Consider the following 69,549-nt stretch of genomic DNA (forward strand, 5'->3'; position numbering starts at 1 on the left):
GCAGACTGTGTAAATTGTGTAAATGTGCCTCATTGTTTGCGGGAATATACCAATGTGTGAGTGCAGTGTGTTAGCAGAGGTGACCTTCTGAAGCTGTTGTAATGCCAGGGTTTGCTATGGAACTGCTTGTGTTTTCTTCTCAACAACGTGTGACTTTGTCTGGGAAAGCACTAGTGGCTGCACTTTGTGAAAAGGCGTAGTGCGAGCCAATTCAATTACTCGTCTTAAAGAATAGAGGAGGCGGGCCCTAATGCAGAGGAGCTAGTTCTTTCTTCTGAAAATAAAGGCTGGCGTTCCTTTCCAAGAGAGAGAGATCTCTTCCCACTCTCTTCTTCCCTCTCCCACTGCAGAATTAAATTGTGTACATTTGGGGAAAAAACCCCAACAGTTACTTTGGAAAGTAGTCACCAGAAGAAACTGGTCTCCATTGGTGTTGTCCCTAAACATGTCCTTGGTTCTGTAAACTCATGTGAAGTTTGACTCTACAATGTGAGAAACTGGCCAAGTGCAGGGGACATGCAGTTTGGGCTGCCTACAGCGCATGATGGACAAATTTCTACGAAAAGAATCTTTTGTCTTGCTGAGGAGTTATAAAAATCTTGATTCCTCTTAATGCTTCTGTGTCTGAAGCTGAATTTCAGCAATAAAAGCAACTTGCCCAACTCTTAAGTTGTATGTCCTTTTAACGCTGCAAAATATAAACACTGATACTTGCACACATCTCTCTCAATTGAATGTACAGTGGAGATTTTCTCCTTCCAATGCTCTGGAGCTCAAGAATCCGTTTAAAACTAGTAGATAATGTAATTCTTTCTACACATAGCTTCAGTCCACTTGGAAGACATTTGGGCTGGTTACACAAGTCTTTCTGTAAGGTACAAACAGAGCCTCAGGATTTGAGTGCCCCAAAATGCTCCTTCCAAGCAGGTTCACAGGCCCAGAGACACCGTGTGATGGCGTAAGGGCTCCCCAGAACATCTCTGGGACAGCTCTGGCTCACACAAGCAGTCGCTTTTGTGCAACCGCCGCTCCTGCCGGGCTGCCTTTTACAGGATTGGGCGAGTCTTTGTCTGGGGAGTTAAATGTGCTTCTAATACGTGTGTCCCATAATTACCTGTTAAACAGACCGGCAGTCTGGCTGAAGCCAACGCTTCCGAAGAAGATAAAATACGAGCCATGATGACGCAGTCTTGCTGTCAGTACGATCCAGTCAAGTAAGTGTTGGCAAAGTCCCGTCTGTTCTGTGAAGACTGTGGAGACATTGCAGAGATGGTTGTTGGAACAAGAGAGATGCATGCATACCATTTTCTTTTTCTCCCCAAACCCTTTTAGTTATGTGAAGAAACCCCTGGCTACACCTCCACCATCCTATGTTTGCTTTCGCTGCGGAAAACCTGGCCACTATATAAAGAACTGTCCAACAAATGGGGTAAGATTGTGGGGGGCTTCTGGTGACACTTGGTTTTTAATTGTTTTACCTTGGCAGTTACACAGCAATTACATGGACCCCCTATGAGGAATTGTTTCTCTTGGGCTGAAATACAGAGGTTGTATGGCAGTGGTGCAAAGCCCTTCAAAATTCCAGGGAAAGCTGGAGATTTCAATGGGAAATTTTCTTTCTTCGAGGTCACAGACATTACATATTACACAGATCTTTCTCTGTGAATTTTAATGCATATTTTTATATATTTCAATATTACTGCAAGGTTTTTTTTTTGTCTTAACTCTTTTTAATGACAGTTTGCATTTTTTAGTATTTTGTAGGAAAAAATGACATTTCTCTTGGCCCCAACTATTGAATATTTGCGTGTTAGAATTACACAAGTCTCTGGTTGAGTATTCATGCCATTTAAGGTTACTCACTGAACGCACGGGCATCAGCTCTGAATTCAACCTTTGTGTGTAGATGGGGAATATCAGTTTCCCCAGTGGCCGATCCAGAGCCCTGCATTCAGCTCTCCCTCTGAACTGCCCTTTGGAGGAGGAGGGGGTTTGTGCCTCTCCTCTGAGGGGACGGTGAGCTGAGGGATATTTCACCCTTCAGGACCCTGAAGTTAAGCCAAAGAATATCAACTGAGTTCAGAACACTGCTCGGGCCTTTGGAGCATGCTGGCTGTATTCATTTGGGAAAAAGAGTATTTCAGTCGAGCAGCCCTTAGGCGAGCTAAAAGGAGAGGATTAAAGCTTTTGCTGCTTAAAATAGTGGTTGAAATGCCATTTTAAGTGTGGGTCTTGAGATATGTCTGCATTTCTTTTCTTAACAGGACAGTAATTTTCAGTCTGTTCGCAGACTTCGAAAGAGCACGGGAATTCCCAGGAGTTTCATGGTGGAGGTGGAAGATCCCAATATGAAGGGTGCGATGCTGACACCGACTGGAAGATATGCCATCCCAATTATTAATGCGTGAGTATGGAATTAGCTGGTCTGACCAAAAAGTGAAGGAGAGAAGCCAAGTGTCCATGTCTGAGTGGCAGCGCCACCAAGCTGGCCAGCATCTGTAATTATGGGGGAAGAAGCACTGTTGTTGTATCTTCACCTTAAAATCTGTGATGATTTCTAATATTAAAATGGGGCAGTCCTGCTGTTCAGGCCCCTGAACGCTGGGTAAGCTTTTGGTATGCTAAGAACCCCTATTTCTGCAAAACATCTCCGTCGTGTTTACGGTGGCATCATTCTTTTTGAAAGCTCCTTCTGCTCCTGTTTTACCTTTGTAAGGCTTCTTGCAGAATTTAACAAACAGCTGTTGGACTGAGATCCCCTCCCCCTCTGCCGTTTGCCCAATCCCATGTGTGAAGCAGAGGGATGTTTTCCTGTTGCTGTAAGCTAAGAAAACACTAGGGTGTGCTGACAAGAGTGGCTGTTTTAAAATGCACTTGGGAGCACCTCTGTTTTTCTGTCATGCATCTCCTTTTGCAGAAGCTGTAACATAGATTTCCTGCATTTATAAAACATGATTAGGCGGAGACTGACTTTATCCTGAGCCTGCGATTCACATTCACCCTTTGGTGAAAGGAGACGTGGGATTCATTTCACCCGGTCTCTAGCTGTCAGAAAATGATTTCTCTAGTCTGAGCTAATTTCTTAGTTGATCCAATGAAGGGAAGAGTTCTGCAGAAGGAAAATTGTTGTCCCCTCCCTTTTCTAGTGCTCTGGCTATAGAAAAGTATTTTAAACTAAATGCCTGCATTTTTGAAGGCTAATTTGGAGTGAGAATGCCACCTACTGTCTTCACTGGATAAAATGAAAAGCTTGGGAAAGTTCTCCTTTACCCATCTGTAACTTTTTGTCTTTTTCCTTCCCCACCCCCCTCCAGGGAAGCGTATGCCAGAGGAAAGAAGGAGAAGCATCCCTTTCTACCTGAGGAGCCGTCCTCTTCCTCCCTCTCCTCCTCCTTAGACAATCGTGTTCCAGAAGAGCTGTTATGTTTCATTTGTAAAGAAATCATGGTGGATGCAGTTATTATTCCCTGCTGCGGAAACAGTTTCTGTGACGAGTGTAAGTGTTACTCCCATGTTTGTCAATTCAAAACATCACACCTGATCTTCTGGAAGCAGAAAGACTGTAACATTCCTTTCTTACCAGCTCTGTTTACTACTTAAGTATACCCCAAATAGGAAAGGACTCTTCTTGTAGTCACGAAAATACTAAGGCAGAAGGCGTTTTTCCCTTTCTATGCATCTAGTTAAACCCTCTTTACATGCGGAAGGGTGAGCACGAGAAGAGTGCGTAATGGTGCAGCTGATTGCGGTATTCGCTATCAAATGCATTTAGTTTGTGCACAGTCCTTTCTCTCATACAAAACTCTAGAGCCAGCGCTGGTGACTTGCTGTGGTCTGCAGCAAATGGCTCGTTAGGCATTTAATCCACATTCTTCTCCAGGGGAGAGCTGGTTAAAACTATCAGAACTTGAACCTACTCATGGGTTGTGGAGATGTGTCTTATTCATTAACCTTGAGGTTGGTGACTTCTCACTCTGCTGGACAGTGGAGAACAGACTAGTCAAAACATCAAGACACGGCCTACTCTACATCTTCAAATGTTACAGTAGTGAAATATCAAAGCTGGGCAGCTATTTCCTGCATACTCGAAATTTTTTACACTGCTGAACATTTCATGCTCTCAGTTCTCAACTTCGTGCTCTCAATTCAGCACCATATTCACCCATTAACCATCTACAGGCTTTTAGAACTGAATAGAACCCCCAAAATTTCCTTAGTTTAGCTAAAACCTGTTGTGATGATTCTGATTATACCCAGGTGTTAGAACAGCATTGCTGGACTCTGAGGAACATACGTGCCCATCGTGTCATCAGGCAGATGTTTCTCCTGATACTTTAGTTGCCAACAAGTTCCTACGCCAGGTAATGCGGTGACTTTTAGAAAAACTCTAAGAAAAGTCTGGTCAGTCAATTAGCCGAAAGGGAAGAAAATATTAATTTACATCTCCTTAAACAAGGCTAAATGGAATAAGGCTAAATTTACTTTGCAAATACATTACCTGCTGTTACAGATGCTGACAACTCTTGAGAGACAATCTGGCAAACTCAGCTCACACTTGTGTTTAACAGGATTGACTCGGTTTCAAATTGAGTGTTAACACTGGAGAGCTTTACGGACAGATAGTCTGAGTTACCAATCCTTAGCCCCAGTGAGTAGTGGGATGTGTTCATATATCACAGAAGCGTTTGGCTTGGAAGGGACCTTAAAGCCCATCCAGTCCCACCCCCCTGCCCCGGGCAGGGACACCGTCCACTAGCCCAGGCTGCCCAAAGCCCCGTCCAACCTGGCCTTGAACCCTGCCAGGGAGGGGGCAGCCACAGCTGCTCTGGGCAACCTGTGCCAGGGCCTCACCCCCCTCACAGGGAAGAATTTCTCCCTTAGATCTAATCGGAATATATCTGTATGTTGGTTTGTTTTAGGAAGGACAGTATCTATGGGAATACACCAGTAATTTTACTCTGTGGAGACTTCTGTTCATGAAGCTGCTGAAGGTTCATGTTACCTCTTTGTAAATGTTTTTCTGCCTCTAGGCTGTGAACAACTTCAGAAATGGCACTGGTTATGCACAGATTATCCAGAGGCAGCAGCAGCAGCCACCAGCACCTCCACCAGCACCCGTGGCTCCTGCTGCGCTGGTGGCTGCCATGGAACGTACTCGACCTTCCCCGCTGTCGGTCCGTGGTTTGTGGGAAGAGAAGGTAGGTTTTCTCTCACCATATGCAGTGATTCTTGTGTTTGGGTAGAGCTTATTTTCCAACTGTTTGCACCAATTCACAAGGGCTATCAGGATCCTGGACTGGGACAGAGAGCATCACCAAGTCTTCTGGGCCCCCAGGGACGATCAGTACCCACAACTGGTAAGTAACCGTAACTTACAAATTGCTCTTAAAAAATTATCTTCAGGTAAACTGAAAGGGATTTTTTTTCTCTCCCCATGCCTGAAGGTCATCCAGTGAGAGCCGGCAAAATTCGCTCGGCAAGTGGCAGGCCAGACTGGGAAGTGTAAGTAGGCTACAGAAATTCAATATACTGCTGCTTGTAACCTGTTAAACGAGGCCATAACACAGAACGGACACAACAGCTGATTTATAAGGGAATAAGAAGGCACAGATCGTTGTTTCTTTAGAAGCTCAAATCGAGGATGATCACGCAGTGAACGTACCCAGAGGACGCAGGGCCCAGCACTACCAGCACCAACACCGCTCTCTGTGCCGGTGCCTCCACCTCCCTTGTATCCTCCACCCCCCCCGCACGTCCTCTTCCCCCGGGGGTACCGCCACAACCTCAGTTCCCACCTGGGCGGCTCCGTCTGCTGGGTGCACTCTCCCTCCTCCAGGATATCCCCCAGCTCCTGCAGACACGTCACCAGCTTGAGGACCAGCAGCAGTTCCAATGGCTCATTCACACGCCATCCCCATGGCACAAGCTCCTCCTTTGGAGAATCGTAGAGTCACCGAGTTTGGAAAAAACCCATTAAGATCATCGAGTCCAACCGATAACCCAACCCTGCCAAGTCCACCACTAAACCATGTCCCTCAGCGCCACATCTACCCGTGGATGGTAGCTTGGGCAGCCTGTTCCAATGCCTGACAACCCTTCCGGTGGAGAAATGTTCCCCAGTAGCTGATCTGAACCTCCCCTGGTGCAACTGGAGGCCGCTGCTTCTCCTGTCGCTTGTGACTTGGGAAAAGACACCAACGCCCACCTTGCCACAACCTCCTTTCGGGTAGCTGTGGAGGGCGATGAGGCCTCCCTGCAGCCTCCTCCTCTCCAGGCTAAACGCCCCCAGTTCCCTCAGCCGCTCCGCACAGGACTTGTTCTCTAGACCCTTCACCACCTTCCTTGCTCTGCTCTGGACGCGCTCCAGCCCCTCAGGGTCTGTCTGGAGGCGAGGGGCCCAAAACTGAACACGGTATTCGAGGAGCGGCCTCACCAGAGCCGAGACAGGGGCACCGTCGCTCCCCTGGTCCCGCTGCCATTTCTGACACAAGCAGGGTGCCTTTGGCCTCCCTTATCTCGGGAGGAGTTTGACAGAGAAGAACGAGACGTAAAGAGGAGTGGGGGTTTGGCTCAGTGAAGTTGGGCTGGTTTTCACGTCTGTGTTTCGATGGGCTGTCGGACGGCAGTTACACTCGAGTGCATCTGACATCAGCAGAAATGACAGAGTGTTTTCTCCCACAGACGTTCTGGGTGCAGGTGGTAAACATGCAAAACCAAAAGAAGGCAAATGTCATCCTAAAACTTTCCCTAAGACTTGTAGGAAGAATTCTACACTGGTTTTGCTTAAATAGCATGTCCACCTTTGCATCTGCAAGCAGTATGCATTTTCTCATTCTGGCTATGTTTTGTTTCTTTTGTCTTTTTGTAATAAAGGTCAAGCTGTAATTGTGATAACGGTCAAATTTATTTTAACAGGGAAAAGAAAAAGTCCAGACTAGATGAGTTCACAGCTGGTTCAGGAAGGGATGGAATATAAAGAAGAGTCCGAAGGAGCGTTCGTTTTCCAGGTAACTGCTTTACCTGTCCCTAACGGAGGAGCAGGCTGGCTAGAGGGATCTCCGCTGCCCCTCTCCAGGTGGATGGGGTGATTCCAGGGATTAGCAGGGAGAGGGTTCCGTATGCAGGTTACGAGCTCAGCTACGGCAGAGATGACAGTTGACCGAGAGTTACAGTGTGGCAGCAGTGGCTGAGGAGCAGGTGTCTCTTTCACTAAAGCTTCTCTGCAGTGACACCCTTCGGCTCCTGACAGCCCTGAGGAGGCCAGAACCTGAAGAGGTCCAGTGCCGGGATTTTCTGCGTCTCCCTGTTCTGGGTGTAACCGTTACCTCAAAGCACCTGGGAGGAGAGATGGGAGAGAAATTGCCTTCATCTCCTCTTTGGTTTCTCTCCTGTGGGTACACGGGGAGGTGTTAACCTGGACTGCACACTGGTGGCTTTCCGAGGGATTCCTGGGCATTGATGGATTTTCTTAGGAACTCAAAGATCAGACTTGTTTGTGAGGAAATCTTAAATGGGTGAAGGACTTTGAGAGGAGGAATGATGCTAACGAACATATGCGGGATAATGTGAAATGGTTCTTTAAAACATCGTGAAAGAGAAATTTGTGAAGGAAAAACTCGGGGTAGCTGATGTTTCCCGTCCCCAGAATTCCCTTGGGCAGGAGTCTGAAGAGCTCTCCCCTACTAGTGCCGTCAGCATCTCTCGTGGAGTAACGGCGTTGAGTCCTATCACTAGAGGCTGACTTCAGATGCTTTTAGAAATTATTTTTCCTGCAGTGCAGCCACTACCCTTGGCTAGAGCCAGAGGTATGTGAAAATTTTGCTAGGACCTCTGGGCTAGAAGTGTGGGTTAAATGCTCCTGTGTGTCAGATCGCAGTACCCATGTTTGGCATCCTGTACAAATTGCCCAACAAGTAGTGACATGGTGGCACATGGGATAGAAGCCCGTGGAAATAGAGGTTCCCTTCCTCTGTGTGTTTGCACTAACAAAGCAGCGGCTGTTCTGCCTTCTCAGCAGAAACTTTCACACGTTGGCAAGTTCTTCAGTTTGCAGTGGTAGTGTGTCAGCAGCTGAAAGAAGCTTTGGCATAAATAAGCACATGAAGAGTCAAAAAGCAAAAGAAAGTGGGAGGAAATAAATGGGGAGAGTGACTGCTTAGAATTAACTTTATTTTGTTGTGTGCTGTGTTTTCTATTAAGGTCCAAGTCTGCACCTAGAAGTTCACCCACCTAGTGTGAGGGAAGATCACGTCCTTCCTGCCCCTGCTCCTGACTTTCTGTTGGATTCTGACCCGGCTGAGCTTATCATTATTTTATTTTTAGTAATACAATTTAGTAATATGATTATTGTATGTAAAAATTATTAAGACATGATTTCAAACAATAAAAAACATAGGACAGAAAGAGACCTGGCTTGGTGTGTGGTTAATTAGGTGTGTTGGATATTACAAGCTGTGTCAGGTCCCTGGAAATGAACTGGGTTGGTCAATAGAGCAGACAGCTCACTTCTGTGTTTTCTGTCCCGTATTGTGTGAATCAGAAAGCTCAAGAAATTAAAGATAAGAAAAACTCAGGAAAGGTACAAAGAGGCAATGGTTACTAAAGACATACACCTAAGAAAATACGCCACAGGTTAGTTGCAGGAGTGTTTGTCCAGGAAACAGCAGCAGGTTGCTGACAAACTCGGGGTGCAGCGAGTAGATTCCCTCTCCATGGTTTAAGGTTTCTCAGTCCTTGGAATGAGACCTGAGAGGGCTCTGTGGATTTTCTCCTCCTCCAGCTCCAAAGCGAGCTCTTTACCACCCAAAGTGGGCTCTTCATCCCGTCATCGTAACGTCGCTGCCACACAGCTTTGAAGAAGGAAGGATTGGGGGGGACAGTGAATGAAGGTGATTTTTTGGGGAGGGGGGGGCGTGTGGGGGGGTGTCAGGCAGAGGGTTGGTGCTGAGGAGAAGAGCTGCTTTTCTCTAGCAGTCTTGCCCCCTTGGAACCACCAACCCCCCCAGAGCCCCCCAAAATCCATGGGGATGCCCAAAAACCCCTTGAGGCCATCCAAAATAGTGGGGAACACCTCAAGTTCCCCTAGGATACCCCTCAACCGCTTGGGACCCCTAAGCCCCTCTGGGACCAACAAAACCTCCCCAGCAACCCCCCAAAATTGGGAGGACCCCTCCTTAGCCCCCCCAAGACCCTCAGTTCCCCACTTGGAACTCCCCCACTGTCCCCTGCAGGGCTCTGGGGAAGGTCCCGGTGATGTCACCCCTTTTCCTGCACCCCTGGTTCCCCCACTGGCACACCCAAACCCCTCCTCCACATCCCTACTGTCCCCTGCAGGAGCTTGGGGGGTCCCAGCACTGTCACCCCCACACACCCCCCAGTTTCCCCCCACACTGTGTCCCTGCTGTCCCCACACCCCCTGCCGGTGGTGGTGGGGGTGCAGGGACAAGGGCGTGGCATTGGTGGGATCCCCCTCAAACTCTCGAGGACACCTGGGAAGGGAGAGGTGCATCCCAAGGCCCCCCGCAACCACTCCCCTCAGGTTTGGGGAGCCTGTGGTCACCCGTGTCCCCTCCCCCACCCCCCAGGAAGGGAACCACACCGGGCTGACAAGGAAAGTCACCAACGGCCTCCACTGGTACATCAACGGCATTGTCCAGGATGGGGGACACAGGGACACCCCGGGGGGGCCATGGGGGCACCCCACACACCTCTCAGGGTCTCCTTACGTCCCCAAATTGTCACCCTGGGCATGGGAGGGGACACGGGGACACCAAGGTGGCTCTTGGGGACATCCCCATCCATGAGCTGTCCCCTACGTTGATGCCCCATGACGCTGAGGGACCCCAAGGTGGCTCTTAGTGATGCCCCCGTCCTCAGGGTGTCCCCCACATTGACACCCCATGACTTTGAAGGGACACAAGAGACCCCAAGCTGGCTCTTAGGGACGTCCCCATCCCTGGGCTGCACCCCACTTTGATGCCCCACAACTGGGAGGGGACCAGGGTGGCCGCAGGGTGTCTGTGGTGATGTCTCCATCCCTGGAGTGTCCCCAGCGTTGACGCCTGTCACCTTACAGGGTAATCTGGCAGAAAATAAACCCCCTTGCGTCTCAGTTTACCCTCAGGTGTCAGAGGGGCTGGGGGCGGCTACGTTTAGATTCTGAGTGATACCAACTTGTCACTGCTCTCGTCACCTGCTCCATCCAGCCTCCACCCTCCCGTGTGACTCTGGGCTTGGGTTTCCCTCCTCAAGCACCTCGACTCAGCCCTGACACCCCCTGGAAAGGGTCTTGGGACAAGGGACGATCCCAAACTCCCCCCTGAGGATTCACCTCAGAACAACCGCTCCCCGCTTCAGAATATCCTGTGGCAGACTCAGTCACAAGAGAGAAAATATCTTTTTATTTCATACGGCAAGTGCGGGGCCCCGGAGGCACAGCGGTCCGGGCAGTGACCACGAGTCGGCACCTGCAAGGGCAGAGTCAGAAAGCTCTGGTGAGTCCCTGGCGGCAGGAAGGGGCAGGGCTGTGCTGCCTCTCTGGGAACACCGTGTGTGAGGGATTGCTGACGCCCCGAGCAGAGCTGCTGCTGGCGCTGCCTGCGGGGCGGCTCTGGCGCCTCGTCCCCCGGGCAGTGCCCCTCGAGCCCCGAGCGCGCGCAGAGACGCGCAGGGCCCCTGTGCCACCCGCAGGGCTCGGCCGGGAGCCCCCGGGCCCCGCCAGGGAGTTATGGCCAGAGCCCGCGCAGCGCCGGGGCACCTCGCTGCCCCTCGCCAGCGCCTGGGGCTGACGGAGAGCAGTGTGGGGAGGGGGGAAAGATGGGCAGCAGAGCCCGGCACGCACCTGGGCTGCCCGACCTCTGCCCCTGCCGGCGGCTCTGTGCTGGTCCGTCCCCACAAGAACCTTCCCTCTTCCTCCTCTTCTTTTCCGGGCAGCCGTCGCTCTCCTCTCCCCAGGCCGCTCTTCTCTTCCGGCTCCTCTTCTTCTCCTGGTCCTGGGCAGAGCCTGAAAATCTTTCCACCCCACAGTGGGATTAGATAGAGAAAGCCACAGCCCGCGGGAGTCAGTGCTGATTTTAACCAAAGCCAGCTCATTTTACCTTCGTTCCTCGGAAAGCCTGGCCAGTAGTTCTCTGCGCCCCAGGGACTCTGCCGTGCTCTCGGGGGTGGATGGAGGCAAAGCTGGCCGTGCCTAAACCAGAAATGTCACAGATGGCATGTGGCAAGGAGTGACCTGGGGTGGTAAGGGACTCTTGCTAAATTGGTCCCTCAGCTCTCCCGAGGAGATGCCTGGGGCTGGTTTGCATCAGCCACAGTTCACACAGTCCCTCTGCTGCCCCACAAACAGCCCTGAGGAAGCTCTGACAAAATAGGGCCTGAGCAAACCCCCCTGAAGTTGACAACTACTCTTCTCTGCCTTTCTGTGGGCCTTTAGCTGATCAAACTCCTGCCGAGTGCACTGGAGACACCACCGTGCCGATTTCCCTTGCTATGTATCATCCCCAGGGGCGGAGGAATAACCCAAACCCACACCAGCTCTACTGCCAGGCCGAGGCACAGCAGCGACTTGGCCTCATCGGAAACTCCCCTCCTACCCCAGACACGCTGTCACCGTGTTGGGGGAGCTGACGTACCTCTCCCCTTTCACTGTCCACCACTGTATCTCCCCCAGCTCCTGTGAGGACACCGAGCAGAGAGGGGGGTGCATGCAGCAAAGCTTCTGCCCGACGCTCGGTGTCCACTTTGCCTGCAGGGACACTTTGCTCTTCCAAATGCAGATCTAGAAAGCAAAAGCAGGTGCAACATGGTGACTTCTTGGAAGCAAACAGAGCTAAAGCAACACCCACCTAAAGCCCTACACTTCTGTGGTCAGCCCTCCAATGGCCTGTCTGCAGGCTTCAGCTCATGCTGCAGAGGAAAACGTTCATCTTTGGAGAGCAGTGGCCAAAGAGAGGCCACAGGACAAGCGGGGCTCAGAGGACAACACTCGATGCCTGTTCCTGTCAGAAGGAACACAGAGGTTTCTGGTGCCCCAAGCCCCAGCCGCTGCCAACCCCCATTCCCCCCTCTCACCTCTGAATCTCTCCAGGGGGGCTGCCAGCTCCTGGTCTGCTGGGCTGGAAAGGCTGCCCGCTTCCTCCTCAAAGAGCTCCCTGCAGTTCTCCACCAGAAACTCCACCAGCACGTTCACCTGCACGCATCAAACCGTCAGTCTCCACCCCGCTGCCTGACAAGGGGCCAAGCACCTTTGCCACCCCTGCCCCCTGCTCCTGCCCAGAGGCTGTGGCTGTGGGGCTGCTCCTCCAGGCAGCCACCCTGACAGCATTTGCTGGCGGGAGGAGGCCGGCAGAGCCCTCTGCGCAGCCAAGCGCTGGTGGGCCGGGAAGGCTGCCCCGGCGGGTGGGGACGCGCACCTTGTGTGTCACCTCCAGCACGGCCTCCAGCGGGAGCTGGTCCGCGTTGGCTGGGCTCAGCAGGTTCGGCCCAACGCAGACGGCCAGGTTGCTGCAGCCCATCCTGCTGGTGGCTGCGTGGTGGCCGATGTGCCGGAGGAGGGACAGCAGCCTCTTCAGGAGGAGGAGGTTGGCTGCGGGCAACTTCTCGGCCACCCTGGGGGAAGGGGAACACGGCGCTACTAAAGCAGATGCTGCCCACAGCGTCCCCCAGAGTCGCCCGAGGCTGGTGGGAGCCAGCGCAGCTTTCCAGGTGCTCTGGGCCAGCGGTCAGGGCTCCTGCTCAACAGGCAGGCTGCTGCCCACACTCACGCTCTCAGCTCCCAGATCTTCTCCTCCCTGCTGGCCTTCTGCATCGCCGCCATCCAGTCCTCGTAGAGCTCGGTCACGAGGAGCTTGCAGGGGATGCTCCGGAGAAATTCCTGCAAGGCCCAGGCCTCCAGGTGAGCCTTTGAACACTGGGGGCCAGCCGGGAGCTCCTCCAGCCGCAGGGCAGAAGCGCTCACCTTCAGGATGGCGGCCAGCAGCAGCGCGGGCTGGCTTCCCATGTCGACGTCTGCGCCGTGGTCCAGGGCCTCCCGCAGCTCTCGAAGCGCTGTCCCGCTGGCGGCTCTGCGGAATATCCCCTCCGTCGATGGTCCCTCCTGCTGCAGCACGGCCAGCAGCTCCTGCGGGAGAGGCAGGAGGACAGTTGTGTGGCCGAGGAGCCACCTTCCAGCAGCGGCGGCCAGAGCACTGCCCAGAGCTGGCTCCGTGCTGGGGGTGAAGAGCCCAGTGCCCCATCCTCAGAGCTCCCGGGGACACCCGCTGGCCCTCCGGAGCCTGCAGAGGGAGGGCTGGGGACCCTCTGGCCAGGGTGGCTGACCTGGATGGGCTGGGGCAGCGTGCCATCCTCCCCGCAGAGGGCTGCCAGGGGCTGCCCAAAGAGCGCCCTGCTGCAGCCGGAGCCCGCCTGCCCTGGCGCCGGGGCAGTGGCCGGGCTCCGCCACAGAGCAAAGGGCCAGGGCAGCCCCCTCCTCCTCCTCCTGCTGCTGCTGGTTCCTCCTGCTGCAAAGGAAAAGAGAGCAAGAGCCTGTCAGAGGATGCTGCTGGGCCAGCGCTCCCAGAGCCTGCCCTGCCCTGCCCTGCCCTGCCTGCAGCACGGTGCTGAGCAGTGCGGCAGGACGGGCAGGGACCGGCAGCTGGAACCGCAGCTCCGGCTCAACAGCTCCGGCTCGGGGGCTCCTGAGAGCCGGCGTGTCCCCAGGACAGCCTGGCCCAGCCCTGGCTTTGTCCTCCTCCAGGCTGTGGGCAGCAGCAGAGGCCCCGTGTCCACACAGAACCACATCCAGCGGCCACTGCCCGGTGCTGCCCTTTCTCCTCCATCTGACGTCTTTCCTCAGGCTGCCCAACCTGCATGGGAACACTCAAGGGACAAGTGAGCACAGCCCAGCCACTTGCAGGAGGGGCCTTTCTTTCCCAAACTCACCTGGTGAGCGGCAAAGTCCTCCCTCACTGCTCGACGGGGCCATCGGAGGCCCTTCCCTGACATCAGCCTGCAAGAACCCGGCACCAGCAGCCTGAGCGTGGCAGAGCGGGGACCCTCTGATCTCCCCGGCCCTCTGCCCCTTGTGGCAGGTTTCCTCCCAGTTCCACCAGCCAGGATATGCCGGCATTTCTGGTGGCTCCTCAACCTTCCCCACTCCCGGAATTGCACCAAGGGATCGTCCCAAACTCCCCCCACTAGCACGCCCATCCCTGCACCCCGGCACAGCCTAAGGGCAAAGGCAGCCGTTCTCACCTCTGCCTGGCTCTCCACCAGCTTCTCCAGGCTCCTGGTGCTGAACGGCCTCCACTGGGCAAGAGAGAAGCAGAGGCAGAAGGTGAGCAGCCATGCCTGTGCTGCTGGGCTGCAGGAGCAGTGCTGGGGACAGTGCCCGTGCCAGAGAGACACTCACGGCGTGGCGGCGGCTCCGCTCCTTCTCCAGGAGCTTGAGTGAAGGGACAAGGGTCACTCGGGGCTTCTTGCTTCCGTCGGGTATCCTGTGAACCGGGAAGGGACAGGGAGAGAGCTGGGTGAGCCCCAAGCCGCCTCTTCTCTCTCGTCAGGCAGCTCTCCCCGAGAGCCGCCCGCAGCCGCAGGGACACCTCTCCCCAGCTGGGAAGCTGTGTTCCCCATCTGGCTGTGCCTGCAGCACCCCCCAGCTTACCCCAGCAGTGTGTGCACCCACAGCTCCTTCAGCGCCCGGGAGCTGCAGCAAGAGGAGAAACGGCGTCAGGCCCCGCTGCCCCCCAGCCCGTGGGCAGAGGCGGGCGCCTGCACAGCCCTGCCCCGTGGGGAAGGACACAGGGGCAGGACGAAGCCCCGTGGGGCGGGACAGAGCCGCTGCCCAAGCCCTGGTCCCTCTGTGCTGCCAGAGCAGCTGCTTTGGCCCTTCCCTTCTGGGGACCAAAAGCGACCAGGGGATGCAGGACGTGGAAACGCCCCCCATCCCTCCCTGCCGGCGTGCTGCCCGCTCCCTGCCCAGGCTCTGCACGGAGGGCAGAGGCCCTTCACAGGAACCTCTCCTGCCCGGCCGGGGGACGTGGCACCACGACTCACCCGAAAGTGGCAGTGCAGGAGCCCCTGGGCCAGAGGAAGAGGAGGGAGCTCCTCTCCTCGCGGCTGCCGACACCCTCCGCCTCTTCCTCCCACGCCGCCTCCTTCCCGTCGCTCAGCACCCACAGCTGGTCCAGGGCCAGGCGGAGCTGTGGGCGCAGGGTGGTGCCACCTCTGCAGAGAGCGGAGGCAGGCAGTGAGCTGGAGGTGGCCTCCTTGGGGTGCCCCCCCGGGCAGAGCCCTGCTCCCCCCCTGCCCTTGGGGCGGGCATTGGTGCATCCAGCACCAGGGCCTGGGGCCAGGGTGTGCCAGCCCTTGTGCCGGGGCCAGGCGTGGGGCAACGGCAGCTGGGCTCGGAGGGTCTCACCGCAGCTTGGTGACCACCAGTTCACCCTGGAGGAGGAGAAGGCGCCTCTCGCTCCTCTTGCAGCCCCGGGTCAGCTGCACGTCTGCGCTCAGCACCGGCTCTGCGTCGGCGAGAGCGTCCCTGCGGAGCAGAGCGCGGCGGGCGTCAGAAAGGCCGCTGCTGCGGGGCGTGGCCGTGCCCCCCCGTCCCCGAGCCGCGGGGGGAGCCCACCTGGAGCCGCAGCAGCCGTTGGCCTGGCCCATCCTGCCCGGGACAGGAGGACCCTCGCTGTGCACCGAGGACGCGGCCCAGCCGGGGACAGCGAGGACGGGAAGCGGGTTGCCGGAGCCCGGTCAGCGCCGCTCGGCCAGACCCTGCCTCCTCCCAGCGCCGCTCCGGGCCAGCACAGCTCCGTGCTGCCGGCGCTGGGGCCGGTGGCTCCAACGGACCAACGGCCAGACCCCGACGGGCAGCTAACGAACAGTGGGCGGGGCTCTGGGGATGGGCCCGCCCACCAGAAGGCCACGCCCCCAGCACTGCCTGCCCTCGGCCAGCAGGAATCACCCAGCCGGGCACCACAGCCCCTGCGGGGAGTTCACTGCCCCCTGCCCTCCGCAGCCCTCTGCCGCCAGGGCCTTCCCAAACCTCGGACGCCACAGAACAGAACGGCTCCGGGCAGCAGCACACGTGTGGGGGTGGCAGAGCCCCTCTGGTTCCAGCCGCGGGCACGCAGGGATGTGCGGCCACCTCAGGAGAGAGAGAGGCCACCGACCCTAGAGGTGAGTGTTGAGCTGGGGACATCACGATGTCCCCAAAAAATGGGGTGGGGACCCCCTGAGGTTTTGGGGACACGGGGGGACACTCGCAGCGTCTTTGGCCTGGCAGGAGCCCACGCAGGCCTCGGGGATCTCCCTGTAGCAGAGCTGCTGCTCCGCCCAGAGCTCGTGGGCACGGCGGGGTCCCCTCCAGCAAGGGCCCCTCCTTCTCCTGCCCTGGGGGCACCGAAAGGGGGGATAAGGTCACCAGGGGCACGGGGAGCCCGATAAATCTCGACACCCCAACTGTGCTACAGACCCCGCCCCCAGAGCTCCCTGAGTGCCCACAGACAAGGGAGTTTTGTGGTGAAATTGGTGGATTTGGGACAAAAACGTTTTGGGATGAAGTTGGAAGATTTGGGGCATGGCAGGAATTTTGGAGAGAAACTGAGAGATTTGGGGAACATGGGGTTTGGGATGAAACTGAGGGATCTGGGCCATGGTGGAGTTTGGGGTGAAAAGGGGCAATTGCAGGTATGGCGGATTTGGGGTGAAATGGGGGAATTTGGGTTACAGGGGGGGAAAAAGGGATTTTGCATACAGGGATGTTTTGGGGTCAAACTGGGGGTTTGGGGATGAAACTGGCGGGGTTTGGGGGTGCTGGAGTAATTTATGGCGTCGAACTGGGGGATTCTCTGGATCCAAGAGGGGTTTTGGGGAGAATGTGGGAGATTTGGCAGTCAAACTAGAACATTTTGGGGTAAAACGGGGAATTTGGTGTCCAAGAAAGATTTTAGAGTGAAACTGGAAGGCTCTTGGGGTTGCTAGAACAGATTTTGGAGTCACACTATGCGGTTTTGACTTTCAAGATAGATTTTGGGGATGAAATGTAAGAGTTTTGAGGGTGCTGAGGCTGATTTGGGGGCAAAGTGGGAACACCGGTTCAAAGTGGGAAATTTGGGGCGCAAAAATGGTTTTGGGGGTCAGTGGAGAAATATTGGGGCAAAACTGTGGTTCTGGGGATTACACACAGATCTGGGGACCAAGGGCCATTTTGGGGTGAAAAGGGGGGGGGCGGTGGGATCCGGGGAACTCACCGTGCAGCACCCAGGTGAGGGTGGCCCCAGTGATGGTGGAGGCGCCGTCCCCCGCCCCCACGGCGTCCCAGCACTGGTACTGGAGGGGGTCGGGGCTGACGCTCTCGGGGTACCCCTGGGGCAGCAGCACCTGCCGGGGGGGGGACAGGTACCCCTGGGACCCCCAGGAATCCCAAATCCCCCGTGCAACCCACCCAAACTGCATTGCCACGGCCAGGTCCCTCCAAAACACCCTCAGCGCCCCCCCCTCCCCCCAACCTCATTAGTGTTTGTCCCCCCCCAGATCCTATTGGCCCCCACTTCTCCACTTTACCCCCCAAGATGCCAGATATCTCCCCGGGACCCTACCAGCCCACCCCCAGGACTCCACTGAGTGCCGTTAGCCTCCCCAATATATCCCCAGGACCCCAATATCCTCCACAAGATCCACCCCAGGACCCCAGTGACCCCCCTCTGGACCCTTCTTGCACCCCATTACTGTCTCCAGGACCCCAATATCTCCCCCAGAAACTGCCCCCAGGAGCCTATTAGACACTGCCCCCCCGGACACTAATAACACCCTCAACTCCCCCAGGACCCCAATTAACACCCCCTGAGCACCAAGACCCTCCTCCAGACCCCAATGCCTCCCCCAAGACACCCCCAGGACCCCAGTAAACCTCCCAAACCCCTCCAGAACATCCCCCTTCCCGCCCCACCCTGACTCCATTACGCTCCCTCTAGGACCCAAATACCCCTCCCCCAGGACCCCGATAACCCCCACAACTCCCACAGAACCCCAACAGCAAGCTCAGTGCTTCAGCAGCAACAGCCTGGGACGACTTCAGATAGGAATGGCTTCTGCATTCACATTCCTGAGTAGCTTGTTGGGCTACCAACACCAACACTCTGTAGCATGATGTCCCTTCAGTAAACTGATGAGATTCAAAGATAAAGGAAAAAAACAAAACCACAAACAACTAAAAAACCCCCTTCAACCACCGTTTGTTTAAAACCATCCATCTGAAACCTGTTTTCAGCAACCCTGGAGGAAAAAACAACAAAACTAAGCAAATATGGCATTACTTATATATTTACTGTCATTTTGCCTTAAACCAAAGCATTTACTCCTGAATTACAATCTTCTCAAACTCAACAGATGAGTACATCTCACCAGTTTTGGCTGTGTGCAGCCCCTTTGAATACAACAGTAGAAATGCACATTCAGAGTTCTCCAAAATTAAAACATTCTCAAACCCCTCTAGAGCAGAACAAACCCCCTGAAAAATTCTAAAGAGACTTCTAAGATTTCATTTACTGCTCCTAGCAGTAAGTACATTGCTGATGCCCGCAGATTTATTCCTTGTCTGTCACAGCTTAATTGCTTGAATCCAGCATCAGGAAAGGAAGGAAAACTCATGTTTTACAAGACCTTCCAGAACACCCTCCTGGAACCTAGCTGTCTGACAGGCCCTCACGAATACAACAAACCTTCAAGTCGATGCGCAAGCTGTGATGATCAGTGTCTTGAAAACAGTTTCTTCAGTTAATTTAAAGAAAACGACTTCCTAACTTTCAAGGTTGCCAGTTTCTTCCCATACTCCATCAGAGACATTTTAAATTAAGAACTTTTGTGCTAGACTGAACTCAAGTTCTTGTGCATGTGGAGAAAATAATTCCTTGCTGAAGTTTTAGATTATGGAAAATATTTTCCAAAGTGATAGACTTCTGAAAAATAAAGGCTTTCAAGCAACTGTCTCAAAACAGTAACAGCAAGCTGCTAATGGAATTTCAGTTAGAATTTGTGTCTGAATCTTTAGTTTGCATGATGTAAAGCACTAGAATTGTGAAGTGCTTGCTTGTGTGAAAGGCTGGCTTCAGTTGCCAAAATTACTGAAAGGCAACATCTATCCTCAACATAACAGCAGAGCTAGGAGCGCATAAAGCAAGCACCAGATACGGGAGGAATACCTAGGAGCAGAATAAGTGGTTGAAGAAGAGGGTTACAGTTGGATCAGATTAATCACACTGTTCTCTGTCCAGATTTTTTTTTTTTCTTTTTCAAAGAGAACTGAAAGATCCCAAACACACCAAAACTCCTTCTGTTCTTAAGACATGAAGTAATTAGGATTTATTTGCCAATAGGAGGGCGAAATTAGTTCTCAAGAACTACCAGTCATTAACTAGCCTTATATAATAATGATGTGCTTTTGAGCCTTATAGGCTGTTTTGAAAGAAATCATAAAAAACAAGTATTAAGTTAGTGGAATAATTTTTAATTTTTTTTTTTTTTTTTTTTTTTTTTTTTTAACTGTGCTTTTCCAGGAAGAAGCACATCTTCACCGTAGTAATACAAAACCCTTTGGGAAACATATTGGCCATGTGGCCAAACAAAACTGGCTCTTGAGCAAGTTTGAATACACAGTTTTGTCAGGCTCAGTCTTGTTTTCCTAGTAGAAACTCTAGAATTGCATACAGCGCTTCACAGGAGATGATGGTCTGTCTAACCAGATCTGTGATCTATACTGCAAATTTACCACAAGGGAACAACAAAATAGATTCTAATGATTAGAAACAAATCATCTTTACCTGTGGGCTAGCTCCAGCTCTTTCACAGCATTAAGCATCTCCTTCAGATTGCTTTTTACATCTTTCAGGACACAGGTAGCTAGTCTTCGTAGCACTGAAGCCGTATGATACGTAAGGACTGCATCCCCTGGCGCTACGTGCCTGGCCTGTAAATAAAAAGCAAGTTGTGAAGATGTGCCGCAGTGTGATACAGGGGTATGCTGAAGCGCCATACAGAGAGTGAGCACCATTATTTCAATCCAAGACTACTGAATTTAGAGACACAAACATGCATCAACTCACAGTAATTTCACTCTGTGATAGATGATGTTTTATGTTCGTACCTGTAACAAAGTTTGTTTGCATTCCTGTAATTTCCCACATTTGAAGAGTGCCCAGGCCAAATATAGTAATACTTCAGCATTTTGATACTTACAGAACTTTCGGAGGCAGTGTTCATATTGAAATGGAAAAAAAAAAAAAAAAAAAAAAAAAGGAAAAAATATCAAAACAAGAGGTGATAATCGTTACTTATTTAACCTAACTCCAGTAAGCGTTTCTATTCCTAAAAAGCATTACTGCTAATATGCCTTTCGCTTTTTAAAGTGTGTCATGCTACATAGACGCCTCCTTTTCACTGATCAGAAAAGTCTTTCTGCTGGTCTGTAGCAAGTACCTGATTTTCCTGGAAACTGACAGCAGTCCAGGAGGCTCTCTAGGTCTTAAAATACAATAGAATCGTTACAATAGGTGGTACTTGCAAAGTAAGTCCAACAAGCACGACTTATTTTAAGTGCACTCAATTATTCTCCGCTATATGATATGAAATCTATTTTCTTTATTCATACAAGATATTTTATAAATTGAAGCATATTTAATGTAGTAATGCCATGTATCTGATGCAATTAATTAAAAAAAAATCCACACCTTTCAGATAACTCAGCAACATATTGGTTTTGTCCACCTAGCTGAATAACCTGGCATGCCAAGGGCTATCTAGTTGTTCTGGAGTGTAAAGGAAGACTCGTTACTAGAGGTTTTGTGGGTCTAGAATCAAAGCTTCAGTTACAAATCTTGTATCCTTTCCAGTAACAAGCACCTTTTGTTTGACATACTCTTTTCTCAAGGAATCATTCACCCTTTCTAAACCTCCAAAATAGTAAGAAATACAAAGTCATTTTTATTTCCAGCTCAGTACAGGAACTGCCCAAACTGTAATGCTTGGATCCACTACTCTTGGATCACACTGTTGTGAGCGCCCAATTTTCACTCATCTTTAGAGTCAAAGTTTTTGTATTTAGCTTATGTCTGCCTTGGGTGGGTATGCTTTGTGGTAGAGTACAGTAGAATAACTGTTGTGGCTGTAGTAAGCTAGACTATTCAGTTCATCTCCCTTTGAGTCCAGTGCCATGGGTCTCAGACTGTGGCTTGTGCTGCCTGCATAGCACAACCCAGGGAACAATACAACACCGCAGGAAATAAACACATTTCTGCTAACAGCTGTAGTGAAATATACAGGCAGATGAGTACAACGTTTTTCTGACAAATCAAAAGGTGAAAATGATACCCAGCTTCCTACTGTAATTCAAACACAACAGGATAAATGTGATTGTGTGACCAAAGCTTTTTAACAGGAGTTCACTGGAGGACAGGGACTACTGAGGTCTTGATCAGACAAGAAAGGCCCCGTATCTCTTCCTTGTGACCATCACAAAAAGCTTCAAGATTCCTTTGAGATAAGTATTTCTGAGCCTCAGTGTGGACCCACTCTCAATGAATTTTGTTCTTAGCTTCTGTCCTGTTCAGCGTACGCTTTTGTTTCAGCTTACTTGTATGCCTTTCATCCACTAATTGAGGGAATTTGGTTAGAATAGGTTGACATTTGGAAGTTAGCTTGCTTGAGCAGGTTGAACTAGATGACCTCAACCAATTTCTCCAACATGAATTACCTTGTGATACTAACTTTGGTGAAAGAAATCATGGCACACGTTTTCAGACAGCTCCGATTATTACTTATGCAGTCATTTTCAAGAACAAAAACTGTTGCTATTAAAAAAATCTCAGCAACAAATTGCATTTACTTTCTTCAGTAACATCTGAATGTAAATTACATACAGTTAACTATGCTGACTGAAACCTCTCTCACTGAAAATTAATTGAGAACAAAATTCTAACCCAATGAAGTTTTAACTCTGCTAACTAAAAAAAAAAAAAAAAAAGGAAAAAAAGTGTACAAATGCTAGTTGCTTTGTTACCCCTTACCCACATTTGGCAGTTTGGTTTTAAATCGAGACTTGACAGCTAACAGCATGCTAGAAACAGACCTAACTTGTTAAAATATTATTCAGAAACTTTCACAGCTGCTATGACAGCAGCGAAACACCCAGAAGTCATCTAACCCAACATATTGTTTAGTTCAATTTAGAGATGTTACCATCTGCACAGCACTGATGTACTGTTTCTGTTCTACGTAGATATGTGCCAAATTCAGCCACACATCACTGATATTGGCTGTTGCCTCTCTCATTTGGGTAAAAACTTCACAAGCTTCATGGAAATATCCTTTATGTGCCAAGACAGCTCCTAAGGGGAGAGTAATATTTACAGTGTAAGCTTCCAGGTTCAAGTACCATGTACTCTTACCGAAGAAAACAAGAAAACATTGCCGGAATGAAGTTCCCCATTAAAAACTAAGGGACATAGTTGCACACGAAAGACATTCCTTCCTGTGCTCCACTACGTAGCATTCAGGCCCTGCAAAAACAATTCTATACTAAAGCATGAAACATAAGAATATCATCACCTCTGAAGGAAAATTAGAGTCTAATATTCACCTATGCCATCAGCAGCATACACATTCGTTGGATCACTTCTGAGTACTTGCTTGTAGATCGCTAATGCACGGTCTTCATGACGCTTCTCCCGCAGAATGAAGTACCTCAGTTGATCCCTCATGTCTATAATGGGGTATTAAGGATCTACCCAGAAGTTTGACGGACTACAAGATGCCAAATAGGCATCGGGAAAGGCTCTGAGTAGCTAAGAGCCTGCAAAAGTTAAATAAATAAAACCACACACAGGGCAGACAGACGCCCATTACCTTTTCTCTGTCCCTTGCCGGTTGATGTAGCGTCTGGAACCAGATGTTGCCAAGAGCCAGCATGGCGTAAGTATCATTTTGTGTGGAGGGCTGTTTCAATATCCTTTCAAATTTCTTCTGTGCTGGACCCCATTCTTGTTTAGCCAGATGAAGACTGCCAATCAGAGACCAAGCATCCGGATGGTCCTAAATAAAAATTCACTGTAATTTGCAAAAGTATCATTTTCCCTTGCAAGGTTACTTTTTCAAGTATAAAACACTATTTTTCTTAAATAGAATTCTATATTTTAAAAAAGAACAACAAAACACACAGACAGCAGATTACAGTAGTTTTTTCTTCTTCCCCTAGTTTATGTGAACAAAATCAAAACGTAACAAAAGGAAAACAAAATTTGGAGGTCGCATTTCAAGTGTTTTAACTGTAAACACTTAAAGGGTTACAAACCAGATTTATCCAAAGTACTTCTTTAAACCAATCAGAAGCCTCATAAAAATTCCCTTTATCCCTAGCCATAGCTCCCAAGCGCAAGTCGCCTAAAAACAGAAATGGAAAAGAAAATTAAAATCAGGAAACAGATTAAAGTTATCTCAAACAAATAAAATATTGGCCATGCATGAATTTCAAAAGCAATCTTTTTCTTGGTCTGCCAAGGACAGCAAACATCGAGACACCTTTCATACCCTATTCACCGTGAGACACACCCTGTGAAGAGGAATGTCCATCCACAGTGGTGATACAGAAATTGTAGATTTCTGACAGTTAAAGTAATGTGAATGTTTTTCATTAGTTTCATAAGTTAAAGATGATTGGGAAACCCCAAAGAAAAGAGGATACACCAGTTACATAACTCTCTCTTATCACTTCAAACAGCTCTCCCCTCTCCACAGTCTTTAGGAAGAGTATCAGTTAGCAGGCAACAACAGAAAACAAACTGGGGAAAGGCTGTAGATGAGGCTGGGGCATGCTGTGTGCTGCAGCTTGCTGAGCAAGGGCTACCACCCTGCCTTTGCAGCAAATACCACAGGTCCGCTACTTGAGGGCAAGAGGAAAAGCAGAGTGAGGAGGAAAACCAGGATGTGCCATAGAAGCTGTGCTAACACCCTCAACAGCTCTTCTTCCCTGGAGGAGGGCCAAGGTCCAAGATAAAATGATTCTCCCAGAGGGTCTCTACTTCCACCCACACAGGCAGGGTTGCAAAGCCTGGGTGTATCAAGTGGATGGCCTTGATTGCACCCGAGGGCTGAGGTACTAAGGCTTTGTTAGGGGTGGGGCGCAAGTAAGCAAAGGCATGCAAGTCTAGATAAGCTAATTTTGCTAGAGTTTTGGAGTACAGTATGATTTACCAAGAATTAGAAGGCTTAAAGCTGAATAGTAGACTATAAGGATGATGCAGGCCTTAAAAAAAGAAGAAGGTAGAGAAATAGCATGTAGGTAACCCCCAAAACTACTCTGAAAAGAAGCAAAGACAGATAGAAGGTGACCCGAAGACACTGTCAATGGGAAGAGTTTTGGTATTAAAAGGAGGACTGTGAAACTAAAGTACCAAACGTTTCTTACAATCAGCGTAATTCGGATGTTCTCTTAAAATGTTTTAATGGAGTTTTTCCACTTCATGAAGTTCAGACATCACCTCATAGATTTTGGCAAGGTTATATAGTTCGCTGTTACAGCGATAGCGTTGTAATAATGCTCATCATGTTCAGCTTCTGCTTTTGCACAATCCAGCGATGCCAAAAAGTATGTCTAAAGTATAAAAAGAAAAAAAGGAATAAAGGACTCTAGAATATTCTTCAAGGAAAACTTCTAGGTGATCAAGAAACTCAGTTCAAACTTTGAGTAGTAACACACCTTTGCTTCTCCTCGGTTTCCCAGCCTGAAGTGCAGAGAACCCACATTATTCACAATCTCTGGTGGGACGTCAGCATGTACTTCCTCTCGCAGAATGCGTGTGGCTGTACCATAGGCTGAGAGTGCACCCTTTACACAGGGAGAGAACGTGGATAAAAGAAAGAAGAGAATGAGCTCTCTGTGCTCTTGTGAGAAGCACACACATAATTTGCCAGGTGTGTATTAATAACACCTGTATATCAGTCTGTTCTAGAATTTGGGCGAGCTCAACCCATGCCTCTACGTCTTCAGGACACGGTTCCGTGACTTTCTTTAGATGACCCTGAAAAACAGCAAAAAATAATTATGCCTCTTTGCGGACGCACAAACTGTTTAAAAAAATATGAAAACAATCAAAAGAAAGAGTGAAGGTATTAACCTTAACACTAGACAGATATACCTCACTGCAAAAGAAAACATCTTAAACACCTGCACAATTTTGTCACCAAAAAAATTGCATTAGTTTCCTTCCTTCATTAATGAATTTTTCTGTAGAACATAAACCTGCTTAAAGTGTTAGAGAAGCAGAAACTATTACAGCAACATGAGCGGCAAGAAAAATGATGTCCAACACCTTTTGTATTTAGTTACCCAACACTACATTAAAACACACAGTCATTTAAAAAAAAAAAAAAAAGCATAACATCGTCCTTCCAGAGAAGCTAAGACAAGTGTTTTATGAAACTCACTAGCTAATTTGCTGCCTTCAGGAAAACATTAGCTAACTTACCATCTTCAGAGAATTATAACATACATGTGAGGAATTCTGCCCTTTGCACAGTGCCAAATACAAAGGTGAGGCTGGGGCTCCTCGCAGTTCTGGGACTTGCTTTAGCCACAGCCCCGTAGGAGTCTCAGTTCTGTCGAGAAGTTGTGACTCTCCACAGCTCAGAGGATCTCTCATGGCAGCCGTATCTACAGCCAAGTAACCCTGAGTTTCATGTAGCTTCAGGTACAGTCTGATTTCGAGTCTGATTTCTAAGTTCTACTGTCGGATGTAAAAGCATGATGCTGGCAGAAGCAAAACTCACCTTTGCAATATCCCGTTTCTCCTGGTCTTCTGAAGCCGCATAAAGACATCCAAGGATTTTCAGAGTCTCACAATTGTTTGGATAGGCTTTCAGAACTTTTTCAAAGCATTGTGACGCATTCTCTTTGTCCCCTCGATAAATGTACATTTGACCCAATCCAAAAAATGGAAGTACAAAAGAAGACGAGGCAAACTGACTGGCCTGGTAATAATACTGGAAAGCTTGATCATAATCTCCCTAATGAAAAAGAAGGATCAAAGAACAGGTAGTGTTTTCACACTTAGAACTTTCATAAAACAGATTTTTAAGTGTAATCTCAACTTGAAAATGGCCCTACCTGTACATGAAAAGACTTAGCCAGCTGATAACAACCCTCTGCCTGCATTGCTTCAACTTTTGTATTATGGCAAGCATGAAGAGCCAAGTTCTGTGCTTTAGCATAGTCCTGAAAAAAAGGAAGTTAAACGAAATTTGAAAGTCTTCACTTTACTTATGGTGCAGTGATTTATTATTTAAACAAGGATAGCTGGAAAAGACAAGAAAGATTTAGCCATAGCACTGACTAAATGAATAACAGATTTAGTTTTACTGGTTACTGTTCTTTATTTCATATTTTAAAGCATGGAAGAGAAAAAAAAAAAAAAGCCAAACCATCAAACCAAAAACCAAAACCACACAAAACACCACAAACCAAAAACCATTCAGGACACAAATGTGTCCTTGACTTAAGAAGTAAGTGTATCTTTTATTTTCTTGAAAAAAAGCTTACACAAAATGTAAGTCAAAACCTTTACACTTTTCCACCTAGATTAGAAGTTCCATATTAGGCATAGTGGCCAGAGAGGAACAGGACCAGGGGAGAATGAACTAGAGGCCCTAACGTGCATCCAGAGGGACACCATGGCAAAGGCGCTGACAGAAGACTTTCCACATCAACTGCCTTCGCTTTCAGGCTGCCCCTTCCTCTTCCTCCCCCTTACTAGACCTAAGATTTAAAGAAAGGCTCCTAGGGACAACCTTGCTTTCTGATACAGCTGACTCATTCTCAAACCACGGGCAGGGGAGAAGTGTACTGGTACAAGAAAATGATCACCTGCTATGCAACTTATTTACTTACAGCAATTCATAGCAACTTGTAATGATTTCTGAATATTGCTTAATAATCCTGCTTGCCCTGACTGTTTTGTGGAAACTTACCAAGAACTACAATGTTCAGCAAAAATAAGAGACATGTCCTTGGAAAGCAGATGGCTTCTAGCAAGTTTAGTCTTTGAAGTGGATAGATAGCCATGTACGGGCGGTAGAAACCAATATACTGGTGGTTTTGATAAGATAGAGAGGGTAAACCAGCAGGAACCACTCTTGTTCAAGAAACTGGCTAAGAGAATCTGCACATGCTCCATGGAAAACTACAAGGTGAGGAGGACTGTGAGCCTTCCTCCAACAGACCCCCAGAGACACCCACCAGGAGGCAATGGGCTGGTGCAAACAAAACATCGGCTGCTGACACCAGCCTCTAGAACTAACCCAGCCTCACTCATGCATATGGATGTTTGTGTTACGTAACCCAATGAATATGGATATCCACACTCTATCAGTTTCTGGTAAAATGTGCTGTTGGGGTGCAAGCTTTGTGGAGAAATCCCCTTGCACCCCAGTGCCAGAGTAAACGTACCTGCTGTATAACTCTATTCCAGTTGTAGAGTCTGTTTCTGCGAATCGGGTCAAACAGAAATTCTGGGGTAAACCTGGGGAATTTGGTGGTCAAACATTGATCTGGAGACCAAGGGCCATTTTGGGGTGAAAAGGGGGGGTTTGGCATCGGGGGAACTCACCGTGCAGCACCCAGGTGAGGGTGGCCCCAGTGATGGTGGAGGCGCCGTCCCCCACCCCCACGGCGTCCCAGCACTGGTACTGGAGGGAGTCGGGGCTGACGCTCTCGGGGTACCCCTGGGGCAGCAGCACCCACTGGGGAGGGGAAAGGTACCCCTGGGACCTGCAGGAATCCCAAATGCCCCCTGCAACCCACCCAAACTGCATCTGACACCACCAGGTTCCTCCAAAACACCCTCAACCTCCCCCCCTCCAACCTCATTAGTGCCCCCGCAGATCCTACTGGCCCCCCAGTTCTCCATTTTACCCCCTAAGACCTCAAATATCTCCCCGGGACCCTACCAGCCCACCCCCAGGACTCCCCTAAATCCCCATTACCCCTCCAGGAGACCCCAGGACCCCAATATCACCCCCACCAGATCCCCCCCAGGACTCCATAAGCCCCCACTGGACCCTTCTTGCACCCCATTACTGTCCCCAGGAACCAAATATCTCCCCCAGAAACTGCCCCCAGGTGTCCATTAGACACTGCCCCCCCACACACACTAATAACCCCCTCAGCTCCCCCATGACCCCAAGAACACCCCCAAGCACCAAGACACTGCCCCAGACCCCAATACCTTCCTCAAGACACACACCCAGGACCCCAATAGCTCTCCCAGAACCCCCTCCAGGATGTCCCCAATCCTCCCACCTCGGACACCAATATCTCCATCAAGACACCCCCGAGGACCCCAATAACCCTCCCAAACCCCTCCAGCTCCCCCCCGCCCCGACTCCATTACACTCCCTCTAGGACCCCAATAACCCCCCCAGGACCTCAATAACCCCCACAACTCCCACAGAACCCCAATAACACCCCCCCCAATAATCCCCCCGGGACCACAATTACCCCTCACGGCACAGGCAGGAGTGTGGGCAGGTGCTGGGGGGGAACAAGGTGCTGGAGCCCCCCGGGGGTGCCCCTGGCCCCCACAGGGCCTACTTCCTGCCACACTCTGCCAGGGCTCTATGGTCTCCGGGGAGGCGGCCTAGGCAGGAGGCCTCCAGCTCTCGATGGTCTCCCCTGAAGGATATCCCACACACAGGTTGGTTCACCCAGCAAGTGGGAACTGCTCCTTTTCAAACACTCCCTTTGTTCTGGGTGGTGACTGAATTTCTCTCCTGCAAAGGGGGCACCAGCCCCAGCAGCCCCAGCACTCGTGGTGGTGGCTCCGGCCCAGCAGTGGGTGAGTGCAGGGACTGGGCCCATTTCCCTGCAGGGGGAGTGTGGGATCCGTGGGGAAGGGGAGAGCTTTGGTCTAAAAACCCCAAACTTTTTCATGGTTCTGAATTTCTTTAAAAAAAAAAAAATATTTGTGGTCACATCTGGGGCTGTCCAGACGTTCTGATGTGTGACTGTGCTTGTCCTTTTACCTTGAACTCAGTGGGGTTTTGCTGTCTGTCGGGGTCTGTTGTGTCTGCGGGGTTTATCTGTCAGGTTACCCCAGGGAAAGTGAATCTTAGCCCTTTATTTGTACTTCAGGTGTGAAAGAAGTGACACGTTTAATATTCTCTGCTCTCTGTGGTGATTTGGGCTGGGGGGGTTCAATCTGATGAAACGCCTCAGAGTGGTGCTTCAGAGGGTGCCGGTCACCAGAGCCAAGAGGTGCTGATCAGGAACAGGCATTAAGCCTGAGAGGTGGGGGGAGAGATGGGGGGGGTGAGCAGGGGGGTGTGCTGGAGCCCAGCCCCTCTGCAGAGCCCTGCTGCTCCTCTGGCTTTCTGGACAAAGGTCGGTTTCTGTGCAGAGCTTCTAATTTGCACCTTTCCCAAAAGACAAAGTCTCTTTTTTCCAAGTTGGAACGACCTGCTCTGCTTTCAGAAAGAATCTTTTGACATCTGCAGGCAGAGCAGAAATCTCACACAATTAAGGTACAAGAAGTAATTGAAAAGTAATTAAAGGACAAGTTTCTATGTGCTGGGAATCTGGGAGTGCTTCTGGTTGGGAAATCCGGCAGCAGCACTTACTCTGAGGCTTTAAACAGCCGGCAGAGCTCCGGCTGTGGGGGACACTGCTTCAGCCTCGCCCGTCAGCTGCTCCTTCATCTGCACCTCTCCCCCCTGCACCAGCTCTGCATAAAACAGTCTCTTCTCTCTGCATAGCGCTGTGGCTGTGGATTGCTGTAAATGTGCTGTAACCGGTTGCCATCGTGTTTCTTTACAAGCTTGTCCTGCCGGATGTGCTGTCAGTCTGCAGATCGTCACCTCGTTCCTAGGTGAGTGCTGGGGCTTCTCCTGGGGTCTCCTGTGCATCCATTGCGTTTTTGCATCCTTGGTCTGGGCACAGTGCAGTGACAGGTGTTTGCATCTGGGGGAGGGAAACTCTTCCAAGGGCTGTCAGGGCTTGTGGTCCTTGGTGGAGCTGTTATGCACTTGGGGTAGTTTTACTTGTGTGGTGCTTCTCGTTCCCCTCCCAGGTTTTCCCATTCATGTTTGCTCTTTGGTTAATTTGTCTTTAGAGTATTTTGTAAATGTTCTCAATTCATAGCTGGAGTACATTTTTTTTGGTTTGGTTTTCAAATGGCTGGTGAAGGACATTTTCTTTTCTTTGAAAATCCATAAAGAGCTCTGGAGTTTTCCTTGGGAGCTCAGAAAATGGGGATCCCTTAGAGTAGAGAAGAGAATTTAATATGAGAAGCACTTCAGTGGTATGCTTCATGGGAGGATACAAGTACCTGCTATAATGTTTGTGGTTGCTTCTGCATTATTTAGCAATAACTACTTAAAAGTCTGCTTGCTTTGGCAAAGGAAGAAGAGATTGTTTCTGATTTCTGTGTCTGACTATAAAAGAACTAACCTGAACATACAGAAAACTGATGTGAAGAGACATTTTTTGTCATTATTGGGTCCAGTGTCTGAATGGTAGTTCTCCCAAGACGAAGTGAGAAGGAGGGGTGCTCCTGCATCCATTCCCCCTCTCTGGTCTGGGATGCTGGGTCCACATCCCTGCCGGTTGCCAGGTGCAAGGCAAAAGGTCTGTCTTCATTAAAATGACTTGTCTGATTTCAGAAACTGTCCACATAGAGTTCAGAGTTAAACTTTTCATGCTCTGTTTGCACAGAGTAGTAGAGAAGCAGTGGTTTGGTTTTTTTTCAGGGCTGTGCCTGTGAAAGAGGCTTTAGGAGATTCTTAATTCTTGACTCTCAGATGGGGCAATGAAGGGTTTGAGAAAGTCATGGCTATTTTTGATGTTCCCCAAAGCAGTTTGCTTTTATGGAGCTTCTAGCCAGAGGTTGAATATTCACAGTCTGATTTTGCATCAGCCTAGAAGTCTTTTTTTTTTTTTTTTTCCCTGTATGATCTTTGTGCACAGGAGTTGTCTCTTCCATTGTCACAGTTCTCTCTGTAGGTAAATGCTGCACACGTTTGTACAGATGCTGGACAGACTAGAAGCTGTAGTGCCAGTACGCAACGGCAGCTCGGTGCTGGGATCCTGCTGTAGCTCTCCCAAGTAAGGAGATTTTTGTTTGTTGGTTACTGATGTGTTAGAGGAATTTCCCAGGTTTGGTATCTCATGGGAAACCCCAGGGGTCCTTCAGTGTGTCAGGTCTGGTTAAATGATGGTCCATATCAGAGTGGCTGCCTGAGTCTGGGGGTCTCAGTCCACTCTCACTGAAGTGCTTGGCGGCAATTAGCGCCCTGGGGGGGAGCAATGCAGTGCAGGCTGTGCTGGATCTGTGCAAGGGTCTACATCTGCAGCAGAGCCAGGACGCTCAAGCCTTAGGTGTAAACCCTGAGTAAGAACAAAGGAGGGGAACAAGGGTCTTCAGAGGCTGTAGGCTTGATCAGATTTCTTCCCAGGGACCCTGGTGCTTTGTGGGCAGAAAGCTCTCCCTGGAACTCCTCTTCCTGAAAGGGCTGTTCTGCACCGTACCTCCTGCTGCCTTTTGGACTTTCTTTAAAGGACTATTGTTTTGTGGGTTTGGGTGGTTCCCTCCCTCTCTAGGATGTGACATGCTTCTGATTTGGAGAAAAGCAAGTGTAAGAGTGGAAGCTGGGGCAGGACTACGTAAATAGGAGTGGTAGAATATTGTGGGCAAAAGTGGGTTCGGATTTTGATCTGCTTCAAAAATTTCATACCAGCCTTCAAATTCACTTGTTATTAATGTGAAGGTGAGAGTGAATGAAGGGGCAGAGGAGGCAAGGAACTGGAGGGAGTGAGGAAAGGCTCAGAGAATGTGCAACAACTTGTGCTGTGCAATCCATTCAGCAAGAGATCCTCTCCCCTGCTCCCACAGCTTTAATGTGCTGCTCCTCCAGTGCCAGAAGTGACTTGCCAGTGACACAGCTGTCACTCTGCATCCCTGACTTCGTAATTCACTTGGAGGCTAGGGCTGCAGCCTCTCTCTTAAGAATGTACGTTAGAGGTAGGAGTGCACAGGGGCAGCAGTGTGGGCAGTGAGCAGTGAGAACAGGCAATGTCTCAGTCCATGGGCAGGGAACTCGTTATTCCTGTCTTCTGATGGTGGGATGTGGTGGGCTTTAGCGTCTTGTGGAAGGTTGTTCTTGAGAGGGTGAGAAACAGGGAACCGCTCGTCTCTCCTCCGAAGGTGCGTCATTAGGGAGATACAGTTGGGTTCCCGGTGCATGGGAAAATCTGCTTTCATGCTAATTAGCTAGTATGTGTTAAAACTGAATAACGTGGGCTGGTCCCCATGAGGAGCTATTCCAGGCAATGTCCTGGCAGCCTATGATTTCATCGCCAAGGCTTTTCCTTGTTTTGCTTTTTGGTTCAGACTTCCCACCTTGTTTCCTGAAGTGTAAGACCCTCCCAAGGCCATGTTGCCATAACAGTGGTTTGAAGAACGCCTGGTGTTCTTGCAAGGGGTTGCAGAAATTGTTGATGCAATGCCACGCTTCCTTGTTCAGTGCTGGAGTCGAAGTGGAGAAAATGACTATTCCTGTCCTGGAGTGTTCCTGGGGAAACTTTTCAAAATGCCACATATGAAGTTTGAAAATTTTCATCATGGAAATTAATTTACAAAGAATCTGGTCCTCCTGAAATCAAAGCACTTTGTGTTATTGCTGTTTTGATGTCTTTCATCACTACAACGTTAAAGACATTTTTTGGTTTGTGGCACCCTTGCTGCCTCTCATGCTTCCCCCCTCCTGGTCCCAGGCTGTGCCTTCCTCCCTGTTACCACCTGCATGAGGGTCCCTGCAGCAATGTCCGACGGAAATGGCGGGCAGGTTTGTGTGTTGCAGCCCCCCTGGCCCACAGTGGTGCGTATGAGCCAAAACTCTCATTTGCATAAGGCAGTGGAGGTGATTTTGGAAAAACTTTCTGCTTTTTCATGAAACTTGATATGAAACTTTCCAAGCTGTTTCGGGAAAGGAAATCTGGTTTGGAGCTACTGTGTCAAGTATTTCCGATTGGTGAAAGTCTAATGATTTTCTCTCAAATTTAAAACTTCCTCATGAAAAGCTTAAGCTTTGCAGAAAAATCTCTGTCAGGAAGATTACAGGTTGGTAATCTGCTCCCATACTCTGCGTATACATGCTCGTAGCACAAAGTGGTTTGTTCTGTCATTCTGCATCCACTAGTTGGGCATTCTAATCTCATTTCAAGTGTAACTGCGCATGTGTTTAGAAGATATGGATAAGTGAGAGTATCACATTTGTGACAGCAAATAACCCTGTCCTGGCCCTATTGCTCAGGGGTGGGCCTGTTTGAGGAGAGGTGCAATTTGCAATGGTAGACACCCTACTTCAGAGCAGGAGTAGACACCCGGTGCATGTTGGAAATGGTGGCAGGCTTTGTTTACTTATTCATGTCTAAGCCCTGCACTGAGTTCCTGCTTTAGGGATGGCAATTTCAGTCGCAGCAATCAATGCAGGACAAGGTTCTTGTTCTGGAGGTGCAGCAGGGTCAGTAAGGGACCCAGGCGAGGAGTGTCTCTGGCTGTCATGGCTCTTGTTCCTCAGCTGATCGTACGCCCTTGGCAGATCTGGAGTTGTCGTTGCTGGAAATCCCTACCTATTCTGCTCAAATTTCCAGGAGCAGGCAGCCTGCCCCTGTCACAGTCCCAGGTGGAGCAGGTCTTTGGAGCCGAGCTGCAGTGCTGTAACTCTGCCTCTGCCTCCTGCCCAGCCTGTCTGGCTGTAGTCTGCTCTGGGACAGGAGCCTCAGTTCACATGTGGGGGTTGGACAGCTGGGTGCGGGCTTTCTGTCCTTGCTCTGGGTGAGACATGACATGTGGGAGGCTTCAGCCACTCTGTTTTGTCTTGGTGGCTGCATCCCTGTGAGGAAGCCTCATTGGAGAGCAAAGGTGTGCAGGTCCACGCATCTGGACCCCGCTCTCCTTGCCTGCCCTCTTGCGCTTGGAGGAAGGCTACTTTATTATAGTGAGAACTAAAATTCTGCTTTATCTTTAATCAATAAAAGTAGAACTCTGTAATTAGAGGATTTTGGAATATTTCGCATCCTTGAGATAAGGACATGGATCACCACATGAGAGGATATCTGCCGCTGTTCTGTGGATCTTGCAGCCTTAAAATATCCCTTTTATATCTTAATTTTCCCAGGTTATGTCCAGGTTGTGTGTGCGACGTGATGCAATCCTCTAATGGGCGGCTGGGTGCCGTTCGTGTGCTCTGTGTGCTGTTGGGCTGCGGGTCCCTCCCCGGGGCTCCTGCCGTGGGACGTTGCACCCGAGGCAGGTCTGTGGCTGCCGGCCCTGCAGCGGGGCCGTGTCCTGCCCTCGGCTGCAGCTCTGGTCCTGTGGAGAACTGCACCCCGTGTGCGGTGGGGATGGCATCACCTGCATCCTGCACGTCGACTGCATGGCCAGGGGACCAGAAACATCCGCTTCTGCAGTTTGTGCGCTGCTGTGGTGGTGGGGATGCACCGAGTCAGGCTGGAGAGGGCGTTGTGTTACTGGGGACCTGCTTCCCAGGAGCGCACTGCCTGCTGCGCTGCTTGTTCGTCCTTCAGCCCTGCTGAGCAGAAGGCCTAGAAGCTGGGGAGTTGATTCTTACCTTTTTGCACCATCACACAGAATTGTTCAGTTTGTGCTTCTGTCTGCTGGAAAGGAGTAAAGGCATCGCATAGGAAAAGCAGCAGCACCCTCCTGGCTGCAGGGTACACACCACGGTGGGGTTGTCTCTTTTCTCCAGAGCTTGCCAGTATGTGGCATTAGACAGAGCTTTAGTATGGGACAGCTTCCTGTGCTGAGGAGTGTCCTGGTTCAGCTAGGATGGGGTTAAGTTTCCCCAGCAGAGAGGGGGAAGGGATCTCCAGCCGGGTTATTCATACCATGCTGACGTCAGGTCCGGGCGTGGGAGCGCGGGAACTTTTTCCTTTGTGGCTTTGGTGTGGGGAGCATTGCGAGCGAGCTGTCTGTAACCATTGCGGTATTTCTCTGTATATCTTTTGTCTTGTTTACTGTTATTGCTGTTTATTGCTGTTATCATTGCTACTGTCGTTGTTCAGATTGCTTATTACGCTGTTGTATTAAATTTAGTTGTTTGTGGTTTTGTTTTTTTCCTTTATCTTTGAATCTCATCAGTTTACTGAAGGGACATCATGCTACAGAGTGTTGGTGTTGGTAGCCCAACAAGCTACTCAGGAATGGGAATGCAGAAACCATTCCTATCTGAAGTCGTCCCAGGCTGTTGCTGCTGAAGCACTGAGCTTGCTGTTGGGGTTCTGTGGGAGTTGTGGGGGTTATCGGGGTCCTGGGGGAGGGGTATTTGTGTCCTAGAGGGAGCGTAATGGAGTCGGGGTGGGGCGGGAAGGGGGATGTTCTGGAGGGGTTTGGGAGGTTTACTGGGGTCCTGGGGGTGTCTTGGGGGAGGCATTGGGGTCTGGAGGAGGGTCTTGGTGCTCAGGGGGTGTTAATTGGGGTCCTGGGGGAGTTGAGGGTGTTATTAGTGTCTGGGGGGGCAGTGTCTAATAGGCTCCTGGGGGCAGTTTCTGGGGGAGATATTGGGGCCCTGGAGACAGTAATGGGGTGCAAGAAGGGTCCAGAGGGGGGTCACTGGGGTCCTGGGGTGGATCTTGTGGAGGATATTGGGGTCCTGGGGACAGTAATGGGGTGCAAGAAGGGTCCAGAGGGGGGTCATTGGGGTCCTGGGGTGGATCTTGTGGAGGATATTTGGGTCCTGGGGATATATTGGGGAGGCTAACGGCACTCAGTGGAGTCCTGGGGGTGGGCTGGTAGGGTCCCGGGGAGATATCTGGCATCTTGGGGGGTAAAGTGGAGAAGTGGGGGCCAATAGGATCTGGGGGGGGACAAACACTAATGAGGTTGGGGGGAGGGGGGGGCGCTGAGGGTGTTTTGGAGGGACCTGGCCGTGGCAATGCAGTTTGGGTGGGTTGCAGGGGGGATTTGGGATTCCTGGGGGTCCCAGGGGCTTCAGCCCTGACCCCCTCCAGTACCAGTGCTGGGACGCCGTGGGGGCGGGGGACGGCGCCTCCACCATCACTGGGGCCACCCTCACCTGGGTGCTGCACGGTGAGTTCCCCAGATCCCACCTCCCCCCCCCTTTTCACCCCAAAATGGCCCTTGGTCCCCAGATCTGTGTGTAATCCCCAGAACCACAGTTTTGCCCCAATATTTCTCCACTGACCCCCAAAACCATTTTTGCGCCCCAAATTTCCACTTTGAACCGGTGTTCCCACTTTGCCCCCAAATCAGCCTCAGCACCCTCAAAACTCTTACATTTCATCCCCAAAATCTATCTTGAAAGTCAAAACCGCATAGTGTGACTCCAAAATCTGTTCTAGCAACCCCAAGAGCCTTCCAGTTTCACTCTAAAATCTTTCTTGGACACCAAATTCCCCGTTTTACCCCAAAATGTTCTAGTTTGACTGCCAAATCTCCCACATTCTCCCCAAAACCCCTCTTGGATCCAGAGAATCCCCCAGTTCGACGCCATAAATTACTCCAGCACCCCCAAACCCCGCCAGTTTCATCCCCAAACCCCCAGTTTGACCCCAAAACATCCCTGTATGCAAAATCCCTTTTTCCCCCCCTGTAACCCAAATTCCTCCATTTCACCCCAAATCCGCCATACCTGCAATTGCCCCTTTTCACCCCAAACTCCACCATGGCCCAGATCCCTCAGTTTCATCCCAAACCCCATGTTCCCCAAATCTCTCAGTTTCTCTCCAAAATTCCTGCCATGCCCCAAATCTTCCAACTTCATCCCAAAAATTTTTGTCCCAAATCCACCAATTTCACCACAAAACTCCCTTGTCTGTGGGCACTCAGGGAGCTCTGGGGGCGGGGTCTGTAGCACAGTTGGGGTGTCGAGATTTATCGGGCTCCCCGTGCCCCTGGTGACCTTATCCCCCCTTTCGGTGCCCCCAGGGCAGGAGAAGGAGGGGCCCTTGCTGGAGGGGACCCCGCCGTGCCCACGAGCTCTGGGCGGAGCAGCAGCTCTGCTACAGGGAGATCCCCGAGGCCTGCGTGGGCTCCTGCCAGGCCAAAGACGCTGCGAGTGTCCCCCCGTGTCCCCAAAACCTCAGGGGGTCCCCGCCCCATTTTTTGGGGACATCGTGATGTCCCCAGCTCAACACTCACCTCTAGGGTTGGTGGCCTCTCTCCCTCCTGAGGTGGCCGCACATCCCTGCGTGCCCGCGGCTGGAACCAGAGGGGCTCTGCCACCCCCACACGTGTGCTGCTGCCCGGAGCCGTTCTGTTCTGCGGCGTCCGAGGTTTGGGAAGGCCCTGGCGGCAGAGGGCTGCGGAGGGCAGGGGGCGGTGAACTCCCCGCAGGGGCTGTGGTGCCCGGCTGGGTGATTCCTGCTGGCCGAGGGCAGGCAGTGCTGGGGGCGTGGCCTTCTGGTGGGCGGGCCCATCCCCAGAGCCCCGCCCACTGTTCGTTAGCTGTCCGTCGGGGTCTGGCCGTTGGTCCGTTGGAGCCACCGGCCCCAGCGCCGGCAGCACGGAGCTGTGCTGGCCCGGAGCGGCGCTGGGAGGAGGCAGGGTCTGGCCGAGCGGCGCTGACCGGGCTCCGGCAACCCGCTTCCCGTCCTCGCTGTCCCCGGCTGGGCCGCGTCCTCGGTGCACAGCGAGGGTCCTCCTGTCCCGGGCAGGATGGGCCAGGCCAACGGCTGCTGCGGCTCCAGGTGGGCTCCCCTCGCGGCTCGGGGACGGGGGGGCACGGCCACGCCCCGCAGCAGCGGCCTTTCTGACGCCCGCGGCGCTCTTCTCCGCAGGGACGCTCTCGCCGACGCAGAGCCGGTGCTGAGCGCAGACGTGCAGCTGACCCGGGGCTGCAAGAGGAGCGAGAGGCGCCTTCTCCTCCTCCAGGGTGAACTGGTGGTCACCAAGCTGCGGTGAGACCCTCCGAGCCCAGCTGCCGTCGCCCCACGCCTGGCCCCGGCACAAGGGCTGGCACACCCTGGCCCCAGGCCCCGGGACCTGGGTGCTGGATGCACCAATGCCCGCCCCAAGGGCAGGGGGGGAGCAGGGCTCTGCCCGGGGGGGCACCCCAAGGAGGCCACCTCCAGCTCACTGCCTGCCTCCGCTCTCTGCAGAGGTGGCACCACCCTGCGCCCACAGCTCCGCCTGGCCCTGGACCAGCTGTGGGTGCTGAGCGACGGGAAGGAGGCGGCGTGGGAGGAAGAGGCGGAGGGTGTCGGCAGCCGCGAGGAGAGGAGCTCCCTCCTCTTCCTCTGGCCCAGGGGCTCCTGCACTGCCACTTTCGGGTGAGTCGCGGTGCCACGTCCCCCGGCCGGGCAGGAGAGGTTCCTGTGAAGGGCCTCTGCCCTCCGTGCAGAGCCTGGGCAGGGAGCGGGCAGCACGCCGGCAGGGAGGGATGGGGGGCGTTTCCACGTCCTGCATCCCCTGGTCGCTTTTGGTCCCCAGAAGGGAAGGTCCAAAGCAGCTGCTCTGGCAGCACAGAGGGACCAGGGCTTGGGCAGCGGCTCTGTCCCGCCCCGCGGGGCTTCGTCCTGCCCCTGTGTCCTTCCCCACGGGGCAGGGCTGTGCAGGCGCCCGCCTCTGCCCACGGGCTGGGGGGCAGCGGGGCCTGACGCCGTTTCTCCTCTTGCTGCAGCTCCCGGGCGCTGAAGGAGCTGTGGGTGCACACACTGCTGGGGTAAGCTGGGGGGTGCTGCAGGCACAGCCAGATGGGGAACACAGCTTCCCAGCTGGGGAGAGGTGTCCCTGCGGCTGCGGGCGGCTCTCGGGGAGAGCTGCCTGACGAGAGAGAAGAGGCGGCTTGGGGCTCACCCAGCTCTCTCCCTGTCCCTTCCCGGTGCACAGGACACCCGACGGAAGCAAGAAGCCCCGAGTGACCCTCGTCCCGTCACTCAAGCTCCTGGAGAAGGAGCGGAGCCGCCGCCATGCCGTGAGTGTCTCTCTGGCACGGGCACTGTCCCCAGCACTGCTCCTGCAGCCCAGCAGCACAGGCATGGCTGCTCACCTTCTGCCTCTGCTTCTCTCTTGCCCAGTGGAGGCCGTTCAGCACCAGGAGCCTGGAGAAGCTGGTGGAGAGCCAGGCAGAGGTGAGAACGGCTGCCTTTGCCCTCAGGCTGTGCCGGGGGGCAGGGATGGGCGTGCTAGTGGGGGGAGCTTGGGAGGGTGCCTTGGTGCAATTCCGGGAGTGGGGAAGGTTGAGGAGCCACCAGAAATGCCGGCATATCCTGGATGGTGGAATAGGGAGGAAACCTGCCACAAGGGGCAGAGGGCCGGGGAGATCAGAGGGTCCCCGCTCTGCCACGCTCAGGCTGCTGGTGCCGGGTTCTTGCAGGCTGATGTCAAGGAAGTGCCTCCGATGGCCCCGTCGAGCAGTGAGGGAGGACTTTGCCGCTCACCAGGTGAGTTTGGGAAAGAAAGACCCCTCCTGCTAGTGGCTGGGCTGTGCTCACTTGTGCCTTGAGTGTCCCCATGCAGGTTGGGCAGCCTGAGGAAAGACGTCAGCTGGAGGAGAAAGGGCAGCACCGGGCAGTGGCCGCTGGATGTGGTTCTGTGGGGACACGGGGCCTCTGCTGCTGCCCACAGCCTGGAGGAGGACAAAGCCAGGGCTGGGCCAGGCTGTCCTGGGGACACGCCGGCTCTCAGGAGCCCCCGAGCCGGAGATGTTGAGCCGGAGCTGCGGTTCCAGCTGCCGGTCCCTGCCCGTCCTGCCGCACTGCTCAGCACCGTGCTGCAGGCAGGGCAGGGCAGGGCAGGGCAGGCTCTGGGAGCGCTGGCCCAGCAGCATCCTCTGACAGGCTCTTGCTCTCTTTTCCTTTGCAGCAGGAGGAACCAGCAGCAGCAGGAGGAGGAGGAGGGGGCTGCCCTGGCCCTTTGCTCTGTGGCGGAGCCCGGCCACTGCCCCGACGCCACGGCAGGCGGGCTCCGGCTGCAGCAGGGCGCTCTTTGGGCAGCCCCTGGCAGCCCTCTGCGGGGAGGATGGCACGCTGCCCCAGCCCATCCAGGTCAGCCAGCCTGGCCAGAGGGTCCCCAGCCCTCCCTCTGCAGGCTCCGGAGGGCCAGCAGGTGTCCCCGGGAGCTCTGGGGATGGGGCACTGGGCTCTTCACCCCCAGCACGGAGCCAGCTCTGGGCAGTGCTCTAGCCTGCGCTGCTGGAAGGCAGCTCCTCGGCCACACAACTGTCCTCCTGCCTCTCCCGCAGGAGCTGCTGGCCGTGCTGCAGCAGGAGGGACCATCGACGGAGGGGATATTCCGCAGAGCCGCCAGCGGGACAGCGCTTCGAGAGCTGCGGGAGGCCCTGGACCACGGCGCAGACGTCGACATGGGAAGCCAGCCCGCGCTGCTGCTGGCCGCCATCCTGAAGGTGAGCGCTTCTGCCCTGCGGCTGGAGGAGCTCCCGGCTGGCCCCCAGTGTTCAAAGGCTCACCTGGAGGCCTGGGCCTTGCAGGAATTTCTCCGGAGCATCCCCTGCAAGCTCCTCGTGACCGAGCTCTACGAGGACTGGATGGCGGCGATGCAGAAGGCCAGCAGGGAGGAGAAGATCTGGGAGCTGAGAGCGTGAGTGTGGGCAGCAGCCTGCCTGTTGAGCAGGAGCCCTGACCGCTGGCCCAGAGCACCTGGAAAGCTGCGCTGGCTCCCACCAGCCTCGGGCGACTCTGGGGGACGCTGTGGGCAGCATCTGCTTTAGTAGCGCCGTGTTCCCCTTCCCCCAGGGTGGCCGAGAAGTTGCCCGCAGCCAACCTCCTCCTCCTGAAGAGGCTGCTGTCCCTCCTCCGGCACATCGGCCACCACGCAGCCACCAGCAGGATGGGCTGCAGCAACCTGGCCGTCTGCGTTGGGCCGAACCTGCTGAGCCCAGCCAACGCGGACCAGCTCCCGCTGGAGGCCGTGCTGGAGGTGACACACAAGGTGCGCGTCCCCACCCGCCGGGGCAGCCTTCCCAGCCCACCAGCGCTTGGCTGCGCAGAGGGCTCTGCCGGCCTCCTCCCGCCAGCAAATGCTGTCAGGGTGGCTGCCTGGAGGAGCAGCCCCACAGCCACAGCCTCTGGGCAGGAGCAGGGGGCAGGGGTGGCAAAGGTGCTTGGCCCCTTGTCAGGCAGCGGGGTGGAGACCGACGGTTTGATGCGTGCAGGTGAACGTGCTGGTGGAGTTTCTGGTGGAGAACTGCAGGGAGCTCTTTGAGGAGGAAGCGGGCAGCCTTTCCAGCCCAGCAGACCAGGAGCTGGCAGCCCCCCTGGAGAGTTTCAGAGGTGAGAGGGGGGACTGGGGGTTGGCACCGGCTGGGGCTTGGGGCACCAGAAACCTCTGTGTTCCTTCTGACAGGAACAGGCATCGAGTGTTGTCCTCTGAGCCCCGCTTGTCCTGTGGCCTCTCTTTGGCCACTGCTCTCCAAAGATGAACGTTTTCCTCTGCAGCATGAGCTGAAGCCTGCAGACAGGCCATCGGAGGGCTGACCACAGAAGTGTAGGGCTTTGGGTGGGTGTTGCTTTAGCTCTGTTTGCTTCCAAGAAGTCACCATGTTGCACCTGCTTTTGCTTTCTAGATCTGCATTTGGAAGAGCAAAGTGTCCCTGCAGGCAAAGTGGACACCGAGCGTCGGGCAGAAGCTTTGCTGCATGCACCCCCCTCTCTGCTCGGTGTCCTCACAGGAGCTGGGGGAGATACAGTGGTGGACAGTGAAAGGGGAGAGGTACGTCAGCTCCCCCAACACGGTGACAGCGTGTCTGGGGTAGGAGGGGAGTTTCTGATGAGGCCAAGTCGCTGCTGTGCCTCGGCCTGGCAGTAGAGCTGGTGTGGGTTTGGGTTATTCCTCCGCCCCTGGGGATGATACATAGCAAGGGAAATCGCCACGGTGGTGTCTCAAGTGCACTCGGCAGGTGTTTGATCAGCTAAAGGCCCACAGAAAGGTAGAGAAGAGTAGTTGTCAACTTCAGGGGGGTTTGCTCAGGCCCTATTTTGTCAGAGCTTCCTCAGGGCTGTTTGTGGGGCAGCAGGGGGACTGTGTGAACTGTGGCTGATGCAAACCAGCCCCAGGCATCTCCTCGGGAGAGCTGAGGGACCAATTTAGCAAGAGTCCCTTACCGCCCCAGGTCACTCCTTGCCACATGCCAACTGTGACATTTCTGGTTTAGGCACGGCCAGCTTTGCCTCCATCCACCCCCGAGAGCACGGCAGAGTCCCTGGGGCGCCCAGAACTACTGGCCAGGCTTTCCGAGGAACGAAGGTAAAATGAGCTGGCTTTGGTTAAAATCAGCACTGACTCCCGCGGGCTGTGGCTTTCTCTATCTAATCCCACTGTGGGGTGGAAAGATTTTCAGGCTCTGCCCAGGACCAGGAGAAGAGGAGCCGGAAGAGAAGAGCGGCCTGGGGAGAGGAGAGCGACGGCTGCCCGGAAAAGAAGAGGAGGAGGAGGGAAGGTTCTTGTGGGGACGGACCAGCACAGAGCCGCCGGCAGGGGCAGAGGTCGGGCAGCCCAGGTGCGTGCCGGGCTCTGCTGCCCATCTTTCCCCCCTCCCCACACTGCTCTCCGTCAGCCCCAGGCGCTGGCGAGGGGCAGCGAGGTGCCCCGGCGCTGCGCGGGCTCTGGCCATAACTCCCTGGCGGGGCCCGGGGGCTCCCGGCCGAGCCCTGCGGGTGGCACAGGGGCCCTGCGTGTCTCTGCGCGCGCTCGGGGCTCGAGGGGCACTGCCCGGGGGACGAGGCGCCAGAGCCGCCCCGCAGGCAGCGCCAGCAGCAGCTCTGCTCGGGACGTCAGCAATCCCTCACACACGGTGTTCCCAGAGAGGCAGCACAGCCCTGCCCCTTCCTGCCGCCAGGGACTCACCAGAGCTTTCTGACTCTGCCCTTGCAGGTGCCGACTCGTGGTCACTGCCCGGACCGCTGTGCCTCCGGGGCCCCGCACTTGCCGTATGAAATAAAAAGATATTTTCTCTCTTGTGACTGAGTCTGCCACAGGATATTCTGAAGCGGGGAGCGGTTGTTCTGAGGTGAATCCTCAGGGGGGAGTTTGGGATCGTCCCTTGTCCCAACACCCTTTCCAGGGGGTGTCAGGGCTGAGTCGAGGTGCTTGAGGAGGGAAACCCAAGCCCAGAGTCACACGGGAGGGTGGAGGCTGGATGGAGCAGGTGACGAGAGCAGTGACAAGTTGGTATCACTCAGAATCTAAACGTAGCCGCCCCCAGCCCCTCTGACACCTGAGGGTAAACTGAGACGCAAGGGGGTTTATTTTCTGCCAGATTACCCTGTAAGGTGACAGGCGTCAACGCTGGGGACACTCCAGGGATGGAGACGTCACCACAGACACCCTGCGGCCACCCTGGTCCCCTCCCAGTTGTGGGGCATCAAAGTGGGGTGCAGCCCAGGGATGGGGACGTCCCCAAGAGCCAGCTTGGGGTCTCTTGTGTCCCTTCAAAGTCATGGGGTGTCAATGTGGGGGACACCCTGAGGACAGGGGCATCACTAAGAGCCACCTTGGGGTCCCTCAGCGTCATGGGGCATCAACGTAGGGGACAGCTCATGGATGGGGATGTCCCCAAGAGCCACCTTGGTGTCCCCGTGTCCCCTCCCATGCCCAGGGTGACAATTTGGGGACGTAAGGAGACCCTGAGCGGTGTGTGGGGTGCCCCCATGGCCCCCCCGGGGTGTCCGTGTGTCCCCCATCCTGGACAATGCCGTTGATGTACCAGTGGAGGCCGTTGGTGACTTTCCTTGTCAGCCCGGTGTGGTTCCCTTCCTGGGGGGTGGGGGAGGGGACACGGGTGACCACAGGCTCCCCAAACCTGAGGGGAGTGGTTGCGGGGGGCCTTGGGATGCACCTCTCCCTTCCCAGGTGTCCTCGAGAGTTTGAGGGGGATCCCACCAATGCCACACCCTTGTCCCTGCACCCCCACCACCACCTGCAGGGGGTGTGGGGACAGCAGGGACACAGTGTGGGGGGAAACTGGGGGGTGTGGGGGGGTGACAGTGCTGGGACCCCCCAAGCTCCTGCAGGGGACAGTAGGGATGTGGAGGAGGGGTTTGGGTGTGCCAGTGGGGGAACCGGGGGTGCAGGAAAAGGGGTGACATCACTGGGACCTTCCCCAGAGCCCTGCAGGGGACAGTGGGGGAGTTCCAAGTGGGGAACTGAGGGTCTTGGGGGGGCTAAGGAGGGGTTCTCCCAATTTTGGGGGGTTGCTGGGGAGGTTTTGTTGGTCCCAGAGGGGCTTAGGGGTCCCAAGCGGTTGAGGGGTATCCTAGGGGAACTTGAGGTGTTCCCCACTATTTTGGGTGGCCTCAAGGGGTTTTTGGGCATCCCCATGGATTTTGGGGGGCTCTGGGGGGGTTGGTGGTTCCAAGGGGGCAAGACTGATAGAGAAAAGCAGCTCTTCTCCTCAGCACCAACCCTCTGCCTGACACCCCCCCACACGCCCCCCCCTCCCCAAAAAATCACCTTCATTCACTGTCCCCCCCAATCCTTCCTTCTTCAAAGCTGTGTGGCAGCGACGTTACGATGACGGGATGAAGAGCCCACTTTGGGTGGTAAAGAGCTCGCTTTGGAGCTGGAGGAGGAGAAAACCCACAGAGCCCTCTCAGGTCTCATTCCAAGGACTGAGAAGCCTTAAACCATGGAGAGGGAATCTACTCGCTGCACCCCGAGTTTGTCAGCAACCTGCTGCTGTTTCCTGGACAAACACTCCTGCAACTAACCTGTGGCGTATTTTCTTAGGTGTATGTCTTTAGTAACCATTGCCTCTTTGTACCTTTCCTGAGTTTTTCTTATCTTTAATTTCTTGAGCTTTCTGATTCACACAATACAGGACAGAAAACACAGAAGTGAGCTGTCTGCTCTATTGACCAACCGAGTTCATTTCCAGGGACCTGACACAGCTTGTAATATCCAACACACCCAATTAACGACACACCAAGCCAGGTCTCTTTCTGTCCTATGTTTTTTATTGTTTGAAATCATGTCTTAATAATTTTTACATACAATAATCATGTTACTAAATTGTATTACTAAAAATAAAATAATGATAAGCTCAGCCGGGTCAGAATCCAACAGAAAGTCAGGAGCAGGGGCAGGAAGGACGTGATCTTCCCTCACACTAGGTGGGTGAACTTCTAGGTGCAGACTTGGACCTTAATAGAAAACACAGCACACAACAAAATAAAGTTAATTCTAAGCAGTCACTCTCCCCATTTATTTCCTCCCACTTTCTTTTGCTTTTTGACTCTCCATGTGCTTATTTATGTCAAAGCTTCTTTCAGCTGCTGACACACTACCACTGCAAACTGAAGAACTTGCCAACGTGTGAAAGTTTCTGCTGAGAAGGCAGAACAGCCGCTGCTTTGTTAGTGCAAACACACAGAGGAAGGGAACCTCTATTTCCACGGGCTTCTATCCCATGTGCCACCATGTCACTACTTGTTGGGCAATTTGTACAGGATGCCAAACACGGGTACTGCGATCTGACACACAGGAGCATTTAACCCACACTTCCAGCCCAGAGGTCCTAGCAAAATTTTCACATACCTCTGGCTCTAGCCAAGGGTAGTGGCTGCACTGCAGGAAAAATAATTTCTAAAAGCATCTGAAGTCAGCCTCTAGTGATAGGACTCAACGCCGTTACTCCACGAGAGATGCTGACGGCACTACTAGGGGAGAGCTCTTCAGACTCCTGCCCAAGGGAATTCTGGGGACGGGAAACATCAGCTACCCCGAGTTTTTCCTTCACAAATTTCTCTTTCACGATGTTTTAAAGAACCATTTCACATTATCCCGCATATGTTCGTTAGCATCATTCCTCCTCTCAAAGTCCTTCACCCATTTAAGATTTCCTCACAAACAAGTCTGATCTTTGAGTTCCTAAGAAAATCCATCAATGCCCAGGAATCCCTCGGAAAGCCACCAGTGTGCAGTCCAGGTTAACACCTCCCCGTGTACCCACAGGAGAGAAACCAAAGAGGAGATGAAGGCAATTTCTCTCCCATCTCTCCTCCCAGGTGCTTTGAGGTAACGGTTACACCCAGAACAGGGAGACGCAGAAAATCCCGGCACTGGACCTCTTCAGGTTCTGGCCTCCTCAGGGCTGTCAGGAGCCGAAGGGTGTCGCTGCAGAGAAGCTTTAGTGAAAGAGAGACCTGCTCCTCAGCCACTGCTGCCACACTGTAACTCTCGGTCCACTGTCATCTCTGCCGTAGCTGAGCTCGTAACCTGCATACGGAACCCTCTCCCTGCTAATCCCTGGAATCACCCCATCCACCTGGAGAGGGGCAGCGGAGATCCCTCTAGCCAGCCTGCTCCTCCGTTACGGACAGGTAAAGCAGTTACCTGGAAAACAAACGCTCCTTCAGACTCTTCTTTATATTCCATCCCTTCCTGAACCAGCTGTGAACTCATGTAGTCTGGACTTTTTCTTTTCCCTGTTAAAATAAATTTGACCGTTATCGCAATTACAGCTTGACCTTTATTACAAAAAGACAAAAGAAACAAAACATAGCCAGAATGAGAAAATGCATACTGCTTGCAGATGCAAAGGTGGACATGCTATTTAAGCAAAACCAGTGTAGAATTCTTCCTACAAGTCTTAGGGAAAGTTTTAGGATGACATTTGCCTTCTTTTGGTTTTGCATGTTTACCACCTGCACCCAGAACGTCTGTTGGAGAAAACACTCTGTCATTTCTGCTGATGTCAGATGCACTCGAGTGTAACTGCCGTCCGACAGCCCATCGAAACACAGACGTGAAAACCAGCCCAACTTCACTGAGCCAAACCCCCACTCCTCTTTACGTCTCGTTCTTCTCTGTCAAACTCCTCCCGAGATAAGGGAGGCCAAAGGCACCCTGCTTGTGTCAGAAATGGCAGCGGGACCAGGGGAGCGACGGTGCCCCTGTCTCGGCTCTGGTGAGGCCGCTCCTCGAATACCGTGTTCAGTTTTGGGCCCCTCGCCTCCAGACAGACCCTGAGGGGCCGGAGCGCGTCCAGAGCAGAGCAAGGAAGGTGGTGAAGGGTCTAGAGAACAAGTCCTGTGCGGAGCGGCTGAGGGAACTGGGGGCGTTTAGCCTGGAGAGGAGGAGGCTGCGGGGAGGCCTCATCGCCCTCCACAGCTACCCGAAAGGAGGTTGTGGCAAGGTGGGCGTTGGTGTCTTTTCCCAAGTCACAAGCGACCAGAGAAGCAGCGGCCTCCAGTTGCACCAGGGGAGGTTTAGATCAGCTACTGGGGAACATTTCTCCACCGGAAGGGTTGTCAGGCATTGGAACAGGCTGCCCAAGCTACCATCCACGGGTAGATGTGGCGCTGAGGGACATGGTTTAGTGGTGGACTTGGCAGGGTTGGGTTATCGGTTGGACTCGATGATCTTAATGTTTTTTTCCAAACTCGGTGACTCTACGATTCTCCAAAGGAGGAGCTTGTGCCATGGGGATGGCGTGTGAATGAGCCATTGGAACTGCTGCTGCTCCTCAAGCTGGTGACGTGTCTGCAGGAGCTGGGGGATATCCTGGAGGAGGGAGAGTGCACCCAGCAGACGGAGCCGCCCAGGTGGGAACTGAGGTTGTGGCGGTACCCCCGGGGGAAGAGGACGTGCGGGGGGGGTGGAGGATACAAGGGAGGTGGAGGCACCGGCACAGAGAGCGGTGTTGGTGCTGGTAGTGCTGGGCCCTGCGTCCTCTGGGTACGTTCACTGCGTGATCATCCTCGATTTGAGCTTCTAAAGAAACAACGATCTGTGCCTTCTTATTCCCTTATAAATCAGCTGTTGTGTCCGTTCTGTGTTATGGCCTCGTTTAACAGGTTACAAGCAGCAGTATATTGAATTTCTGTAGCCTACTTACACTTCCCAGTCTGGCCTGCCACTTGCCGAGCGAATTTTGCCGGCTCTCACTGGATGACCTTCAGGCATGGGGAGAGAAAAAAAATCCCTTTCAGTTTACCTGAAGATAATTTTTTAAGAGCAATTTGTAAGTTACGGTTACTTACCAGTTGTGGGTACTGATCGTCCCTGGGGGCCCAGAAGACTTGGTGATGCTCTCTGTCCCAGTCCAGGATCCTGATAGCCCTTGTGAATTGGTGCAAACAGTTGGAAAATAAGCTCTACCCAAACACAAGAATCACTGCATATGGTGAGAGAAAACCTACCTTCTCTTCCCACAAACCACGGACCGACAGCGGGGAAGGTCGAGTACGTTCCATGGCAGCCACCAGCGCAGCAGGAGCCACGGGTGCTGGTGGAGGTGCTGGTGGCTGCTGCTGCTGCCTCTGGATAATCTGTGCATAACCAGTGCCATTTCTGAAGTTGTTCACAGCCTAGAGGCAGAAAAACATTTACAAAGAGGTAACATGAACCTTCAGCAGCTTCATGAACAGAAGTCTCCACAGAGTAAAATCACTGGTGTATTCCCATAGATACTGTCCTTCCTAAAACAAACCAACATACAGATATATTCCGATTAGATCTAAGGGAGAAATTCTTCCCTGTGAGGGGGGTGAGGCCCTGGCACAGGTTGCCCAGAGCAGCTGTGGCTGCCCCCTCCCTGGAAGGGTTCAAGGCCAGGTTGGACGGGGCTTTGGGCAGCCTGGGCTAGTGGACGGTGTCCCTGCCCGGGGCAGGGGGGTGGGACTGGATGGGCTTTAAGGTCCCTTCCAAGCCAAACCCTTCTGTGATATATGAACACATCCCACTACTCACTGGGGCTAAGGATTGGTAACTCAGACTATCTGTCCGTAAAGCTCTCCAGTGTTAACACTCAATTTGAAACCGAGTCAATCCTGTTAAACACAAGTGTGAGCTGAGTTTGCCAGATTGTCTCTCAAGAGTTGTCAGCATCTGTAACAGCAGGTAATGTATTTGCAAAGTAAATTTAGCCTTATTCCATTTAGCCTTGTTTAAGGAGATGTAAATTAATATTTTCTTCCCTTTCGGCTAATTGACTGACCAGACTTTTCTTAGAGTTTTTCTAAAAGTCACCGCATTACCTGGCGTAGGAACTTGTTGGCAACCAAAGTATCAGGAGAAACATCTGCCTGATGACACGATGGGCACGTATGTTCCTCAGAGTCCAGCAATGCTGTTCTAACACCTGGGTATAATCAGAATCATCACAACAGGTTTTAGCTAAACTAAGGAAATTTTAGGGGTTCTATTCAGTTCTAAAAGCCTGTAGATGGTTAATGGGTGAATATGGTGCTGAATTGAGAGCACGAAGTTGAGAACTGAGAGCATGAAATGTTCAGCAGTGTAAAAAATTTCGAGTATGCAGGAAATAGCTGCCCAGCTTTGATATTTCACTACTGTAACATTTGAAGATGTAGAGTAGGCCGTGTCTTGATGTTTTGACTAGTCTGTTCTCCACTGTCCAGCAGAGTGAGAAGTCACCAACCTCAAGGTTAATGAATAAGACACATCTCCAAAACCCATGAGTAGGTTCAAGTTCTGAGAGTTTTAACCAGCTCTCCCCTGGAGAAGAATGTGGATTAAATGCCTAACGAGCCATTTGCTGCAGACCACAGCAAGTCACCAGCGCTGGCTCTAGAGTTTTGTATGAGACAAAGGACTGTGCACAAACTAAATGCATTTGATAGCGAATACCGCAATCAGCTGCACCATTACGCACTCTTCTCGTGCTCACCCTTCCGCATGTAAAGAGGGTTTAACTAGATGCATAGAAAGGGAAAAACGCCTTCTGCCTTAGATTTTTCCTGACTACAAGAAGAGTCCTTTCCTATTTGGGGTATACTTAAGTAGTAAACAGAGCTGGTAAGAAAGGAATGTTACAGTCTTTCTGCTTCCAGAAGATCAGGTGTGATGTTTTGAATTGACAAACATGGGAGTAACACTTACACTCGTCACAGAAACTGTTTCCACAGCAGGGAATAATAACTGCATCCACCATGATTTCTTTACAAATGAAACATAACAGCTCTTCTGGAACACGATTGTCTAAGGAGGAGGAGAGGGAGGAAGAGGACGGCTCCTCAGGTAAAAAGGGATGCTTCTCCTTCTTTCCTCTGGCATACGCTTCCCTGGAGGGGGGTGGGGAAGGAAAAAGACAAAAAGTTACAGATGGGTAAAGGAGAACTTTCCCAAGCTTTTCATTTTATCCAGTGAAGACAGTAGGTGGCATTCTCACTCCAAATTAGCCTTCAAAAATGCAGGCATTTAGTTTAAAATACTTTTCTATAGCCAGAGCACTAGAAAAGGGAGGGGAGAACAATTTTCCTTCTGCAGAACTCTTCCCTTCATTGGATCAACTAAGAAATTAGCTCAGACTAGAGAAATCATTTTCTGACAGCTAGAGACCGGGTGAAATGAATCCCACGTCTCCTTTCACCAGAGGGTGAATGTGAATCGCAGGCTCAGGATAAAGTCAGTCTCCGCCTAATCATGTTTTATAAATGCAGGAAATCTATGTTACAGCTTCTGCAAAAGGAGATGCATGACAGAAAAACAGAGGTGCTCCCAAGTGCATTTTAAAACAGCCACTCTTGTCAGCACACACCAGTGTTTTCTTAGCTTACAGCAACAGGAAAACATCCCTCTGCTTCACACATGGGATTGGGCAAACGGCAGAGGGGGAGGGGATCTCAGTCCAACAGCTGTTTGTTAAATTCTGCAAGAAGCCTTACAAAGGTAAAACAGGAGCAGAAGGAGCTTTCAAAAAGAATGATGCCACCGTAAACACGATGGAGATGTTTTGCAGAAATAGGGGTTCTTAGCATACCAAAAGCTTACCCAGCGTTCAGGGGCGTGAACAGCAGGACTGCCCCATTTTAATATTAGAAATCATCACAGATTTTAAGGTGAAGATACAACGACAGTGCTTCTTCCCCCATAATTACAGATGCTGGCCAGCTTGGTGGCGTTGCCACTCAGACATGGACACTTGGCTTCTCTCCTTCACTTTTTGGTCAGACCAGCTAATTCCATACTCACGCATTAATAATTGGGATGGCATATCTTCCAGTCGGTGTCAGCATCGCACCCTTCATATTGGGATCTTCCACCTCCACCATGAAACTCCTGGGAATTCCCGTGCTCTTTCGAAGTCTGCGAACAGACTGAAAAGTACTGTCCTGTTAAGAAAAGAAATGCAGACATATCTCAAGACCCACACTTAAAATGGCATTTAAACCACTATTTTAAGCAGCAAAAGCTTTAATCCTCTCCTTTTAGCTCTCCTAAGGGCTGCTCGACTGAAATACTCTTTTTCCCAAATGAATACAGCCAGCATGCTCCAAAGGCCCGAGCAGTGTTCTGAACTCAGTTGATATTCTTTGGCTTAACTTCAGGGTCCTGAAGGGTGAAATATCCCTCAGCTCACCGTCCCCTCAGAGGAGAGGCACAAACCCCCTCCTCCTCCAAAGGGCAGTTCAGAGGGAGACCTGAATGCAGGGCTCTGGATCGGCCACTGGGGAAACTGATATTCCCCATCTACACACGAAGGTTGAATTCAGAGCTGATGCCCGTGCGTTCAGTGAGTAACCTTAAATGGCATGAATACTCAACCAGAGACTTGTGTAATTCTAACACGCAAATATTCAATAGTTGGGGCCAAGAGAAATGTCATTTTTTCCTACAAAATACTAAAAAATGCAAACTGTCATTAAAAAGAGTTAAGACAAAAAAAACACCTTGCAGTAACATTGAAATATACAAAAATATGCATTAAAATTCACAGAGAAAGATCTGTGTAATATGTAATGTCTGTGACCTCGAAGAAAGAAAATTTCCCATTGAAATCTCCAGCTTTCCCTGGAATTTTGAAGGGCTTTGCACCACTGCCATACAACCTCTGTATTTCAGCCCAAGAGAAACAATTCCTCATAGGGGGTCCATGTAATTGCTGTGTAACTGCCAAGGTAAAACAATTAAAAACCAAGTGTCACCAGAAGCCCCCCACAATCTTACCCCATTTGTTGGACAGTTCTTTATATAGTGGCCAGGTTTTCCGCAGCGAAAGCAAACATAGGATGGTGGAGGGATAGCCAGGGGTTTCTTCACGTAACTAAAAGGGTTTGGGGAGAAAAAGAAAATGGTATGCATGCATCTCTCTTGTTCCAACAACCATCTCTGCAATGTCTCCACAGTCTTCACAGAACAGACGGGACTTTGCCAACACTTACTTGACCGGATCGTACTGACAGCAAGACTGCGTCATCATGGCTCGTATTTTATCTTCTTCGGAAGCGTTGGCTTCAGCCAGACTGCCGGTCTGTTTAACAGGTAATTATGGGACACGCACATTAGAAGCACATTTAACTCCCCAGACAAAGACTCTCCCAACCCTGTAAAAGGCAGCCCGGCAGGAGCGGGGGTTGCACAAAAGCGACTGCTTGTGTGAGCCAGAGCTGTCCCAGAGATGTTCTGGGGAGCCCTTACGCCATCACACGGTGTCTCTGGGCCTGTGAACCTGCTTGGAAGGAGCATTTTGGGGCACTCAAATCCTGAGGCTCTGTTTGTACCTTACAGAAAGACTTGTGTAACCAGCCCAAATGTCTTCCAAGTGGACTGAAGCTATGTGTAGAAAGAATTACATTATCTACTAGTTTTAAACGGATTCTTGAGCTCCAGAGCATTGGAAGGAGAAAATCTCCACTGTACATTCAATTGAGAGAGATGTGTGCAAGTATCAGTGTTTATATTTTGCAGCGTTAAAAGGACATACAACTTAAGAGTTGGGCAAGTTGCTTTTATTGCTGAAATTCAGCTTCAGACACAGAAGCATTAAGAGGAATCAAGATTTTTATAACTCCTCAGCAAGACAAAAGATTCTTTTCGTAGAAATTTGTCCATCATGCGCTGTAGGCAGCCCAAACTGCATGTCCCCTGCACTTGGCCAGTTTCTCACATTGTAGAGTCAAACTTCACATGAGTTTACAGAACCAAGGACGTGTTTAGGGACAGCACCAATGGAGACCAGTTTCTTCTGGTGACTACTTTCCAAAGTAACCGTTGGGGTTTTTTCCCCAAATGTACACAATTTAATTCTGCAGTGGGAGAGGGAAGAAGAGAGTGGGAAGAGATCTCTCTCTCTTGGAAAGGAACGCCAGCCTTTATTTTCAGAAGAAAGAACTAGCTCCTCTGCATTAGGCCCCGCCTCCTCTATTCTTTAAGACGAGTAATTGAATTGGCTCGCACTACGCCTTTTCACAAAGTGCAGCCACTAGTGCTTTCCCAGACAAAGTCACACGTTGTTGAGAAGAAAACACAAGCAGTTCCATAGCAAACCCTGGCATTACAACAGCTTCAGAAGGTCACCTCTGCTAACACACTGCACTCACACATTGGTATATTCCCGCAAACAATGAGGCACATTTACACAATTTACACAGTCTGCGTTCAAACAAATTAGGTTGTGTTGTCTGCTCTCCACAGACTACAAGTTATGAAACTGTGCAGCTTTCCGAGAGTGGATCTATAACTGCAGTGACTAGAAACCAACAGTGGCCACGCAATTGTCCGTGCTACAGAAACGTTTCTATTTTGGCTGGTGCAAGCTCCCCCTGAAATGTCCATAACTTGCAGTCGGTTAAACTCTTCTTGAAAATTATGTCAGTCTCCAACACAAAATTAACAAGAGGTCTGAGAAACAGTAAACAGCTCCTGAAGTGCTGCTGCTTTGTGTCTTGAAGATGAGCAATAGTGCAACATTACGTTGAGGGACTCCCCTGCTATCTTCCCAAACTGGGAACTACTCTTTACGGGACACTATGGAAATATATACACATCTTAAAGTTAAAACCAATACTGTAAATGATTAAAAATTAAGTTTTATTCCCATTATAACAGTTACCCAGTTATACATCACCGTACAAGATTTAAAAATATGAAGCAAGTGGGATTTTTTGTTGGGGGGGGGTGGGTGGGTGGGTGGTGTGTTTAAGCCTTTGACAAGAATACAAGAATATACACATACCTTAATGAGCTGGGCCAGAGGAATGGCTGCAGAAGAGTCCTCAATCTGTTCACAAAAAATTAAACACATATTCAAGTTGTACAATCAAAACATAGCAGAAGTTAACCTCTACTGCAGTCTGAAAGTCTGCACTATAGCCTCCGTGTGTCATGGAAAGAGTCATTTCCAACTGAATGTAATTGTACTGGTTCAAAACAAAGTCCAAAGCTATGACCGCTTCAGAGGGCCTACGTGGTTCATGAGAAGCAGCTAAACTCAGTCTGCTGGGGTTTAGATATTTGCATTTGCAGACAAACGATGAAACTAAACCATTTCATCGGATAAAGTGGAAAGATCAAATGCAGAACTTTGGAATACCACTTTGGGTACCAACAACATTTAAACTCACAGCAATCTGATAGAGACCTTCATGTACTCAGAGGGGGCCAAACAACATCACTTCAGTCATACAGCTTTAGGAACAAATACTCAAGTATTTCAGGACACGGGAAGGAATCTTAGCTGCACAGAACTGTCCTCATAACCTAGGGGATAGGTTGATTTTGGGACTTCTTGGAACCACCAAGTCAAAAGTAAGGAAAAGTACCAAGTGGCACAACAACGGTTTCTCAGTGCGTTTTGACAACATCTTCCAAAACTGTTAGGCAAAGAAAGTACTTAAAAACAAAAGCTAAGTGATACAATGCGAAAATGGCAAAAAATACCCTCCAAACAATTTTAATTGCAAGAAACAAAGAGCACACGACAGCCTATACAAACACACCAGCTCTAGACAGAGAGGTGTAGAACACAGCACCAATTGAATTGTGCAATTGAACCTATATGATCTAGAAACTATCCTACATTATCTGTACAACACAAAGTCATCCAGGAAATATTCCAGCATATTCAGTATGAAACACAATGCCTCACTAGGCACAAATACCAATATTCACATTAGAACTGTGCAAATGATGGCATTACTCAGTGTTCACTGTGCTGTGAATCAAACACAGGGTCTCTACAACATACACTATGTCTCACTGCAAAACAGATTAACTTCATGTTTGGGAGATTAATAGGAGGCTACATTGTTTAGAATTAAGTGCAATGTGTAGGAAAAAAGTGTGAGATTGTGTTTGTACATACTGCTCTGGATGTTCCACTCGCTGGCTCCGTTCGAGTTCTAGAAGAAGAAATAAAGGGGATGAGAACTTAGAACAAAGCACTTGCACCCAGCCAAAAGCAGTGAAAGCAGATTCTAAAACCTAAACTTCAAGACATTATGTTCTGATAGTCTGGTCAATGTGGAAATGTATTTGTACGCATAAATCTAATCCCAAATCCCATTTCTAGTTTGTCAGCAATTACTGTAAGACTTACAGCTCTAGAACACAACAGTGCCAGAGGAAGTCCTCAGACATTTTGTCTCTGCTGTGTAAGTATCAAAACGATGAAGTTTGTGCTACAGCTTTGTGCTCTTAAACAATCAACCATCACATTAGCGACTGTTGCCCTTTCCTCTAGAGCCAGTATGCAAAAAAGCCAGATTGGAGGCATAAGAATACCTGCCATACCCCACCCCGCCTCCCCCAAATGCAAGACACAGTCAAACGCTGACAAACAGACTCTTCTGAGATGGGAACATGCGTATCTGTCTTTCCTATAAAAGCAAGAGAAAGAAGATCGATGCAAGCCGAGTGCCTCTCTAAACTAATCTCCATAGAAAAGGCTAAGAGACTGCAACCCCTGACAGAGACTGCAGTGCTTTACGGGTACTTACATAACTGGTGTTTTGCTGGTAGTTTTAACTCCTCTAACAGGGACTCTTCTAACAACTACCGAGGAGTTCTTAGGAATCAGAGCATTGGCATCTGTGTATTCTGAAAACAACACCAATACAGAAGAAAACATGAGTCAGTTTGTAAGAATATTAAGATGTAATTACATAGCACTTGAGAGAATCCCTTCACAGACAGGAAAGCAAAAGTTTATATCAAACACCAGCAGCAAAACCTTTTCCACTCTTTTCAAACAGTTTGGATGCCAGCAGCAAAATGGTCTCAGAGGTCCCTGAAGGAGAGTGTGCTCGTGCATGAGGTTCTTTCCTGACCTGCCTTAAGTTGCTTTTGCTTCTGCTGGGCTACAAACCCAAGAGATCTGTGGAGAGAAACAAACCACAGCAAAGTCTCACCCGCATAAACCAGATTCTAAAGTCTGACCAGCTTGCCCTGCAACAAAGCAGGCACTTGGCTAAAGCACGAAAACTCTGCCCCGTTGCTTTCCGAGCTGTTCACTAAAAACAATTCCCCCGTGCCACGAGTGCTGGGGACTGACAGAACACAGAAGGAGCCGCCATCTCTCTGCTCCTCGGAGCTTCATCCATCGACAGCCACACTGACAGCTGCTCAGCGCTGTACCCTCACATGGAAATGGGACTGGCAGGGCTAGAGTTTGGATCACAGAAACCGGAGGGGGTTTTGAGCTTGCTTTCACAGGCAGGACAGAACGGGCTCCAACTAAAGGGGTCTCTCCTCTCTTAAGCTAGTCATCTAGTTTGAATAAGCCAAAGGGACGTGAATTCTTTCAATTCACTTTTTGCAGAGCAGAGAGACTCAGATGAAATCAATTACAAAGACAAGCCTTCTGAAAAGCCTTTTGAAACCAGTGTGTGCCTGAGGGTCTCCATGCTTTGCCATGGCTTACACCGTGTTCCTCTTTTGAAGAGGAAGAGCTACCTGAGACACTCGGACTGAGTAGGCCTCAAATGTAAAGATCTCTCCATGAGTAAGCTTCAAACGTAAAGACGTCTCCATGAGAAGGGTTTATATATTGTACTTACACAAGCTGGATAGGACTCAATGTTTTAAAGCGCCATCAGCAGCCATTCCCTGTCATCTGCTTCCAGTCCTAACTACTAAAAGCCCTCACCTCTGGAGGCCAAATCAGAACGATGGCCCGAAAGCCAAAGTTGCTGTGAAAGTACTACTAATGACAGAACCCGAAGCTTTTACAGAAGTCATACCCTGAAACCAACGCCTAGAGCTCTGCTCAAATGGGGAATCTCCCCATCACGCAGCCACCTGTCAAGACAGGCCTGCGCCGGGACTTTCTGATGTCGGAGGAGCTCAAACACCACTGAGGCTGACAAGCAACGGGGACGTGATGCCAGCGGCAGCTCTGGAAGCCCAAAGCAGCTGTTTCCACCTGCTGAGCGGAGTCATACAGAGTGTTCTTTCTGGTCCAGATCATAGACCACTGGACTGAGATTTCAGAGGCACAGGATAAGCAACAGTGGCCTCACAAAAAGGCAGGAGTTTGCTAGGCCTGTGCCCCGCTGAGGGTTGTGCTGGGTCTGCAGAAGATTGCAGGTGGCAGCACCTCTCTGCGAGGGAGGCTGTGTGTATGAGGACAGCAACCAGTGCGCTTATTCGCCAGTTCTGCAAGCCTGCAGAGGTCAGCTGGAACATGCACAACAGGTGTATGAGGCAAAAAGGGGAGGGGGTCCTCTTTTTGTATTTTGTTGCAAATTCTTTGACCATTCATTGACAGATTGACATCTGCCTTCTGAACACACTGTCCTTGCATGCAGAGATATATAGAGAGAGAGATGCATGCTTGTTTTCCATCCACTGGTGAAGTGCACAGGGAGGAGACCTCCAGCCATCTAACAGCAGACTGATAGAAAAATGAATTCCCCTTACAAGTCAATCAGTACACATTTAAATGGATCAGCTGAAAACTGAAGAGTGACAATAACCTGGTGAGGGAAAGGCTTTATTTGCACAGGGCACGTATCACGGCACGTATCTGTGTGGGGGACTTGAAGTATCCTCCCACTAGCTTGGTCACCGAGGCAGAGAATTTGTGGAAGAGGGTTTACAAACAGCGGAGTACGCTGCCGAGGTAGTTCTGTGCAGGGACCGGGCACCTGTTGGCTTTCATACATTTGATTTTCCTTCACCTCAACTCATTGAGTTCATTTTGGTGATGAAATTGGTGTCAATGGTGAAATCTGGTGAAGTCAAACAATGTCGACTTAAAAGTTAACTTTTTTGTTTTTAAATAGGAAAGGACTAAAACCGGAGCATTATTCCTGAAGTCCTTGGAAATTTCTGTTTGCTCTTTAACAGCTGCCAGCTTAGCCTAACAGCTCTCAGACAAAACTGGCACCTGCCAGCAGGAACCTGTTCCCCGCAGGCAGCAGCATCCCCTAGCAGAGCCTTGGCAGGTACCAGGAGCTGCGAAGCAGTGTCACTCCGCCTGGCCACGACTCCACATCTGCAGGCTGAGCAGTGACATGACGCTCAACAGGGCTACTTTTGACAGTTGTCCAAGCAGAGCTCCAACAGAAATGTTCAACAAAGCTGGAGCCAACACCCTCGTTGATTCCTACTCCCTTCTAGCACAAAGCTTGTTTTACTGCCAGTGATGGCCAGTAAGTGGCTACAGGGGGGGCTTTGGCAAGCACTACCCATTGCACATCGAGCAGGAAGTCTTCTACGCCCAGCTCCCTGTCTCACAAACAGATCGGAACGGCTCCGTGAGGTCCCCACACACGCCACAGCCACCGAGAGTGGCCGAATGGCACTGTCCCTTCCCACCCCACCAAACTGCTGGCGCCGGTTCCCCGTACGCCGGCGGGACGGGCCCCGGGCTGACTCACGGCACGTGGGGACAAGCCCCAGAGAGCAGCGTGTGGTCCCGCAGGCCGCGGCCGCCGCCAGCCGGGCAGTGCCCGAGGCCCCGCGCCCGCCGCCCCCACGCACCTTCTCCGGTCTCGGCGTTGGTGACCCGCAGATCACAGTTGGCCGCCTTCAGCTTCTGGCGGCCCATGATCTCGCGTTTGAGGTTGCCGAGGGAGATGTGGAGGCCGCTGAAGGTGACCGTGTCGCGGCGCAGCTGGGAGGAGAACTGATAATGGACGCACGGCATGGCTGGGCCCGGCGACGCCTGCTCCTGACAGCGTCTGCCGTGCGCGGCAGGTGGTATTTGCCAGCCCCTGGCCCCCGGCCCTGCAACGCCTCCGGCCCGGGACCCTCAGCGATGGAGCTGGTCTGCAGCGGCAGCGCCCACCCTGCTCCTCCTGGCAGCCCGGGCCAGCAGATGGGCGATGGGAGAGGCCCCGCGGCCCCGGCTCAGCCTCCGCTCCCTCTCTCGCGGGCAGCGCTCCCAGGCTCGCTGTGGCAACTCGGGTGCTGCTGCCCCAGCGCTCCACCGAGGGGCTTCCTGGCCACCAGCAGCACAGACTGCGACCTGCCACCACCACTGCCACGGCAACGAGTCGCCACAGACGGTCACGGCACTGCCACGCCCACCCCGCAGCATTATGACCCGGCCCATGGTGACACAAGGCCGGTGTTCTGTCACCGCCCGGGGCTGTGCCTGCCCGGTGTCCCTCCTGCCACCCCCGGCGCTCTCCTCTGCCTGGAGTTCTGCCACCGCCATGGCCCGTGGTGTCCCCCCTGTCACTGTCCAGGCCTTCACCACTCAGCATCAGCTCCCTCCCGCCAGCCCCTGGGCCTGTGGGGTCCCTCCCAACAGCCCCGCGCCCGTCACGGCCCGACCTCCTGTGCCCCCCAGGCTGTCACCACCCGCTGTCCCCTCCTGCCAGCAGCCCCCAGGGCAAGGCAGCCTGGGGCAGAGGCAGCGGGCTTTGCCCTGTTCCCTCGGCTGCCGGGGCTGCCGGGCGGGGACGGGAGGGGACGTCTCAGGGTGCCGAGCCAGGCCCCACGTCCCCTCTGCCGCCGCCCCGCTCCCCGCTGACGGGGCAGCCCCTTGTTTCCCGCCGGGGCCGGGGCCGGTCGGGGCCGGTCGCTCTAAAGGGGCCGCCGCGGCGCCTTTCTCCGGGTCTGTCACCGCCGATGCGAAGCCGGGGCCGGTCCAGCGGCGCGGGCCGGGCCCGGGAGCGGCGGCGGCGCTGCCCGTGGCCGTGGCGCCGGCGGCCCGGGGCGGCCGGAGGCGCGGGGCCGGTGAGTCGGGGCCGGGGGCGCGGCCGAGGCGGGCGGCGGGGCCCGGGCGGCGGCGGCCCCGCGGCGGGAGGGGCCGGGGCGGGCGGCGCGGGGCGGCCCCGCCGCGCTTCGGGCCTTTGTGGCCGGGGGGGGGCGGCCGCGGTGGGAGCTGGCGCGGTACCGGCACGGGCGGCAGCTCCCCCCGAGTCGCCTGAGGAGGGACCCGCCGGCGCCTCCTGACCCGCCGGGACTCGGCTTCTGCCTTGGAGTAAGGAGGAGAGCGGGAGGGAACAGCGAACCCGGCTGCCGAGGCCGGGCTGGGGGGTTCCAGGGGCCTTTGGCACGAAAGGCAGCGGCCCCGGGAGAGGTTTGCCCGCAGCGCGGCAGCGCGGCCTGGAGCGCTGAGAGAGGGGAGGCAGCGGAGTGAGGTGTGACCGCAGGGGTGGAGGTTTATCGACAGGCTCACTTGGGGGTCCATGTCTCCCTGTGCCTCACTGCTCAGACCTAAACGGCTGAGGGGGAAAACCGGAGTTTAAAAGTTGATATGTCACCATTGGATTGTTGAGTGCTCATTAAACTCTCGCTCCAGTGGCTAGAAGCTGTCCTACAGCTTCTACTAACCTGCCACTTGACAGGATGTTTTCCTCTCTCAGCACTTATCCCCAGACACACCCCAAAGCCCTGTTTCCAGTTCCCCAACACCACTTCTGAAAGTGAGCCTTACACAGAATTGCAAAGCTTTTGACTTGACCGAAGTGAGTGTAATTTGTCTTAAATAATTTGCTATTCAAGTAGGCAGTGAACACTATAAAAATGCGGGGTTGACTAACAGCTTAAATGGTTTGTGATCTTTCTGTGCAGTGCTGCCTTATTCTGGTCTTCCGTGATGGCCAGAGCTCTGAAGCAGGGAGTCGTTAAGGTTTGGTATCCACATGCTTTACTAGAAACAGGGCTTAAGTTCCCCTGGTTAGACTCTGTCTTGAAAACCAACCTTTGACATCGGATCCAGTTTCTTCATTCAGTACTTTAAGGTTGTTACCAAACGAGTTTGTTCAAGAGGCTTTGGCATCTTGGGATTTTTTTGTTGGTTTGTTTATAAAAAGCAAGCCTTGCAACTTTTTTTCTTGGGGCTCTGATGAAACATGTCTGTAATGGTGGTTTTTTTTAAGTTACTTTGAGTCACTTGGTAACTAGGGATGGAGGAGTGTTTCCTCTCTGGCAGAATGATGCTGTGCTGCTGGACATGGGGCCTGTTTCTGCTGAAATTGCGGCATTTATGTTTAGTAACGATTTTGCCAGTAGTTTGACCAGCAATAGGTTTGGGCCTCCTACTGGAGAATCGATTTGAGATCTGGGTTTTCCTGAAAGCTGATTTATGTATTTTTTGTGACCAGGTTGTCTGCATTCTAATTGACTGCTCAACTTTGGTCTCCCTCTTCTGGGATCACACCTGCATAGCCTTCATACTGAATTGTTGATTAATTCCCCTGCCCCTGCAGAAGCAATACTATCAAGAGAAGTTGTGGAAAACTGCTGCGGGCGGAGGAAGCAGGCAGCCGATTCAATGTGAATGACAGAGCAAGCTTCAACTTTATTGAAAGAAATCACCCCTTATATAAGCACTCTACAATAATCATGCATACTACTCACAAATCTATTGGATACATGTAAAAGGCTACATTATAATATCCCAGCCCCCTGTGGCATTTCAGATACGTCACAACATCTTCCCTCTTCTGGCCTGCCTCCTTTCCCAAGGTTGTTTTTACCATCAAGGCCATTGTGTACCTCAGTTTCTCTCTTTATTAACATAACAGGCTGTTGTTAGCATAACTGTACCCTGGGTTTTTTCCTCTGTTTACCTCAGGTGGCTGTGACCAGCTCCTGCAGAGACCCATGGCCTTGCTCTCTGCAAGCCGTTCTCCAACAGAAAACCACTTATTGCTTTGCTTGGAACTGCTTCTTGCTGTCTTGGTAACAATAACTTATGGGGTGGCTTAAGCAGCTTCTGCATGAACAGAAGTTACAAACTGCCGAGTGGAACTCAGCATGAGAACGCATGAGGACACTGCAACAAAAGCAGATTTTCTTTCAAATGTTCTTAACTCTTTACTCTTCTCCTTGATCCCTGAGGTGGTTAAAAAAAGCTCCGATACCATGGTGGTATTCATCACTTAAAAGCCAAACTAAAGTCAAACATGAAAAATAATTCTCAAGTGCAATTTTCTCTCACTGTGGAAAAATCTGTATAAACCCTTTTAATCTTTGTACATTTAGAATTCTATTAGCCTTTTGTTCTATTGTTTATTTCAGAAAAAAAACAAAACAAAACAAAACAAAACGAAAAAACCAAACCAACACCACAAACACAAACCCCACCCTAATTTGCTTTAAATTTCTCCTCAGTTTCTATTCCAGGCTGAGGCTGGCCTCTGCCATTGCCTTCCATGAAGAGGCCTTGCGCAGGAGCCCCCAGTACTGGAACCCCTGAAGCCCAGCAGACAAGGTGCCAGTTTATTACGTTGCTGTTGCTCAGCTTTGAAAGCATCAGAGTTTGAACAACTCGGGTCACATCCCGATTTGCCAGGACGCATAGAACCTCCTGTTTGGTCTGCGCTGGCAGCACTAATGACAAATAATGCATTCTGTTTGAGAGCTGGTGAAAAATACAGAAATATTTCTAAGATGCAGACAGCTGATGGATTGTGGCTGTGTGCTTCCAGCTCTGGTAGATTTATATGATGATTTAACCCTTCAAGATGCTTTGCTGTTTACTCCCAAGCTTCACTTGCCTCCTTTTAGCTGCGCTCTTGGAGCAGGGGAGCTCTGTGGATTAAGGGGTTGTCTGGGGGCCAGCTTGTGGCCAGTTTCTAGTGATTTACCTAATTCTAGTGAAAATGATGAAAGACTCGGGTAATTATGCTTAGTGTATAGATGCATTTTGTGGCCTTAAGCCACAATAAAAGCCTAGAGCTTTTACTCTCGGAAGTAATTCTTAGTCTGTAGAGCTGAGCTGTATTTTTTGACCTTTCCTTCAGGTCAGCTGTGCACAGTCCGATTACTCCAGGTAGTAGTTTATCCTGGGACACGGCCGTTGGGCCGTGGGACCACCTTAGCTTGCTGTATGTGGCCTGTGTGCTCAGCAAGCAGTAAATAAGAAGCAAGATGTTGGATTTTGCATTTATCGGGTAGCTTTAGCTGTACCGGTGTCCTGTACATCAAATTTCAGTGATTGAGTTTTATTTGCCCTTCTGTTGTTTCTCCTTTCATGAAGAAACCACTGGCCTGCCCTGTCACACACTTGGTTCCTTGGAAATACCTGTCTTAATTATTGACAATTAGCTATTTAGAGTACTTAAACTGAATCTGTTGCTTCCCAGTTCTTTTAGCCCACGGTTGGGATGTGCATCAAGACAGCTTTCTGGCTTACTTCCAGTCTGGCTGCAGCTTTTCATGGGGCAAAGAGGTTGCTGGTAATTGGTCATCAGATTTCCTTTCCCACTTTCAAAAAGTTGCTCTTCGAGGCACTGTGTGCATTAGCTTCTTCTTCCAGAAAGCAATTTATGAAACGGCTTGGATCTAGTGACAGAAAATCCCACTGGGCAATAACATTGCTTCAGATCCTGTATTAGTGTTGCCAGATTTATTTTTTTTAATTGCAGTGGAGCAGAGTTTTGAATAATCATGAAGGCATTTGCATAGAACTTATTTTTATCCCAGACAGCAGTGGTCTGTGTAAAACCATGAGGAGTCAGACAATTGTCACTATTAAACATCTGTGTCCACATCAATTTTGTATGGCCTGATTATTGCTGGGTGATTTCTTGGAGCTGTGGCATGATATTTTTATAGTTGGTGAGCTTTACATAGAGTGACAAACAGAGCAACGATCCTGTGCTTTAAATTCTTAGCGGGGAGAGGGGCAGGGCTGGGCTGTCTCAGCTGTAGCCAAAAGAGAATCCCTAAAGTGGACGTAGTCTTAAAAATATAATTAATAAAACATACCCCTGAACAGGACAGGCTGTTTTGCAGTGTTGTGTTGCCAAGCAGGTTTGCCTTTCCACAGGCTTCTCCCTTGAACTTCAAGGTCCAGCCGTATATTTCTGTGAAGTTTGGGTTGAAAAGGGTTATCCCCGGGGCTTTGGTTGTGCTGTACAGGCATGGCCCCCTGAATTTCTTTCTTGATTTCTTACCTGTGCTGAGAGATTAGAAAAGTATTTCCCTGTTCATAGCTTTTCCTTTCCGTCTTTTCCTTTTGCTGGGGACTGGATTAATGTTATTCAGTTTACCTTCTAATTTATGTTTCATGTTAATTGTTCACTTTGCCGGTCTTTGTGTTTCTGGTTCTACTAAATAAGCTGTCTGGATAGTCAAGGCAGGGAGATTCGCAACCTTGAGAAAATAATATCAAAAAAGCCTAAACACCTATTCTGAAAAGAATGCTTAGGGCATTCTTTTACTACCAGTGTAGTAAGTGACTGCTGTCAGCAAAGTCTGGGTGAGAGTGTGGGCTGTACTCGTGCAGGTGTGTACGTCCAGGTTTTTCCGCTCTCTGCCGCAGCAGTACCATTTCCTAGCCATTGTTCTTGTCCTATCTTCCCCTCCCTGCAGCCATTCTAAACTACTTCCTCTAATCCACTGGCATTAATGGCACAATCTGAGATGAGTAGATGTGCCGCTGGCAATATCTAAAGAAAACAGACTCTGTTGCAGACATCTCTTACTTCTGTAAACAGCAAACGATACCTAAGATCTGGTGTTACAACGGCTGTTGTGATAGAGGTAACATCCAGCAACCCAAGATGGCAGAAAAAAATTAGGAAATACCCCTTCAGTCTTCTTTTGTAATCCTCCACCAGGGAATGTTCCCCACAGGATATTTCTTAGCACCTGAAGCACGCTTTACTGAAAGGGACCTGGTCGTGAGTTCTGAGTGTAGCTATGTGTTATGGTGCGGTTGGACAGAAATGTGTATTTAGAAAACTAAACCAATTACATTTTATTAAATAAATGAATAACATTGTTCTTTGCCTTCCAGTCTGCAGAAGCATGGACAGTCACAACAGTCTGACCCGGCTGAACACGCTGGAGAACTGCACTTGCAAATCTTGCTGATGTTTAAAACCAAGCCTGAAGATTTCCGTGAGCTCAGCTTTCCTAAACTGACTATGATTTTAGACTAGTTGCTTCTTTTTTGTGTGCGTGGCCTGACGAGTTTAAAGGGACTTTTCCCAACCTCACTGTGAGTCAAGGAACTCCTCTGTTTTTTAACTCGGCGCTGGTCATTCTTGAGATGGTTCACCTGCAGGAGATCGGCCTCTGTAACCTGATGGACGTTACTCGAGGCTCTGTGCGGATTGAGAAGAACAATGAATTATGTGACTTGTCCACGATGGGCTGGTCAAGGATTTTAGATTCTGTAGAAGATAATTACATCGTGGCCAACAAGGATGTCAAAGAAGAGTGTGGAGATGTGTGTCCAGGAGCCGTGAGAGGGAAGAGCAACCGTGCACCTACTGTGATAAATGGCATTTTCAGTGAACGCTGCTGGACCCACGATGGCTGTCAGAGAGGTGAGTCTGGGGCGTGGTGTATGTCACCTGTGGTTTTGCTGTCAGTTTTTAACCTGTCAGACCTACTGGAGGGCTAATAGGTGCCTGTTAACCTGCTACCTTTAAGCACAGCTTCCTAAAAGCAAGGCTCAAAATTAACATTATTCGGGTGAAGAGAGGGCCTATGGGTTGGGGCTGTTTTATCAGTTTTCACCTGTGTGAACAAAGTATGCAAGAATGTTGTCTTTGGTTCCTTTGCCAAGTTAGGGACTGCCTAAAGCTCACAAGTGTAACTGACTCTGGGTGTATCTGGTACCTTGTGTCATATTTAAGGTGGTATTAGTATCTCTGCTGAGGTTTGGGGAGGGGATTGAAAGTCCAGATTGACTGAAAGGCTGCTGCAGGCAGCAACAGAACAGGAGAGAAAAGTCTGATGGAAGAAGCCCAACTCTGTACAGGTGCAATTCCATTTTGACTGAAGCATTACTGCTGTAGGAAGGTGTAAGGCCTGTGGGTGAGTGAGCAACGCTTGCACAGAGCAAGAAGCGGGAAGCCAAGTCAGACCTGAAGGGAAAAGGAGAAGGAGGAGAGAGGACCTGGGTGGGGATTGCCTGCAGCAGGAGTCCCGGGGAGGGTGAAATACCTGGGCTTTGACCTGGGGTTTTGTTCAGGGGAGAAGGTATGGTCAGAAATTTAGCTGCTGCTGCTGCAACCCCTGAACTCCAGTTCTTCAACTGTATTAGCATGCCTCTTTTTAGCTGTGCTTTTGGAGCAGGGGTAGTAGCTCTGTGGATTAAGGGGTTGTCTGGGGGCCAGCTTGTGGCCAATTTCTAGTGAAAAGCAAATTTGTTCAGTTAAGGCCAACTCATGTTACATTTTGGGTCGGAAGGGAGAGAATATGTAGTCTTTTTGGGTCTAGCCTCATGCTGTTATGGCAGCCAAGTGTGTTCCGAAGGTTTTGTACTTTTGCAGCTGACATTTTTATAACATTTTGTACATACATACTTAGTTTTATTGCCGTAAAAATGTAGTTCTTGGTTCAGTGCAATGTGTTCATGCAGAGAGTGTCTTTGCTGAAGAATGTAGACAACAAAAACGCTGGAAATGCCGTGTCCTAGACCTCAGTCTAGATCTGCCAAAGATGATTTTCATATTTTGCATTTTTTTCCACATTTATTTTTAATGTAATAAGAATGCTATATGTCTCTCAGTCCACTTGTGGAAGGAACAATTCCCTCTGAAATAGGATTTCCTGCCAATTGTCCTTGCAGTCTTCTCTGTTTATACCTCATTTGAAGCAGTCTGATGTTTTTGACAATCTAATTATAAAGGTGACCTCAGCCTTTTACTTGCATATTGCGTCATCTGGAGGTGGAGTAAGGTAATAGGAAAAAAAAAAGTGGAACAGGCAAATAGAAGTGACCAGGAAAATGATCTGCAGTATCGGACAGGCCCTTAGTGAATCCTGAAGGGCTGCATTCCTGGAACATGAAGATGGATATCTGAAATATAGGCTTTGTTCCCTAGAGGATATGATGAAATTCAAGTTCTCCTGTTCCCCCTGAATGAAACCTTTGTAGGAGTCTGTAAACTTCTTGATCTTGGGAGTTGACTACCAGAAAATTTGAGTTATTAAGACTGTGAGCCATTTGGGGTTGGTAGGTGGACTTTTTCTTTAATCTATTATCTTGCTTTATGCGATAAAAGCAGAAGTTGTGTCTCTCAATTAGTGCAATCTAGAATTTGTTGCACAATATTAACCTCATGAAAAGGAAGTGGGAAGTATAGGAAAGCATTTGGGCCACTTGAAGAGGATGCCCATCTATAAGAAGGATGGAAGGATGATCTGGGAAATTACAGGCCTGTCAGCTTGATGTCGGTACCCAGGAAGCTGATGGAGCAGCTCATCCTGAGTGCCATCACACAACACATGCGGGACACCCAGATGCTCAGGCCCAGTCAGCATGGGTTTAGGAAAGGCAGGTCCTGCCTGACAAACCTGATCTCCTTCTATGAAGGGCGACCTGTTTACTGGATGAGAGAAAGGCTGTGGATGTAGTTTACCTTGACTTTAGCAAGGCCTTTGACACCGTTTCCCACAGCATTCTCCTGGCGAAACTGGCTGCTCGAGGCTTGGATGGGCACACGCTTTGCTGAGTCAAAAACTGGCTGGCTGGCCGGGCCCAAAGAGTGGTGGTGAAGGGAGTTAAATCCAGTTGGCAGCCAGTCACGAGTGGTGTCCCCCAGGGCTGAACACCGTAGCCCTTGGTAAGCTTTCACAGAGCAGTCAGGGCAAGCAGGATTATTAAGCAATATTCAGGAGTCGTTATAAGTTGCTATAAGTAAAGAAGTTGCAAAGCAGGTGATCATTTCCTTGTATCACCTCCTTGCTTTATTTCCCTTAGAAGGCTGTTGCAGTGTTGTGGTAAGGCATTAGCTGTCTTTTTCTACCTGCCAATCCACAGACATGTGGCGCTCAGATCACAGCTCACCCTTGCAGGAGGTTAAAACCTTTGCGGGAACAAAAGCACAAACGCCAATATGGTGGTTGCTATTTGCTCAGTTTTATTAACCGTGCAGTTACTTTATATAGGCCTTTCTGCACATCGCGAGGTCTTTAGTTCCTTGTTCTTCCCGTACATCGCGAGATCTCTCATGCGCCTCTATTCTTCCCGTACATCGCGAGATCTTCCGAGCACATAATACAAAAAATCGCAGCGAGCATTTCTGAGGCTGAAGCAGATGAAGAGGAAAAGGCAAACCCAGATCTAACAGCGAGGGAAGACGCTGGAATTGTTGATGAAGATACAACAGCAGTACGGCGTCAGAGTCCTGAAGTTCCTGGGGAGCTCAAATGGGCGGAGTCAGGAGAAAGTCTCCTTGAGGAAGACAAGGAGCGGGATGCAAGCAGCAGGGGGACAATGGGGAGGATCTCAGGCCATCGGAAAGCAGCGTGTTGGAAGTGAGGACAGTGATGAGGAGGGTCCTGAGAGTGACGAGGGGAGCGGTGAGTACAGCCCCTCTGCACGGCTGTGGGTGACCAGTGCACACCAGTGTGGCTGTGCGTCTTCACAGCAGGTCCTGGCGCAGCACGGGGGAGGCAGTTCTGGGCTGTTTTCAGGCTGCTAGAACACTCTCTGCAGCTGTGAGCTCAACAGCCACCCAGAACGTAGCCTTGGTTTATTGTTTCTTTTCTAGTGTTTCCAGTGTAAGGCTTTGGCTCTTCTTTTTCACTCCAGTAGCTGGGTTTCACGTGTCATGCAATTATTATGAAATCCAAATGCGATTGATTACCTGTAGGAGAGTCTGTATGCCAGGTTGGGGGAATCTCTTTATAATGTCGAAATACTAGATCCCAAAAGAAGCCAGAATTTACCGTGTGAATCACAGTGCAGCAGATGAAGATCAAAACTATGTTAGTTGATCCATGGTTGTGTTGCTTCACTCTGTCATGGATTTGTTGGGGAGGAGCAAATCAATTAGTTGTACAAGGCCTCGTTGTTACTGTTGATAAAATCTTGCAGTTTCAGCCTTACCTGTATGGATAAGGGGCAATTAGTAAAAGGTTGGCCTCATGAGCAAGGCTTTGCATTATTGTATCTGTGGAATGGGAAAAAATGTAAGCCCTTGTTTTGCAATGTCATCCAGATCACAGGGGAATGTCCTGGGTGCTGGCATAAGGGTGCAGGCACCCAATAAATCAGGCAGCATAAAAGAACAGCTGTCTGCACTGGTGCTGGCATAAAGGAGAGCCACAGGCCATGGTAGATTAAATTTTCAGTTGTCTCTTTGTGTGCTGGATTTGCAGTGGAATGCAGAATGCATTTCCTTTATTTTAACAGAAGGTTTTGGTTCTGTTTCTATTGCTTTCAGTTCACTGCAGTGCATCTAAGATAGTCTTGTGTGGCATAAACAATTGGAATGCTGCTGCTTGATGCTCTGCTGGGTTACTCTGACCATCTTGTGTGTTGCTTTTGTTTTGGTTTGCATTCAGAATTAATGTGCTGTTGGTTTGCATTCAGTAACGTGCTGTTCATTGAATAATGCTGAGGCCTTCAGAGACGTTTGCTTCTGGAACCCCTCTCTTGTGTGAAAGAAACTTCAGTTTAGGCACTTTCACCACTAGACTCAGATGAGTG

The 69,549-nt window shown here is 51.1% G+C and overlaps 3 protein-coding genes and 1 pseudogene across 3 annotated transcripts in view; 1 reads left to right on the plus strand and 3 right to left on the minus strand.

The window, feature by feature from the left end:
• Nucleotides 1-3,731, plus strand: part of LOC141964739 (E3 ubiquitin-protein ligase RBBP6-like) — a 9,232-nt gene extending 5,501 nt beyond the window's left edge. Inside the window, exons 5-7 of the mRNA XM_074915442.1 lie at nucleotides 1,126-1,214; nucleotides 1,333-1,429; nucleotides 3,684-3,731. Of these exons, the coding sequence (XP_074771543.1) occupies nucleotides 1,126-1,214; nucleotides 1,333-1,429; nucleotides 3,684-3,731 (234 nt within the window). The remainder of the gene's footprint in view (nucleotides 1-1,125; nucleotides 1,215-1,332; nucleotides 1,430-3,683) is intronic.
• An 8,168-nt stretch (nucleotides 3,732-11,899) lies between these two features.
• Nucleotides 11,900-13,960, minus strand: LOC141964740 (T-cell activation Rho GTPase-activating protein-like). Its single transcript, XM_074915444.1, has 7 exons — nucleotides 13,918-13,960; nucleotides 13,315-13,406; nucleotides 12,956-13,117; nucleotides 12,762-12,871; nucleotides 12,411-12,606; nucleotides 12,070-12,187; nucleotides 11,900-11,904 (listed from the first exon to the last, which is right to left on the minus strand). Exons 1-7 carry the CDS (start codon nucleotides 13,958-13,960, stop codon nucleotides 11,900-11,902), a joined length of 726 nt encoding a protein of 241 aa, XP_074771545.1.
• A 1,430-nt stretch (nucleotides 13,961-15,390) lies between these two features.
• LOC141964741 (RNA polymerase-associated protein CTR9 homolog) lies at nucleotides 15,391-27,926 on the minus strand (annotated as a pseudogene).
• A 21,692-nt stretch (nucleotides 27,927-49,618) lies between these two features.
• Nucleotides 49,619-58,842, minus strand: LOC141964742 (E3 ubiquitin-protein ligase RBBP6-like). The gene is made up of 7 exons (XM_074915445.1): nucleotides 58,677-58,842; nucleotides 55,691-55,790; nucleotides 55,057-55,093; nucleotides 53,929-53,973; nucleotides 52,136-52,224; nucleotides 51,921-52,017; nucleotides 49,619-49,666 (listed from the first exon to the last, which is right to left on the minus strand). Exons 1-7 carry the CDS (start codon nucleotides 58,840-58,842, stop codon nucleotides 49,619-49,621), a joined length of 582 nt encoding a protein of 193 aa, XP_074771546.1.
• Nucleotides 58,843-69,549: the final 10,707 nt, after the last annotated feature.

This window comes from Athene noctua, chromosome 11, assembly GCF_965140245.1.
Source record: "Athene noctua chromosome 11, bAthNoc1.hap1.1, whole genome shotgun sequence".
Classification (NCBI taxonomy): domain Eukaryota; kingdom Metazoa; phylum Chordata; class Aves; order Strigiformes; family Strigidae; genus Athene; species Athene noctua.

Bases quoted from the DNA above. Each gene is read 5' to 3' on its own strand.
- LOC141964742 (XM_074915445.1), bottom strand. From the start codon at position 58,842: ATGCCGTGCGTCCATTATCAGTTCTCCTCCCAGCTGCGCCGCGACACG. The intron at 53,974-55,056 runs GTATGTACAAAC...TTTTGTGAACAG, and splicing joins CGAGTGGAACATCCAGAGCA to ATTGAGGACTCTTCTGCAGC. The intron at 52,018-52,135 runs GTAAGTGTTGGC...AAACCCTTTTAG, and splicing joins TGTCAGTACGATCCGGTCAA to TTACGTGAAGAAACCCCTGG.
- LOC141964740 (XM_074915444.1), bottom strand. From the start codon at position 13,960: ATGGCCCCGTCGAGCAGTGAGGGAGGACTTTGCCGCTCACCAG. The intron at 12,872-12,955 runs GTGAGCGCTTCT...TGGGCCTTGCAG, and splicing joins TGCTGGCCGCCATCCTGAAG to GAATTTCTCCGGAGCATCCC. The intron at 12,188-12,410 runs GTGCGCGTCCCC...TGATGCGTGCAG, and splicing joins TGCTGGAGGTGACACACAAG to GTGAACGTGCTGGTGGAGTT.